Here is a 72,089-nt window from a genome sequence, read left to right on the forward strand (position 1 = left end):
AGAATATGCAGGATCATGAGTTTATGCAGTGCGAAGTGTGGATCCAAGTGGGCTTTCCTTCGAGCTTGACTGCAGTTGGGGTGGTGAGCAACATCTGGTAGGGACATTCAAACCAGGTTTCTCTCTCAAACATTCTCACATAGACCCTGTCACCTGGTTTCAGATTGTGACACTCATCTGTAAGACCTGGGAGAAAAGCAGAGACTGCAGAATGCATTATTAACAATTCCTTTGAGAGGCCTAGGACAAAATTAACAAGAAAATCATTCCCCAAACTCTGATACTGTGGCATGTACTCTCCGGAGAAAAAGAAAAAAACTAATGGAAGACACTCAATTCAAAATTTGCCCGTTTTCTTCATTGCCTTTTGGATCTACTTTCCCACTACTCCGCGGATGGTAGGGTGTGTGAAAAGCCTGGAATATACCCAAAACAGACATGATGTGTTGCATTATTTCACCTGTGAAATTTGTACCTTTGTTTGACTCAATCACTTCCGGTACCCCATATCTGCAGATTACCTCATTCATGAGCTCCTGTGTGGTTACCTGCTTATTTACTTTGGTAACAGAGTAGGTCTCTTCAACCTGAAAAGAAATCAACAACAAGCACATATTCATACTTCCCAACAAGTGGGAGCTGAGTGTAGCCAATTTGCAATCCCTGAAATGGGTAGAGTGGCCCAGGCAAGTGTTATGTGGCAAATTTTACTTCTGCCCTGTTGCTTTACGGCAAAGATCATACAAAATTGGACAAATGATGCAGCAGCTACAGAAAACCCAGGAGCCACCCGTCCTTGTTCAAGCATCGACATCATTGCTGCTTTGAGAGGTGCGTCTTTCCGTGCGTCAACTGGGCCATCATGGGGCATAGGGATCGTGGTAGGCAAGTGCTGTTGACTGTTCACCATACGCCGTCCCTTTTTAGTCCATTTGTCTTTTTCTTCCTTGCTGGCTTGTAACTGTAAAGTCCTTAGCATATCAAAGTTCAATGTTTTTATCAAAGTCCAAAGTTTTTATCAAAGTCCAAATTTTTATCAAAGTCCAAAGTTCATATTAAAGTCCATGTTTTTGTTAAATTCTTCTTTTCTTCTTTTCTTCCACGGCTTGAGGGCCGCTGCCTTTGCTGTGTGGTCTGTGATGGCATTGCCTCTTGCTTCTTTGGTGTAGGAATTGGTGTGAGCTTTCCACCTTGTCAGGTAGAAGTAGGGCCTCCGTGAAACTCTGCACTGCTGCAACATTCTTAATTGGCTGTCCTGCTGAGGTAAAAAAACTGTCTGGCCTTCCATATTGGGCCGTAATCATGAGCTATGCCAAATGCATACCGGGAGTCAGTGTAAATGTTTGCCGTCTTACCTTCTGCCACTCTACACGCCTCCGCGAGTGCTTTTAATTCCGCTTCTTGTGCTGAGACATGCGGAGGCAGAGATTCTGCTTTTACCGTGTCATGTTGTGTTATGACTGCATAACCGGAGTGGAGTTGTCAATCACCCTGGGTACCATCTATAAAAAACAACTCAAAATATACATTGTTAACAAGGGCTTCAGTAACTTTTTAAAACTTAAATTTTCTTGTTGCATCAATGCTAGACAATCAGGCTGATATTCTATTTCAAAAAATTTAAAAATGGCTGATTTGCAATACCTAGATCACCTATGCCTTCTCCTCCCCCCCCCTTTGAACCAGGGTACTCAATTGGAACAATAGTACCCGGTTTCAAGGTATTATTACAACATTGTAAAAAGATTTGATGGATGCAGATAAGGCCTGTAAGATGTTAGCACCAATAACAGAGATATGAGTTACATCAGGGCAGAATAATCTACAAACACCTATTAATATTGGAAATGTGATATTCCTTTAAGCAAATTCATTATTAATCTGATCCTGCCTGCAATGTCTTATCAAATTTGAGAGAGAGAAAAAAAAAACAAAAAAAACTTTTACTAGCTGCTCAAGATCCTCACCCCCTCCCTTGTGGACAAGAGGGATGAAACATTACATCCTTTACATCATCTAGCTCCACCCCTTCGATATTGGCTCCTTGCATCTTTCTTCTCAGCTCATTTAAGCTTGACAGTCTAAGCATCCACATCACAACCAAGCAAAGTCCCATGCATGGGGGCGGGGGACTTTTATCCCCAGTTAATATCTGCATCACACATGCCTGAACACGGGTCATTAACTCTCATCCATCCATGCGCTCAAGTCTGCCCTGTCACCCCCCATTGAAGGTGTACCAGTACATACAGATGCACAGACAAAAAAGTGTGACAAACAAACATACATCAGTTGAAAAACATTGAGGTGAGTGCTATAATGTTACAAAGTACATGATTCTATTGAGATGAGATTGTGAATGAGCGCTATTTTTGACGAAATATGTGGAAAAAAAAATTTGCTGAGTGACTGAGACATTCTATATTTCTTATCTACTGAAGCTATTATATGCTGTAGAGTCTGTGGGTATCTTTCAGCCCCCCTTGTCTTTCTTTCTCTGTATTTGACCCTGAACAAAAAGTGAAGTCTGAAAGCCCCCACCTTTTCAAAACATCTGTTATCTCTTTACGAATATGAAACACAGACTGAATAGAGTTGTTTTAGTTTAACTATTCCCTGCATTTGAACTCCTAATTAACACATATGCTGGGGCCTTGTAACATGTTCTCATTTTCAACCCCTGTATAAGTAAGAATATATCTTAGAAATTGCTATATTTCCTGCCTACTAAGACAGTATAATTAATTAAATTCATTTCAAGCCTCCATTCCATTTAAGCAAGCAGAGACATTCTCCAGGGTCAGCACTTCATTCTCTCTGCTTTGCTATCGCCCGACCTTGAAAAGTAGACAGAGACTGCAGCTTCATATAAACAATCTTTCTCCTCTATAAGCAAGCTCAGTTAACTATTTGCACACATATATATACATATATACACATATATATATCCACCTAGTATGGATTATACATATTATACACCTTTTCCTCTCTCTTTGCCAACAAATCACATGTCTTGTAACCTTCAATAGACATTCTCCCGACACCCTCCAGATCACTTACTGTACTTTCCAACATTTCACTTACGGATACTTTCTTAATACGTGTACGTATTTAACTTTCTCTGACTGTCTCTCTCTCCTCCTCACTCCAGCACTTTCTAGCAAACCTTGGTCTTTCAAGGCACGCTTCTTGGTCCTAAAGACCTCCCTCCCAGACACCATTTTTTGTAATCTACCGTGCGGGTTGATGTCACACATTTTCATAAGTTTTCTTACAGTTTACAAATTCATCCGCACGGCGGCGGCCCTTGAGGGGCTCTATCTTCTTTAATAAGATCTTACGCATATTAGAACAACAACAATAATAATAACACGCTCTATAGAATGTATCCTTCTTAATTCCAAATTGTCAGGCCCTTATAAACTGGCAAAACAACCGAAGGTCTCTTCTCCTTTGGAACCAGCCTCACAGAATGTATCTCTCTGAAATCAAATCGTTAGCCCCATATATAAGGCAAAACAACCGAGAGTCCCTTCTCCTATGAAGCCTGTCTCACAAAATGCATCCCTCTTAAATTCAAATTGTTAGCCTGGGATATATATATATATGGCAAAACAACCGAGGGTCCCTTCTCTTATGAAACCTGTCTCACAAAATGCATCCCTCTCAGCATGCATCCCTCTTAATTTTCAAATTGTTAGCCCCTTATATACTGGAAAAACAACCGAGGGTCCCTTCTCTTGTGAGACTAAATGAAAAGAAAGAGAAAAAAAATTCTGCAGATACAACAAACAACCTTCACTATCGTTAAAAACACCATGGACTTCAAAGTACAAATAGACTACAGACTAGTTTCTGGGTGAGCGATTGGTGCGCATATCACGGTCCGTGGTCCGTGACGGCAAACCCGAAGCCCACGAGTTACCGTGTAGAACTCTTAACCCAACCCGTCCGGTCACAAAACACAGATTGTCCCTCCCGCTGCAAGACTCGCACTGTAAAACACAACATAAATATATGTCGGTCTTACCTGGAGTTCTGTGAGTTGATCAGGCTCGGTTTGCAGCCGGACGGCTTCTCCGTGGCGTGGATCCGGGTGGAATGCGTTGTACGGCTCCGGTTTTGTCGCCCCACGTTGGACGCCATTTTGTCAGGGTAATTCTAAGTACAGCACCAATCAGGCCCACCCCAACTGCCCCGCTGCCGGCGGTAAAGAAGAGACACCACACAGAGGTCTGGTATAGTTCCTCACACGGGGACATGGCTGCGCTTCGCTGCCTTTTATTACAGATTACATGAGATCTTATACCCTTTGGTCTCATCAGTAGAAACTGGGTGATGGGCTCATTGGCTCAATTCACCGCATAACCATATATGGGAAGTCCGGATTTCCGGCCTGAGACACTGAAAATTATATACGTAGTTGAACAGTGTTATCTTGCTACGGCGCCTCTGGGAAAACAGCCAAGTACACGCGGCCTTCGTGTCTGGTTCCGTATCATCTCTGAATTTCTGGACACATCTCTCTCTCACCCTTGCAAAGCCTTGGAATGTCTGATGTAAGGCGACATATAAGTTTTTTCTCATTTTAACTTTGAATAGAACTTGCATACAGGTATAAAAGCATAAAAAACATATGGCAATATATACATATACCCTCACAGGAGAAAGACCTAAATACAACATTCAGCCCTGAAGAAAGGGAGAGAATATTCACATTGACGCACACAACTTCCCTGTCAAGTCAAATACAAGAATCAGGATATAAGATCATGTCACGCTGGTACAGGGTGCCCGCCCAACTACATAGGATGTTCCCTTCGGTCTCCCCACTATGCTGGAGATGCGGATAAAAACAGGGGACGCCATACATATCCTCTGGGACTGCCCGGTGTTGACGAGCTACCGGGCGGAAGTGTGGAGAATCACATCCAAATTCACTACATACACCCTAAACAAAACACTGGCTCTCTTCCTCCTGCATCACTGCGACATCCCTATCTCTACCTACAAGAAGTTAGTGGTCCGCCACTGGATTAACGCAGCAAGAACCTGCGTCCCCAGATTGTGGAGACAGACAGAGCCCCCTACTATAAGGATGTGGCTAAACTCTGTAAACAGGATGATGGAGATGGAGGACCTTACGGTCACACTGAGAGGTACGTAAAGCAAATTTAGGATGACCTGGTACCACTGGATGGAATTCCAGAATACTCAAGAGTTCGCTAAACTTTGAGACCATACACAGACATAGGTGATACCCCACCTGTCCCCTCCCAACCTCTCCGCCCTGCCTCCTTCCCTAATAAATGTAAGTTCTCATTAAGGTTTTACAGTTAGAAGTTGTATACAGTATAGTTTATTTGAAAATTAACAGTTCAGACAGAGCCGGACCAGAAAACAAGATTTTTGTTCCAAACAGAAATGCAATCCGAAGCGGTTAGAGCATATATAAGCCGATACTGCAATATCTGTCAAAGCTATTTAAATATCTGTGTATCCAGAAGGAACCATTTAACAGATTACTGAATGTATGGAAAATATATTGAAAATGTTAAATAAAGTATTAAAAAAAAAAAGCAAAAAAAAAAAGAAAGCAGAGAGTGGTAATAAACGGTTTATACTCTGATTGGGCCACCGCTGCTAGCGGGGTGCCACAGGGTTCAGTATTAAGTCTCATTATGTTCAATATATTGATCAATGACCTGATAGAGGGATTGCACAGTAAAATATCAATATTTGCAGATGATACGAAACTATACAAGATAATTAATATATAGGAGAACAATATATGGCTGCAAATGGACCTAGATAAGCTGGGGACTTGGGTAGAAAAATGGCAAATGAAGTTCAATATTGATAAATGTAAGGTTATGCACATGGGCAGGAGAAACAGATGTCACCAATAAATATTAAATGGGGTACTGCTAGGAAAAAGTGATATGGAAAAAGACCTGGGGGTACTAGTTGACTGTAGACTTAATTGGAGTAGTTAATGCCAGTCAGATGCTGCAAAAGCTAATAAAGTCTTGGGATACATAAAAAGAGGTATAGGGGCGAAGGATGAGAACATTATTCTACCACTATATAAGGCACTTGTCAGGCCCCACATGGAATACTGTGCATAGTTCTGGTCACCAGTGCTCAGGAAAGATGTTGCAGTGCTTGAGGGGGTTCAAAGAAGGTCAACTAATTTAATAAACGTATGAAAGGACTGGAATACCCAGAGAGGTATTTAAAATTAGGGTTATTCACCCTAGAAAAAAAGACGGCTAAGGGGTGACCAAATAGCCATGTATAAATACAATTAGGGACGGGGGCGCAGCCTAGCTATGAAGGAGAGAGGATGTTGAGCCCTTCTGCTCTCGCTACCTAAGGAAAAAATTGGCCGTTACAATCTGGCAGGCACCCATATTTGCTTCAATGGGTAACAAGAGGAGAATGACTTTCCCCCAGACTCTATTCCCACCTGTAATGCCAGCTCCCAGTAGGCGGAAGAAGAACAAGCTGCGAGCATCATGATGCTGGTGACCGCTACTGAACATGCACAGGGTAAAGGACTTCCAACAGGAGATGCTAGGCATTACCCCTACTCAGACACTACACAAAGTCGAGTACTCACCGCTGATGATCCAGTTGGAACTTTGCAAATGACACGTGAGTTAGTTGATGAGCAGGACTGAACACAGGAGGGATAAGAATGTTCACAATGCTTATCAGTTTGGGGGTGGGGTGGAGGTACTGGGGTGCAGTATTTATTATTGTGATGTCCTTTTGAAGTTGCATTATGTTAGTTCACAACTAATGCCTTAATTGCATTCCCTAGTTTTATATATGGCTGTTCTTCCTTGGCGGCGGGAGGCTCCTTTGTTTGCAAGCCCGCTATCCAGCTGGAATTTGCATCTTGGTGTGCAGACACTAAACTGGAATTGATTTCTTTTGTTTTGTCTGTTTGTCTTTTCTTTTTAATTTCCCCTATCCACCCACCTTTATACAAATATCTACTGGTGAGGCCACTTATCTTTGGTCCCCCCACTTATCCCTTATAACCACCCATGGCAGCACTCCAATTTAGTTCCCTTAATGTCAAGGGTTTCAACACCTTTCAGAAACAAGCACAGATGTTATAAAATTTGCACAAGCAACAGGTTCATGGGTTACTGCTGCAGGAAAGGCATTTCAAAGTCGGACACGTCCCAGATATTAGAGACAGCTATTTTGCTCACTGGTTCCACAGTGCCAACCTGGAAAGTCGTTCCTGGGGGGCGTCTATTGCTCTCCATAGGTCACTGACCTACTGCTTAATAGACCAACGACTTAACCCTCAGGGCAGATATGCAACCATTAAGATATCAGTAGGGGCTACCAAATTCACCATAGCTAACTGGTACGCACCAAATTAGCAACAAGCCACAGCATACATCTCCTTTCTGAATATCCTGGCTGAGTAACAGAGGGAGTGCTTGTCTAAGCCCTGACATTGACACATCAGTGGGTAGAGGCAGGGTCTCCACTAACCAACTGAGATTTCTTAAGTGTACATTACATACACTTCATGTTGTGGATGCTGGCGCATTTTACATCCACAAGACTGGGACTATACCTGCTTCTCGCACCCACACAACTCTTACAGTAGGATTGACTTCTTTTTGTTGGGCCACCACGCGCTGTCCTGGCACCCTACAGCTAGCATTGGCTACATGATCTGGTCAGACCATGCCCCAATTTTTCTGAGCCTTTCCTTACCAGACGAGGTCGACCGTTAGTGGACTTGACGTCTGAATGATAATTTATTGAGGGACAGTGTGCGTGCCGCCGAAATACCATTAAAATGGACATACTCCGAGGTTCCTATATCTTTTTCAAGCGATCCCTATTACCCCTCCACTACAATTCTTTAATAGACTAAGATCGGCCATGATCAAGTTTGTATAGGGCAGACAAAGACCTTGACTGGGAAGTCGGTACCTATCATTTCCCCAAATTATGGGAGAGGTGGAGTTACCTGCACTGAGCAGGGGGTTGGACCTGATGACCCTGGAGGTCCCTTCCAACTCTACCATTCTATGACCTAACTTCAGGCAATACCACAGAGCAGCAATCTTAATGCATCTGGTAGGCTGGCAATAGCACGTGAATAGCAAGCAATGGGTGGCCCTAGAGCAGGAAAATTGCTCCATCCCTATAAATCTTATCCCATTGATTAGAGCCGTAACAGGGCTCAGGCCATTTCTCCTAACTTCCTACTGCAGGAGACACTAAGAATGTTGGATCAGACAATCCAAAAACAAAGTCTATCAGGGGAAAATAGCCCTCTCACCCCTGTATTTCACAATCTGGCTTTTCCACCAGGCCAGATTAGAGACAGATTCATTGGTTGGAAGGAACAGGAAGGCACACAGGTACACCATATTCTCAATGGGGCATCATTGCCAACTTTTCAGGATTTTAGAGATAAACTTGGGGGACTGGACATCTCCTGGTTTGAATATTTCCAATTGCGTTTATTCCTTACAGCGTGTGGACTTGGTGACCCCTTCGAGAGGGCACTAACACCACTTGAGAAGTTGTTCACCTTGCAATCTCCTCCGGCATACGTAGTTTTCCTAATATACAGCCTATTTATATCAGAATCCTGTGATACGGACCCTGATTTTAAGCGGGCCTGGAAAAATGACCTGAGGGCTGCAATATCCACCGGGGATTGGCAGAAGGCATGCCTGTTTACACACAAGCTGTCCATTGCATGTGTCACTCAAGAAAAAAGTTATAAGATCTTGTCAAGATGGTATAGATATCTGGTATGTTTGCAGCACATTTTTCCTTCTGTGTCGGACCAGTGTTGGCGCTGTGAGACTGCCAATCTTCCCTTTTATTATTTTCCTTTACTCAAGGAGTATTCTATTTCCTATCCAATCTCGAACTTTGGTTCTTTATAAGTTATCTCTAGAGATGAGCGAGCACCAAAATGCTCGGGTGCTCGTTACTCAAGTCGAACTTTTCGTAATGCTCGAGAGCTCGTTTTAAGTAACGAACACCATTCAAGTCAATGGGGGACTCGAGCATTTTTCAAGGTGACCGATGCTCCGCATAGGGAAGGTTGTGTGAATCACCTGAAAACATCAGAAAGTCATGGAAACACCACAGAAATGGATAGGGAACAGCAGGGGCAGCATGCATGGATGCATCTGAGACTCCCAGGTCGCACTATTAAGCCAAATTGGGGACAAGAGCCTGGCGGTCACCCCCCTAACAATTTACTTAGGACAGACCATAAGCAGCAAGGCACACGTGCTGGCACATCTTAGCTAAGCACCACACAAGGTGCAACGAAGGGCAATCACCGCCTGCAGGTGACACCACTGCCTCTTCTCCTGGGTTACATGCTGGCAGCGCACACAAAATTTTCTCTGCGCAGCGTTCAGCTGCCCTCATGCCACACGCTTGCTTGATAGCCACACCACCCTCATGTCCATTTATTACTGGGTCTTGGATGAGGAAGAACCGGAGACACACACTGCAGAGGGTTGGCAGGGCCTGGCAGCAACCTACTTTGAAATTGTGGGTGACAGCCCACAATGCTGATAAGAATTGCTGATCAATTAACGTACAATCATAATTCCAATCCCGTGCCACCTCCATCACAAAATTTTCAGGAGCCGCAAACGTGTGCATAAAGGGGACTCAGATGCCAGTACATCTCCACATCTCCACAATGCAGCAGCACATACTAACACCAAAGACTGGTTTGAAGCAGGAGGTGTCGCAAAAGTAGCCACCACAGGTATACAGTTACCCTGTGAAAGTCTCATGAAATCAGTTAACCTTCATGTGAATGCTCCAATCCAGTATATCGAATTACTGTGGTAACACGAAACACAAGAAATAATACATGCCGACCAGCGCTGACCCCCAGGGATGCGTGCGTTTATCAGACCTAAACCAATCCGGCTGTTTACCACTCAGGGCATTATACATCAGCAAACACCCAAAAACAGGCAGTGTACAATGAGTTGACCTGTTATACAGCCGGGATGCTTGCAAAAGCCTAGTGCGCACTACTAGGCACAACAAACATGGGCATAAAGTGGACTCGGATGCTAGTACTGCTGTGAACGTCTCATTAATTCAGTTACGCTTCTTTTGATTGGTCCAAACCAGTGTCTCAGATAACTGTGGTAACACAAGAGCAAATACATGTCGACCAGGGCATTATACATCAGCGGACACCCAAAAACAGGCAGTGTACAATGAGTCGACCTGTTATACAGCCGGGATGCTTGCGAAAGCCTAGTGCGCACTACTAGGCACAACAAACATGGGCATAAAGTGGACTCGGATGGTAGTACTGCTGTGAACGTCTCATTAATTCAGTTACGCTTCTTTTGATTGGTCCAAACCAGTGTCTCAGATAACTGTGGTAACACAAGAGCAAATACATGTCGGCCAGCGCTGGTCCCCAGACCCCAAGCAGGAGGAGGAGGTGGCATAATAAGCCCGAGAAACCGTGACCGAGGTAGGACCCGCAATCCTCTGTGTGGGAAGCACGTGAGCGGGCCCAGGGTCAGACTTGGTCCCAGCCTCAACCTTGTGTGACCCAATGTGCTGTCGGTTATGGTTCCTTTCATCGCTCCAAAGACTGGATGAACCATAAAGAAATTCCACAGGCCAAACCTGGCACAGTTGCATCTCCCCCAGGACCTCGGTCTCTGCCCACACGCTCAACAATCGTGGGCATAAAGCGTACTCGGATGCTAGTACTGCTGTGAACATCTCATTATATCGCTCCCAGCCTCCACCTTGTGTGACCCAATGTGCCGTCAGTTACATCGCTATGGGAAACACTTGTGTACCCACACAATTCATTCTGTGTATGTGTCAGATAGCTGAACACCGCAATGGGAAACCCTTGTGTACCCACACAATTCATTCTGTGTATGTGTCAGATAGCTAAAAACCGCTATGGGAAACCCTTGTGTACCCACAGTATAGGTGAACCCCTGAAACCTCTCTGTAGCCAGAGTATAGGTGAACCCCTTAAACCTTTCTGTAGCCAGAGTATAGGTGAACCCTTGAAACCTTTCTGTAGCAAGAGTATAGGCGAACCACTTAAAGGGGTTGTCCGCCGCCCAAACTGATTTTTTTTCCCATTAATGCCCTGTGGAGTAGAAGCATCACACACTACAGCTTTACCCATAAAAAAACGATATTTTGCTCACCTTTTTATTCCTTTCCTTTCCCTTATAAAGCTGGCCTGAAGAATTTTTCAAAGATGGCGCCGCTGGGTAGTTCCCATGATGCACTGCTGCCTCTCTCTCCTCAGTGCGCGCTCCCGATGACACCGGTCACATGACTGGAGGACTGGCGTCATAATGGAGACGCAGGCTTCACTGCTTTGAATGGAGCCGTCAGCCGGCCGGCCCCATTCAAAGCAATGAGAGAGCAGGGAGAGCAGTGCGATCTCCTTCTACTGCTGTGACAGCTGTAGCAGGAGATTCCTTCCTCTCTCCGGCATGTCCCCTCATCATTGGACACTGAGACAGCAGTGTCACAGTGTCCAGTGATGAGGGGACATGCCGGGGAGATGAAGGAATCTCCTGCTACAGCTGTCACAGCAGTAGCAGGAGATCGGACTGCTCTAGCAGTACTTTCAATAGCAGAGGATCGCGATCCTCTGCTATTGAAAGTGAAAGTAGCACCAAACATGCCCTACACACACACGCCCCCCTCACAGTGCCCACACAGTGCCCCCTCCACACTGCCCCCTCACAGCTCCTCCCTCCACAGTGCACCCCCACAGTGCCCACACACAGTGTACCCCCCACAATGACCCCCCACAGTGCCCTACCACAGTGTCCGCCTCCGGTGACCCCCCATAATAACCCCACCCACAATGACCCCTCCCAATGCACCCCCACAGTGCCCCCTCAGTAGTGCTCCCCCACAGTAACCCCCTCAGTGCCCCCACCACACACATGCCCCTTCACAGTGTCACCCCCCACAGTGCGCACGCAGTGTTCCCCACCACAATGACACCCCCACAGTGCCCCTACCACAGTGCCCCCCTCCAGTGACCACCACAGTGACCTCCACAGTGCCCACACACAGTGCCCCTACCACAGTGTTCCCCTTCAGTGAGCTCCCCAGTGTCCCCCCAATAATGACACCCCCCCACAATTACCCCTCTCAGTGCACCCTCCACAGTGCCCCCTCAACAGTGCTCCTCCCACAGTGCACCCGCCAACAGTGCCCCCCACAGTAAGCCCTGCAGTGCCGCCCCTACCACACACATGCCCCTCCACAGTGTGAACCCCCCACCACAGTTACTCCCTCCACAGTGTCACCCAGACAGTAACCCCTGCAGTGCCCCTACCACACACATGCCCCTCCACAGTGTCACCCCCCCACCACAGTTACTCCCTCCACAGTGTCACCCCCCACAATGCCCTCTCACAGTGCCCCCACCACAAACTCCACAGCGGCAAGTCTATGTGACAGCTCCCCCACACCCGCAAAAAGTCTATGTAACAGCACACCCCACAGCGACAAGTCTATGTGACAGCTCCCGAACCCCCGCAAGAAGTCTATGTGACAGCACCCAACAGTGACAAGTCTATGTGACAGCACCCAACAGCGACAAGTCTATGTGACAGCTCCCCCACCCCCGCAAGAAGTCTATGTGACAGCACCCAACAGCAACAAGTCTATGTGACAGCACCCCCACCCACGCAAGAAGTCTATGTGACAGCACCCAACAGCGACAAGTCTATGTGACATCTCCCCCACCCCTGCAAGAAGTCTATGTGACAGCACCAAAAAGCGACAAGTCTATGTGACAGCACCCCCACCTACGCAAGAAGTCTATGTGACAGCACCCAACAGTGACAAGTCTATGTGACAGGACCCCCACCTACGCAAGAAGTCTGTGACAGCACCCAACAGCGACAAGTCTATGTGACAGCATCCCAGCAAGAAGTTTATGTGACAGCACCCAACAGCGACAAGTCTATGTGACAGCACCCCTACCCCCGCAAGAAGTCTATGTGACAGCACCCAACAGCGACAAGTCTATGTGACAGCACCCCCACCTCTGCAAGAAGTCTATGTGACAGAACCCCTCTCTCCGCCACCCGCAGTACCAGCGACAGTCCGCCCTGCCTCCCAACCCAGGACCCCAGTGACAGCACCCACAACCCCCCCCCCCCCCATCAGGACCAGCAACAGCCCGAACCTCTGAAACATTTGTGTACCAAGAGTATAGGCGAACCCCTGAAACATTGGTGTATTGGTGAAGCCCGGAAAAATTAGTTTGCTAAGAGTATAGGCGAAGGCCTGAAAAATTGGCGTACCAAGAGTATAGGCAAACGAACACCTGAAAAAATTAGTTTACCAAGAGTATAGGCAAAGCCCGGAAAAATTAGTTTGCTAAGGGTATAGGCAAACCACAGAAAAATTGGTGTACCCACAGTGCATGTAAAACCCAGAAAAAATTTTTAAACACCGAGCTCTTTGTTGCTTAATTTACTAAAAGAGCCTGGAGGCAGCCCTCCGAAAAAAATTTGTTTTAACAGAGCCTTTTGGCCCTCAGAAAAATTTGCTGTTCAGCATGATGTCCTACTGGTTTAGGAGGAGAAGGAGGAAGATCGAAGAGGGATAGACCAAGCTACTTCTCCCCTTTTTTGGGGTGATAGAGGATGCATGGTTCTCCTGTTCCAGCTTAAAGAATCTTTATGTTCCCCTGCTTTCTACCGGTGGAGAAGAGGTCAGGGGAAATTCAGCCTTTGTTCATCTTAATGAGTATAAGCCTGTCGGCGCTGTCAGTTGACAGGCGGGTACGCTTATCTGTGATGATCCCCCCAGCAGCACTAAACTTCCTCTCTGATAAGATGCTAGCGGCAGGGCAGGCCAGCACCTCCAAGGCGTACAGCGCAAGTTTGTGCCACGTGTCCAGCTTTGACACCCAATAGTTGTATGGAGCATAGGGATCACGAAGAATGTTGGTATGGTTGGCTAGGTACTCTCTGACCATCTTTTTACAGTGTTCCCTCCAACTCAGCCTAGACTGGGGAGTGGTGACACAGTCTAGCTGGGGAGCCATAAAACTGGCAAAGGCATTGAAGAGTGTTCCCCTGCCTGCGCTGGACATGCTGCCTGATCCCTGCGCCTTCCCTGCCAGTTGGCCCACTGAACTACATCCTCTACCGCGAGCGTTGTCAGATGGAAAGTTTAGCATCAGCTTTTCCACAAGGGCCTTGTGGTATTGCATCACTCTCGTACTCCTTTCCTCTTCGGGAATGAGAGTGGAAGGTTCTCCTTATACTATGGTTCGAGAAGGGTGAACACCCAGTAATCCTGGTTGGCCAGAATGCGTCTAACGTGAGAGTCACGGGAAAGGCAGCCTAACATGAAGTCAGCCATGTGTGCCAGTCCCAGTACACAACACATCGCTGTCCTCACTAGGAGGATGACTTTCATGATTCTCCTCCTCTTCAGCCCATACACACTGAACAGATGTGAGGGAAGTAGCATTGGTATCCTCTGTAAAGTTGGCAGCAGTCTCTTCCCCCTCCTCCTCCTTCCCCTATACGCGCTGAGAAACAGGCGTGAGGGTGGTCTGGCTATCAAGTGACATATTTTCATCCCCCATCTCCTGTTCTAAGCGCAAAGCGTCAGCCTTTATGCTTAGCAGCGAACTTCTCAGCAGGCAAAGCAGCGGGATGGTAACACTAATGATTGCCGCATCGCCGCTCACCATCTGGGTAGACACCTCAAAGTTTCCGAGGACCTGGCAGATATCTGCCATCCATGCCCACTTCTCAGTAAAGAATTGCCGAGGTTGACTACCACTCCGCCGGCCATGTTGCAGCTGTTATTCTACTATGGTTCTATGCTACTCGTACAGCCTGGCCAACATGTGCAATGTAGAATTCCAGCACTTGGGCACATCGCACAACAGTCGGTGCACTGGCAGCTGGAAGTAATGCTGCAGTGTCCTGAGGGTGGCAGCATCTGTGGCGGACTTCCTGAAATGGGCGCACACGCGACGCACCTTGCTGAGCAGCTCAGACAAATGGGGGTAGTTTTTCAGAAACTGCTGAGCCACCAGATTGAACATGTGGGCCAGGCATGGCACATGTGTTAGTCTGCCAAGCTGCAGAGCCGCCACCAGGTTACGGCCATTATCACACACGACCATGCCTGGTTGGAGGTTCAGCGGCGAAACCAACTGGTCGGTCTGCTCTGTAAAACCCTGCCAGAGCTCTTGTGTGGTGTGCTTCTTGACTCCCAAGCTGAGTAGTTTCAGCACGGTCTGCTGACGCTTGCCCACCGCAGTGTTGCAGCGCCCGGAGCATCCGACTGCTGGTGCTGTGCTTACACGTGGTAATTGAGAAGTGGAAGGGGTGGAGGAGGGGGGGGGGGTGTTGCAGGAGGTAGCATAATAAGCTGGAGAAACCTCCACCGAGGTGGGACCCGCAATCCTCGGTGTGGGTAGCACGACGTGGACAGACCCAGGGTCAGACTCGGTCTCAGCCTCCACCAAGTTCACCCAATGTGCCGTCAGTGAGATGTAGTGTCCCTGTCTGCCAGCACTTGTCCACGTGTCCATGGTTATGTGGACCTTCCCAGTAACCACGTTGGTGAGGGCACGGTTTATGTTGCGTGAGACGTGCTAGTGTAGGATGGGGACGGCACACCGGGAAAAATAGTGGCGACTGGGTATCGAATACCGGGGGACCGCCGCCGCCATCATGTTGCAGAAAGTCTCCATTTCAACTAGCCTGTAGGGGGCCATCTCCAGGCTGAGTAGTTGTGTGATATGCATGTTTAAAGGTTGTGCATGGGGGTGGATGGCCACGTATTTCCGCTTTCGTTCCGATTGTGTTAGTGACAGCTCAATGCTGCGCTGGAACACATTGGTGGAGGCAGTGGAGGACCATGGAGGTGAGAGTGTGGGTGAAGGCCGAGAGGCGCTCGTGCCTGTGTCCTGAGAGGGGGATGGCATTTCTGTGCCAGGTTGTGACACTGGGGAAGAGGCAGGGGTGTGACCCGCAGTGGGGAATGGCCTTCATACCACCTCATGGGGTGCTTAACCATCATATGCCTGCGCATACTGGTGGTGGTCAGGCTGGTAGTGGTGGCTCACCGGCTGATCTTGGTGCGGCACAGGTTGCACACCACTGTTCGTCAGTCGTCCGCATTCTAAATAAAAAAAAACTCCACACCTTTGAACACCTAGCCCTCTGCACGGAGGCTTGCCACGCGGGTGTGCTGTTTGGAACAATTGGTGGATTTTTCGCTCTGGTCCTGCTTCTCCCCCTGGCCACCCCACTGCCTCTTCCAACATGTTCTACTGCTGGTGTTGCCTCCCACTCTGAAGCGGGTGGGGAGCGGCTGGAGAGAGCGGGGAGGAACAGAAAGCGGATTTCTTTCTCCCTCTCCCCCCCCCCGCTCACTGCCGCAACTCACTGCTCCCCTACGTTGGCAGCCGAACCTTTTCTTCCCAGCGGGGAGATACTCGCTAAGGATCGAGCAATTGTCCTTAGCGAGTATGCTAGCTCATCTCTAATGGTAATGCCTTCCCTGCATGTTTAGTGGCTAAAAAATGGAGCTAAACATGCGGGGAGGGAAAATTAAATTTACTTAAGCATTGCATGGTGTGAGACTCAAGAAGCGAGCATCTCGAGTAGCCTAATACTCGATCGAGCATCAAGCTTGGACGAGTGTGCTCGCTCATCTCTAGTTATCTCTCTTTTATTTCCTTATTTGTATTTCTGGTTGCTGGACTCCTGGCACCAAAGGGTTTGGATTTTTTGATGGGATAACTTATATGTTTCTTCCTCCTTCCTTGGTCTTCCCTCCTCCCTTTTTTCCTTCATATGTTTTGGAGCTTAGACCAATACAATGTATATATGAAGATAATCTTGTGAAAGTGTTTGACGTGTTACAAATGGATCATGTGTGATAAGATAGGCGTAGATTTAATTTTTGCACAGAGGTTCAGCTCTACCAGTTATGTTTTTGTAATTTAATTTCATTTGTATTTCCTGATTTTATGTGGTTCTGCAAGACCTGCAGTTTGCCAAGACCTTACAAGTCTTCCCTGTCCCCCATCTCTCTCCTGTCATGCTCCATCCTTGCTGTCGAACACTACATCACCGCCCTCAGACGCACGCTGGATGAAGCGGCACCGTCGTGACAAGAGTCGTCCCCTCACACCCCAACATACTACGTTCAGTGATGCTCTAGGTGTGCATGCAGACTTCAACCACTTCCAATTTATGCTCAAAAGCTACAACTTCACCCTCCAACGAGTTTATTTCCCGTCTCTCGTCTCCTCACTATCCCACGACCCCAAATGACTCTTCGATACCTTCCACTCCCTCCTTAGCCCCAAAGAACAAGCTCCTATGACGGATCTCAGTGCTGGAGAGCTAGCTGCCTACTTCAAAGAAAAAAAAAATCTAAAACATGGACAAAGAAATCTCCAAACATTATATGGCTAGCCCTGATCCCAGGCTCTTCAGCATTGCATCCATCACTTACCCACTATCTATACTAGAACCAAACAACAGAGGAAAAAGTCTCCAGACTGCTCTTCGCTGCTTGCCACACCAACTGCACTAGCGACCCTCTTCCCTCACATCTCCTCTGGTCCCTTTCCCTGGTTGTCATTACCCACCTCCCCACCATCTTCAACCTCTCCCTGACCTCTGGTATTTTTCCCTCCTTATTCAAACACTCAATCATATCCCCTCTGCTAAAGAAACCGACCCTTGACCTGACAGACGCTGCCAACTACTGACCCATCTCCAAACTACTTGAACGCTTAGGCTATTCCCACCTCACACATTTTTTCTCTGATAGCACTCTGCTCAACCCCCTCCAGTCCAGCTTCTGCCCCCTACATTTGACCAAAACTGCCCTCACAAAAGTATCAAACAACCTGCTGACGGCCAAATCAAGGGCAACTACTCCCTACTAATCCTCTTTGACCTTTCTGCTGTGTTTAACACTGTCGACCATGACCATCGGTCTAAAGGACACTGCTCTCTCCCAGTTCTTCTCCTACCTCTCTTTGAGCTCCCCGTGGCTGTTGGGGTCCCGCCGGGATCAGTCCTAGGTCCCCTTCTCTTTATCAACACTGCTCAAATCGGACAAACCATCCATAGATTTGGCCTCCAATATCACCTCTACACTGACAACACCCAGTTATACAGCTCTTCCCGTGATATCACAGCATTATTCTTCCAAAACATCACTGACTGTCTGCTGTCTAACACCATGTGCTCCCTTTTTCTCAAAAGTAGCCTCTCAAAAACGGACCTCCTTGTATTTCCACCCTCAACCAGCCCATCTCCCCTCAACATCTCCATAGCAGTATCTGGCACTATCATAAGCCCCAGATAGCAAGCCCGCTGTCTTGGGGTCACACTAGATTATGACCTCACCTTTACCCCCATATCCAGTCTTTGGCCCAAACATGCCATCTCCACTTCAGGAATATTCCTAAAATGTGTCCATTCCATGGCAACGCGCCGCCATACATTGCCTTCCTCCTGTCCATACATCACCAGTTCTGTTCTTCTAACACAGACTAACCTGCCTTCAATATGAACCTCACAGGCTAGACATTGTCTTCATTCGGCCTTACAAACTATGCTACTATGTATGTCTCCAGGACTTCTCTAGAGCAGCACCGATCCTCTGGAACACTCTATACCCCAAAACATCTGGACAATGCCCAAGAGCGCAAACCTTCAGATACACCTCTTCGTAGAGGAATACCAAACTATCTAATCTAGTCCCCCATCCCCACAATATGCCCCCTGCCCCTCCCTACGGCTCTCCACTTTCACCTATTATGTACACTTCCTGCTCCACACATTCTGTACTACCCCCACCCTGTTTGTCCCCTCCCAAAAAATGTATATCACATTATCACTGCTTCGCTGTATCCCCCTTGCTCCACTGCCTGTCCCTGTACCTTCTGTATCACGCGCACCCTCTTTGTCTTCAAATAATTGAATACCACATGTAACTTTTATAATTTCGCATTGTTTGTGTTCCCCATGTGCCTCGAAAGCGCTGCGGAATAAGTTGGCGCCATACGAAAAAAGATTATTATTAGGTCAGAGCTTGTAACTGTAGATACCACTCCCTTTTCCCTGGAAAACCCCTTTACGCAAACTGGATTTCCACCATGTTCTTAATGGATTAGTTGTGCCACTGGAGTATCCCTTCTATCCATCACTACACATATATATTTCTAGGATCCTTTGCAAGAAAACTACAAAAAGAAAAAAAAAATAGCTTTTGTGTCACCGTATCCAAGAGCAATAGCAATTTTATTTTCCCAAACACACTTAATGAGCGGTTTTCTTCTGCAAAAGAGTTTGTCTTGATTAATCCCATTTTTTGAAACATATAACGTTTTGATCACTTTTAATGCCAATTTTTCTGGAGGCTTGATTAACAAAATCTGCAATTCTGAGGTTTTTTTTAAATCACTTTTTATGGCATTCACCGTGATATTAATGTTCAACAAGGATGAATTGAATGCCATAACATTCCCACATTCTGAACATGTAAATGGCTTTGTCCCATGTGGATTCTCTAACCAGATATGATTTCAAGGTAAAATATTTCCCACATTCAGGATCGGAACCTGACTCTGCCCCTGCGTCAGCCCTGTAATGTCTAACAAAATAGGATTGCTGGGTAAAATATTTCCCACATTCTGGACATAAATATATGACTGCTCTTGTGTGTGAATTCTCTCATGTAGAATAAGTCTGGATTTCAAAGTAAAATATTTCCCACATTGGCGACATGAAAAATTACATCTCTGATAATGTCTTACAAGATCTGATTTCCAGATAAAACATTTCCCACATTCTGAACATGTAAATGTCTTCGGGTGAGTGCACTGATGTGCAAGACGATCCGATTTCCTGGTAAAACATTTTCCACATTCTGAGCATGAAAATGTCATCGTGTGAGTTTTCTGATGACCAACAAGTTCTGATTTCCATGTAAAACATTTCCCACACTCCGAACATGAAAATGGTTTTTCCCCTGTGTGAATTCTCTGATGTGCAACAAGTTGTGATTGAAATAGAAAACATTTCTCACACTCAGAACATGGAAATGGCTTCAAGTGAGTTCTCTGATGACTAACAAGATCTGAATCCTGTGTGAAACATTTCCCACACTCAGAACATGAAAATTGTTTCTCCCCTGTGTGAGTTCTCTGATGAGTAAAAAGATGTGATTTCCACATAAAACATTTCCCACACTCAGAACATGAAAATGGTTTCTCTCCTGTGTGACTTCTCTGATGACTAAGAAGATGTGATTTCCATATAAAACATTTCCCACACTCAGAACATGAAAATGGCTTCTCTTTAGTGCAATTTCTCTGATGTCTAGTAAGATGTGATTTCCATGCAAAATATCTCCCACACCTAGAACATTCAAATAGCTTCGCCCCTGTGTGGCTTCTCTCATGTGGAACAAGATCTGATTTATCTATAGAACATCTTCCACTTTCTGAATGTAAAAATGCCTTCTCCTCTGTGGGAGCTTTTTGATATTCAACATCACTGCGGTGACTTTTTTCAGGCTCAGTAGTCTGTGATGCATCAGAAAGCAGGACCTGTGTAGCAGGATCAGATGATAGATGTTTGCTGTGAAGGGCTGAGGGTTTATCTGGGATAATAGTGGGCTCCTCGAATGTTTTTTGTGCAATATTGTAGTCTTCTGCGTTGAGATCTGAAGACGTCCGATATTCCCCTGAGCTCCAAGTACCGGCATCTGCCAACAATAAATGTATTTTTGTTATTTTTGAAAAGAAGAAAATATACATTTGATATTTTATAATATATTTGTATATAAAATTTCTATACAAAATTTAAAGGCTTGAAGCAAATTTCGATAATTAACTAATTCCACCTCTGTGACTTACCCCAGTGGGTGCTGGTTGTTTGAAGCAAATGACACCTGCCAGCTACAATCACAGGCACTAAACAGCTAAAGTACCTTCACATGGGGCAATAATTGCCCAAAGTTATCACTGGTGTAAGAGTAATCTAGCAGTTGTTTCTGCACATTATCCCCCGGGGTTAATAAAATTCACATGACTTCTGGACATTATCCTTATAAAGATTCATGACAATGGTCAGGAGTAGAACAGACTGGCTAGAAGCAGTTTGTGGAGGGGATGTGAAATGAACTAATATATGGGAACGTCACAGAAGACCTTGTATGTGATTTGCAACAAAATGCTGGACTTGTGTGACTTTCAATAGTTGGACGATTATTATAACTGCTTATAATATTAAATTGCCCTCGGAATACTCCGGGTTAGATAAACACAATTCTAATTGACAAAGGCAAAAAATCCCCATAGGTGATATCCCCTAAAATATAATCTAAAAGCTTTATTATTCAAAAAGACAAAGACAACATTGAATGATATTTAAAATAAAGGGGCAAATGGTGGCAGTAATGGGATGGGACCAGCAGTCATCAGTTAGTATCATGTGTGTAACTGTGCATATACACACCAAAACATAGGCCTGGATGGCCAACTGCCAAAAGCCTATGTGGAAATTAATAAATCAGCACCACCAAACCCCTATTATAATCTAATCTATAGCCACAACATGTTTCACCCAGCAAAAAAACAGGGCTTGATAAAACTGACAACTACTGCTGATAATGGGGAGCCTTTGATGATTCTGAGGGCTCCCCCAACTATGTAAGTCTGCTTTATCCATTCTTATTTTATCTACAAAGTTAGCACAGACCTGGTAATTTTTTACTATCTTTCCCATAGTTTTTGTTTGAGATCTTTCCAAACAGGTAGTGGTTATCAAGGTCTAGACTCATACCAAGGAAACGACTATGGAGGCTCTAGGGGATCGAAGGGTGGCTACAGCAGCCAAGGAGGCAGCCCTTCTTGCAGTGGATACATCATACGCCACCTGATTGCAACTAAATCAAATTTAAATATTTGTTGTTCCTTTTGCAGGAACCAGCCCTTTGGGGTGAAAAGGAAAACTAGAACTGGGTGAGAAAGGACTCTGGAGGAAAGTTAAACCCCTGTGCCTGCCCCAAACGCTCTACTCTAGGATGTCACATTTGCGCCATGGACCCACACATCAGTCAAACCAGATAATGTGTGGTGTAGTGTCTTCTGCTTGGATTGCCCCAGGGTTCAACAATGCTGTGACCTGGTTAGTGCAGAGATGCATGGCTTTCACCCGATAAACCCAGCCAAAGTACTTTCTTGCTGTTACTCCAAAGACAGACTACCTGTTTCAGTGACTGCAGATTGACTACATACAGCTACTTTAGGTAAGTTTCTATGAGTTTTTGTTGGTTTACATAGACTATTTCTCAGGTTGGCTGGAGGTGTGGCTTGTAAAAAAAAGACGAATTCCAACGTCAAGACTACAGCTAAGAAAATATTGAACATAGAAATTTGTACAGATGGTATACCAGAGGTCATACAAATAGAGGTAGACATTTTATTAGCCCTCTACTCAGTAAGAACCATGCATAATAGAAGGGAGGAGAAAGAAATTAGATATTAAAAAAACTTTCTGACAGTGAGGGTGATCAATGAGTGGAACAGGTTACCATGGGAGGTGGTGAGTTCTCCTTCAATAAAGTCTTGAAACAAACGCTGAAAAATATCTGTCTGGGATGATTTAGTGAATCCTGCACAGAGCAGGGGGTTGGACCAGATGACCCTGAAGGTTCCTTCCAACTCTACTATTCTATGATTCTATAAAACACCAAGCTGCCCCCATCTGAAATTATATTTTGTAGGGCCCTTGTAACAGGCTTCTGTTTTCCCCCAACACCCCCAGGCCCAGCATGGGGACCTTACTCCCCTGTGAGTGCCTTGCATCAGAAGTTAACTGTCACTCATAAACGTGAATTTTCATTGATACCAGATTCAGACTCAAAAGAGGGGTCACATATTTTGTTTCCTGGAGACTGGGTTGTGCTCAAAAGACATGTCAGAAAAAAGTTTTGAACCAAAATTTGACAGTCCATTTTTAAAGTAATTCACAGGGACAGAAAACGTCTAAATATTCTTAAAGCCCTTCACAGAGTAGACATATAATTAAAACTTAAATAAAATAGTGGGCTGCAATAACATACTACGGACTATCGCATTTGTAGATGTCCGTAGCTAGAGAGCAATTATTTGTCTAGTTGGTAATCTCAGGTTCGCATGCGTGAATCCCTGGTTACCACTCAGATACGCATCTACGAGCGAACTGGGTTATTTTCCTCAAAGAGTTAATATTATTTTAACTCCAAATGGAGATATTCCAATTTAGGATAATCAAGGTTTATTTTAACTGATTTAGTTCTCTTCAATAATTTTTGGTTCAAATAGATGTATATTTATTCACAGGAGTGAGATGGTATGAGAACACTTGGCTGATCCTTAACCAATCGTTGTCAACCGAGAAAGGCAGAAATGCACATTCACTTCAGCCCTCAGAAAATGACCACAGCAACATGTCTACCCAACGGGATTAATTGCCCCAGACCCCAAGCAGCGGTGCAGCAGCCCCACTCTCTGCACACCTGCCACATGTGTGTGGGCAACTTATCACCCAACACCCAGTGTATAAGAGGAGGACCAGAAGTAAAAGCAATTCCCCCTGTAATTACTGCAGGTCAGTCATCGGTCTTGCAGTTATTACAACAATGAGACATCTAAATACAAGACAGTAGATATTGTTTCGGCCCGGTGGTTAGCTGTTGTCCCCAACCATACTGTCCTAGCACGTCCTCCAAGTATCTACATTGTGTGCAGACATGAGGCCTATGAACGGCTTCCGTTTTACAAGACAGGGTTATGTACCCTTGCTTGGCTTACAGCTGATACCTTTGTACTTCCACACAATGATCTGTCATATATGGGAATCCCTAAACACATCCTTTAAAGAGATCAGCATATTTAAATGCTCGTCATGGGTTATCTCCTATAGCAGTGATGGCGAAACTCTTAGAGATTGAGTGCCCAAATTGTAACCCAAAGCCCACTTATTTAAAACAAAGTGACAAAACATCAGGGGGCGGGGTTATTACGACACATAGGTTTACCTCCTTGGTTATAAAAAGGACTAGTAATTATTAGGCAATTATAGTACCAGTGAAGGGGATTGAATTTGTAAGCACACAGCTGCTGGTTTAGGACCTGTAATGACGTCACCGTTGTGGGAGATGGCTGAGAGGTTCGCCATTTTGTCTGTATTTTCTGTTGTCAGCTGTGAAGATTCTAACATGGGGATGCTATATTGTGTCTCTAATCTAAACCTCTGGGGGAAGGGAACATCGCCCCCCCCCCCCACCTCCGCAACAATTGAAGGAGTAGTGCTTTGTGTCCAAAAACTGGTCAAACCAGTTTTTAAACTCGTTTTATTGAACAGTGTGTATTTCGTACATTGCATGAATAAACAACTTTGGTTACATCATAGGCTCTTGCGATTGTATAATTACATTTAAATACGTTACATTACCATATGCTAGAGTTGAATACAGTGTGTCAGTGTATTTGCTCATGGAGTCAGTGGAGGGCCATTACTTTCTCGTATTTTACCGGTTCGTTCTAGGTACGGTTGCTCTTAACAGGCTTTGGAATTGGTCTAGCGTGAATATTGCACTCGTTGATCCGCACCATCTTTCCCATACCCTATCGAATTTCTCGGGGCATTTTCTATTTTTGTACACTATTTTTTCATATGGTAGGATAGCATTAACTATGTTCTGCCATTTTGAAAGTGTCGGGGGGCGTCTATCCATCCATCTCAAAGCTATTGCCTTGCGGGCATAGAATAGTGTCTTAGTAAGAAATATCCTGTCGTGGTATTGCCACTGTCCTTCGTCTAGAATGCCCAATAAGCAAACTGCTGGGTCTTGTGGTACTGGTATACCCATCAGTTGGGTTAGGAATTCCGTGATTTCTCCCCAGTATGTGTAGATGTTAGGGCAGCTCCATATTAGATGGTTGAAGTTTGCATTGGGGGCTCTACATCTATGGCACTGGTTTGTGGGTATCCTATTCATTTTATGCAGTCTGATCGGCGTCAGATAACACTGGTGTAATATATATAATTGAGTTAGTTTGTTGTTTGCAGCCGGTGATACCGCTGTGTACGTGGACATTGCAGTTTCCCAGTCCTCACTAGTGAGGGTGGGGATGAGCTCTTTCCATCTTTCCACCACTGTCATTGGCGTTTCAGGGATCTTGGATTGTAGTAGGTGGGTGTACAGCGCCGATATCAATCCTTTGGGTCCCTGGGTGCACAGTATACCTATTAATGGGTACTGTGAGAAGGGTTGTCTGGGTTCTGGGAATTGTGCTGTTAAGGCGTGCCTAAGTTGTAGGTACCCATAGAAGCCCGTTCTTGGGATTTGGTGTAGTTGTTGTAGTTGCTCGAAGGAAATTAGTACTTGATCAGTATACAGGTGTTCTAAAGTAGTGACTCCTAGAATTGTCACTTTATCCAGAATTGTTTGTCTGGTAGATTCGCCAGGTGCGGTAATGCTCTATTGTCCCATAAGGGGGTCTCCAGAGGGGTGCCCTCCCGCTTGTTTCTTGTTTGTATTGTTGATAGACCTCTATCGGTAAGTCAAACCAGTTTTAACCAGTGGAAAACTTATACAGGAATGTCTTTGTGTAAAAGGACAGAAAAAGGCTGGCTGAAAAGAAACAGGAAGTATTTCCTTCGGACAACAAGTCAAGAATGAATAGAGCATGCTCAAGGGAAGCTCCTCCCAGGTGAATGATCTCACAGCTACCTCACAAATACCTCCCTATGAGAATAGCCTATCAGCACACAACCTGAATTACCTAACTTTGTGTTTGAAAAACTTATATAAACTTTTACCTGCCTACATAAAGTTAGAACCTTTTTGGTGCACAGACCTTTAAAGGGTCTCCGGGCCTGTTCAATATTCCTATCTAATATGGAACCCACAGTATATCGAATAGCGAAAATTGTGCGAATACAGTCATTGCTTACATCTGTATGTCACAGACACACAGCACGCACAGCTCCGCTACATATGCGCGTCACGCACAGCTCCGCTACATATGCGCGTCACGCACAGCTCCGCTACATATGCGCGTCACGCACAGCTCCGCTACATATGCGCGTCACGCACAGCTCCGCTACATATGCGCGTCACACACAACACACAGAGCTCTGCTACATATGCACGTCACTCACAGCACACACAGCTCTACTATATGCGAGTCACACACACCACACATACAGCTCTACTACATACAGTCTTCATTACCCTCTGCTGCTTTAGCATCTGTAATGACATCACAGTAATGTGTCAGGGGCGGAGCTAAAAGTCAGTGACTAATCACATGACAGTGACATCATTACAGGTCCTGTGACCACACAGCTGCTGTCAGGCTCTGCATATTTTATGCTTTAGGACCTACGATAACGTCACCATAATGTCATTAGGAGCAGAACATGAGAAGCACTCACACACACACTAACAGACAAGTGGTCATTAGCACTTTGACAGGGCTGTTTCAAAATAGACAGAGGAATGCCTTTCTGTTTTTTCCCAAGCTGGAAGACCAGAGTATCAACTAGTGTGGATTTTGACTGGAAATTAGCTGTACACCTGCAGCTGATATCATACTATGCGTTGCTCCCCTTCATCCCTTCTTACGCCAACTCTGGAGCCACTTGGATATTAGGAAGGTAAACAAGTGGCTCCGGAGTTGGTGTACGAAGGAGGAGTTTGGGTTCCTGGAGAACTGGGCTGACTTCGCTGTCGGCTACAGGCTCTACCATAGGGATGGGCTGCATCTCAATGGCGAGTGTGCAGCTGTGCTGGGGGAGAAGATGGCTAGAAGGCTGGAGGAGTGTTTAAACTAGGGTCTGAGGGGAGGGCAAAAAGAGAAACAAGGGGGTAGACAGTGTAGATAGCAACCTGGGTCCGAGTAATTGGAATGGAGGTCGAGCAGGGGGTGGGGTTAGTACAGCTAGAACTGACAACAGTCAATAGTACCATTGATAGCAAAATGAATTTAAAGATCAAAAACAACCGCATAAATTGTATGGCAACGAATGCAAGAAGTCTGATCAGCAAAGTGGGTGAGCTTGAAGCGAGAATGACCGACGCAAACTACGATATAGTTGAAATAACGGAAGCATGGCTTGATGATAAGTGCGATTGGGCGACAAATTTACAGGGTTACAATCTCTTCAGAAGAGACCGTGGTGAACAGACATGGAGAGGGGTGTGTCTGTACGTTAAATCCAACTTAATGCCGAGGCTACGGGAGGATATAGGGGCAGGAGATGAACATGTGGAATCTCTGTGGGTAGATATACAGGGAGAAAAAAAAAATAAAAAAATGATAGGGGTTTTCTACAGACCACCAAAAGCAACAGAAGAAACTGAAATCTTATTATTAAGGCAAATAGAAGAGGTGTCAATCAGCAACGAAGTAATTATCATAGGGGACTTTAATTATTCGAACATAATGTGGAAAACGAAAACTGCAAATCTCACAATGGTGATAAGTTCTTGAGAACAATTAAAGATAACTACCTTACCCAACTTGTGCAGGAACCAACTAGAGGGAGGGCCACTTTGAACTTAGTACTAACTAACAAACCGGAGCGAATAATGGGGGTGCAGGTTGAGGGGCACTTGGGGAACAGTGACCACAATATAATTAACTTCCAGCTGTCATTCAATAAGAAACCTTATCAGGGAGCGACAAATAAACTAAACTTTAGTAAAGCAAAATTTGATCAGCTCAGAACTACTATCGGTAACATTAATTGGGACAACATCCTCAAAAATAACAGATCAGACGGCAAATGGGAAAAGTTTTAAAAGATCTTAATCGCCTCATGTGAGCAGTTCATTCCCTTTAAAAATAAAAGAACTACAAGTAGAAGGAAACCAATGTGGCTCGACAAGACTGTAAGGGGGCAATAAACGAAAAAAAGAAAGCGCTTAAACTATTAAAACAAGAAGGTAGGCGAAAAAGCACTAAAATCATACAGGGAAAAAAACAAAATACGTAAAGAAAAGATTAAATTGCTAAGGAGGAGGCAGAAAGACTGATAGCCAAAGAGAGCAAAAACAACCCTTAACTATTGTTCAACTATATTAAGCACTGGCCCTTTAATGAATAATGCAGGAAAAATCATAGATGACGATGGGGGGGGGGGGGGGGCAAAGCTATTAAATAGTTTCTTTTCAAGTGTATTCATGAACGAAAAGGAAATGTCACATGAGTTGCAGGGGAATAAAACGAACCCCCCGCAACATATTGCATACCTAACACAGGAGGAAGTGCCAAGCCGGTTAAAGAGGATTAACCCCTTAACGACTGCCCCATCGGGAAACTACGTCCTCAGAAAGTGGGCCTTAATCCTAGAGGACGTAGTTTTATGCATCCTCTTTGGATTAATGCCCACTTGCCTGAGGACGTGACAGCTCCATGCTGTCGGTGCCCGCAGGTAGCCGACAGCATGGAGCTGTCATCCCAGGATGCGGGCAGTCCCCCCCGGCATTGCGATCGGCGCTAGCCAATGGCTAGCGCCGATCGCAAAAAAGTAAAGAAAACTGTCAAAAAAGTTAGTTCTTCAGCTGCCCTGCTGGATCGGCTCCACCAGGGCAGCTGAAATTACTTACCCGGCTTGTCGGCGGTGTCCCACGGAGATCTCGTCCTCCCGGACCCGCCGGCGGCCTTCTGCGCATGCGCGCCAGACGATGACGTCACGCGCATGCGCAGAAGCCCGGGAGCCCCCGGCAAATTTAAAATCTCCTGGCTCCCGGCTCCTGAAGGTAGCCGGGAGCCAGGAGGTGTTACCGGGGACCGCTGTGAGCGGTCCCCGGGCCCGCGATCGCCGCTATCGATCAGATAGCGGCGATCGCGAAAAAGTTGAAAAAGTAAAAAAAAAGTAAGGTTTCACCTCCCCTCATGGATCGGATCCATGAGGGGAGGTGAAAATACTCACCCCCGGTCCTCTGCGATGTCCCGATGTCCCGGGACTCGAAATCCCGGTCTGCGCATGCGCGCCCGATGATTGACATCGGGCGCGTGCACAGAGGGGCTCGAGCCCCGGGAAATTCAAAATCCCTCTGCTCTTGGCTGCCATGTGTAGCCAAGAGCAGAGGGATGTCACTGGGGACATGATCACTGTCATCCAATGGATGACAGTGATCATTTAAAGATAAAAAAAAAGTGCAAAAAGTTAAAAAATAAAAATAAAAAAAGGGGTAAAAAGTAAAAAAAAAAAGTGCAAAAAGTTAAATAAAAAAAGTTTTAAAAAGTTTAAAAAACTTGCGTTTCATCTCCCCCCACGGATCATATCCGTGAGGGAGGATGAAATGACGTACCTAAGGCCCGCGGATTTATCCGCGGACCTTACCCCAGCTTCTGCGCACACGCCCGTCGCCAATATGGCAGGTGCATGCGCAAAAGCCATGGTAATTTAAAATCTCCCTGCTCCTGGCTACAAAACTTAGCCGAGAGCCTGGAGATTTCACGGGGGGCCGCGGTGAGCGGTTCCTGATCACGTGTTCGCCGTTATCCAATGGATAATGGCGATCACGTAAAAGTAAAAAAAAGGTGAAGGTTCATCTCCCCTCACCGATGCGATCGGTGAGAGGAGATGAAACTTTTTACCGGAGGCCTCCGTATTTGCGCCCCGACACAATCTTCTTCCGTGAACGTTCCCGGATTCTGCGCATGCGACCGCCGGCAAAACACCGGACACATGCGCAGGAGTCGGGGAGCACAGGAAATTTAAAATCTCCTCGCTCCCAGCGACCAACGGTCGCCGAGAGCCTGGAGCAGTGACGGGTGGCCTCGTTGGGCGGTCCCGGTCACGTGAAAAAAAGGTAGCGATCTACCTTAGGTCGGTCTCACATGACCGGATAGGAATTACGGATTCCGCATGCGTCTGATCCGCGGTAATAAGCAGATCAATCGCATTGGATTACACAATTCCGCTCACATTAGCGGGTCGGAATTGCGTAATCCACTCGCAGAAAAGAGAACGCAGCAGGTTCTATTTTACCGCAGATATCCGCAACATAGAGCCCATTGTGCTCCGTGGTCGCGGATATACCCGCAGCCCATACGCAACTACCTTGTATACGGGCTGCGGGTACCCGCGTCATCGCTAAGCGACGGTGCGGAAAATACAAACAAAAAAATATATATATACTGCGTATGACCGCCTGTGTGAGTAGGCAGTTATGCGCAGTACATTACGCAGCCGTACGCAGGGTCACAGCCGGGCTCACAGCTGGGATCCGCTGTGGGCCTCCGCAAGCTGATTCTGTATACGGCCGTGTGAGCCCGGCGTTATTCAGACCGCTACCTGTAATACGCAATTTACAAGAAGCCCCGGGAACGCTCGCCTTCCTGCAGTTCCAGGAGCAGCTTGTTGAGCATCTTCTGTGCGAGACCGCCGCACCTCATCAAGCTTACGGAGACTCACAGAGCGCCACTTTTTACACCCCATACCTGCTACTGAGGTCAGGAAATACCCCCCAAAAAGCATGAGAGGAGGGGGGATACATGGTTTTATAGCCCCATGTACCCATCCAGCCTCCGTAATTACCCTTGTCTTTGGAAATATTACACAGTTCACATTATTACTTTTATCTAAGATTTGGGTAACGCCGAAAAGGGCGGAGCGGTAGGGGTGGGTGTGTGTGTGTGGGGATATTTTTTTAAGGTGTCAATTTTTATTCCGTACAAGTGGGCAATGGGGCCTGGAATGTATTCAGTTGTGCCCTGCAATCCAACGGGTGTTCCCTCCATGATAGGCCTTGCCATGTTTCCTGTAAGTAGATTAGGGCCACAATGGGTATGTTTCTGAACACGGGACAAACGGGGGTATCCATTTTGGGGTGAACGTCTTCATTCCTATGTACACTGTACAAAAAAAAATGTTTTTAAATTGACAAAATTGCCAAAAAAATGAAAATCGTAATTTTTTCCTTCTGCTTTGCTTAGATTTATTCAAATACTGTGGGGTCAAAATACGCAATACACCCCTAGATGAATTCATTAAGGGGTCTAGTTTTTAAAATGGGGTCATTTGTGGGGGGGTTTTATCGTTTTGGACGCTCAATGGCTCTATAAGTGGGCAATGGAGCCTGGAATTTATACCGTTGTACCCTGAAATCCAACGGGTGCTCCATCCATTATAGGCCTAGCCATGTGTCCTTTAAGTAGATTAGGGCCACAAAGGGTATGGTTCTGAACACGGGACAAACGGGGGTATCCATTTTGGGGTGAAAGTCTTCATTCCTATGTGTGCTGTACAAAAAAAACTGTTTTTAAATTGATACAACTGCCGAAATAATGAAAATTGTAATTTTTCTCCTACTGCTTTGCTTAGATTTATTCAAAAATTGTAGTGTAAAAATACACAGTATACCCCTAGATAAATTCGTTAGGGGGTCTAGTTTTCAAAATGGGGTCATTTGTGGGGGCTCTCTGTCGTTTTGGCCGCTCAAGGGCTCTACAAGTAGGCAATGGGGCCTAAATCACCTTCATGCTAAATTTCTGTTCTGAAAGCCACCGATTACTCCTTTCATTTTGGGCCCCGTTGTGCATGCAGACAAAAGATTAGGGCCACAATAGGTATGTTTCTGAACACGGGACAAACTGGGGTATCTATTTTGGGGTGCAAGTCTTCATTCATGTGTGTGCTGTACAAAAAAAGCTGTTTTTAAAATGACAGAATTGACAAAAAAATGAAAATCACAATTTTTTCCTTTTGCTTTGCTTCAATTCTTTCAAAAACTGTGGGGTCAAAATGGGCAGTACACCCCTAGATAAATTTGTTAAGGGGTCTAGTTTTCAAAATGGGGTCACTGGTGGGGGCTTTCTTTGGTTTTGGCCGCTCAAGAGCTCTACAAAAGTGCTATGGGGCCTAAAACGCCTTCAAGCAAAATTTATGTTCTGAAAGACACCGACTACTCCTTTCATTTTGGGTCCCGTTGTGCATCCACACATAAGATTAGGGCCACAATGGGTATGTTTCTGAACACGGGAGAAACGGGGGTATCCATTTTGGTGTGTAAATCCTCATTTTCATGGGCTCTATAGGAAAAAAATATGTCTTTAAAAAGACATATTTGCAAAAATATGAAATTTTATTTTTTCTCCTCTAAATTGAATTAATTCCTGAAAAAAACTGGTGGGGTCAAAATACTCATGACACCCCTCAGTGAATACATTAAGGGGTGTAGTTTTTAAAATGGGGTCATTTGAGGGGGTATCTATTATTCTGACACTTATGAGCCTTTGCAAACTTGGTTTGGTGCAGGAAAGCAAAGTGTTCCTCAAAATGCTGAAAAGTAATGTTAAATTTGTATGTCCTCTAAATGGTTAAAAAAAACACAAAAGTTTTTCAAGTGTGCATTCAGAATAAAGTAAACAGATGGAAATATATATCTTATCAAAAATTTGTACAGTATGTTTGGACATATTTGAGCTATTACGGTTGAAAATGTGAAAAAATGACAATTTTTTCAAAATTTTTCCAATATTGGTACTTTTAATAAATATACACAAATTATATCGGTCTCTTTTTACAACCTAAATGAAGTACAACATGTGGCGAAAAAACAATGTCAGAATCACTTGGGTATGTAAAGCCTTTATGGAGTTACGCTACGTTGAACGACGCATGTCAGATTTCCAAAGTTTGGCTCCGTCACTAAGGCGCAAACAGGCTTCGTCACTAAGGGGTTAAAATTGATAAATCGACGGGCCCAGATGGAATACACCCAAGGGCTCTAAGAGAACTAAGTGATGTCATAGCTAGGCCGCTATTTCTTATATTTATGGACACTATCAAGACTGGGGCTGTACCATTGGATTGGCGCATTGCCAATGTAGTTCCAATTTACAAAAAGGGGTCCAAAAGGGAGTTTGGTAACTACCATCATGTCTTTAGGAGTGGAATATGGGAAGCTCAAACACACACACGCGGACAAACGGTCATTAGCACTTTTTTACAGGGCTGTTTCAAAATAGACAGGGAGGAACGCCTTGTGTTTTTACCTAGCTGGAGCACTGGAGTACCACCACTGGTGCAGATTTTGACTAGAAATTAGCTGTGTACCCGCAGCTGATGTCATAGTATGCGGTGCTCCCCTTCACCTCCTCCATAGGATTCCCACTGTTCGTGCTCCCTCGCTTCTGCTTCTCAGAGGTTTGTAGTAGCCTCACCTGACAAGCATCATCTGACCAGCAGCGCCACACCTAAGCAGGAGACTGGGAACCTGAAGCTGGCGAACACTGACAGGGCAAGCCTTCGGAGGAGGTGAGCGGAGCACTGCATAGTACCAAATAAGCTGCAGGTACGCGACTGATTTTTCAGTCAAATTTCCCCCCCAACGGTGCGAATTTTGAATGATCTTCCAAACGCGGAATGCTGCGGAATTTGCGAATGATCGAGCACCGGCTGTGATTTGCTGGTGCTCGATCCAATCACAGCGTTTACCTACACAGCGTTGACGGCGGGGGAATTCAAAGCTGAGCAGAGAGAGGACAGCGGGGAAAATTCTCAAGCAGCTTGCCGTACTGCCGGGAGGACCATCGCGTCGGGGACACAGACGCAGGCTGGGAGGGGAGTATTGCGTTTTTTTGTCCTCACTCAAGTATAAGCTGAGGGGGGCTTTTTCAGCATATAAAAATGTGCCGAAAAACTAGGCTTATACTCGAGTATATACGGTATATTTATTCTACTATTTATCTGATACTGAAGTTATTTGCTTCTTCTTGAATATAGGTGCTAATTCAACTTTAAATTACTAATGAGATGTGTTGTACAGTGTTCCCTCGCTATATCGTGGTTCAATGATTGCGGCTTCAGTGCATCGCGGATTTTGGATAGACCATATATAATTCTGTTTTCGCTTTGTTTTTTGCTATATCGTGGAATTTTGAGGTACATACAGGAAATACCGTACGCCACTAGTGCTTGCAAATGCGAGATTGTACACGGCACACTATTGGCTGATGGAATGTGTTCTGTATCCTGGGCGCTGATTGGCTCACTGATCGTAGCATCGGTCTGTTTGTTCACTTTTGCGATTGTTTGGCAGTTCACCCATCAGATTCATTAGTGTAAATATAACGCCGCTACTTTGCAGAGTTTCACGTATCGTGCGGGGTATCTGGAACGTAACCCCCGCGATCACTGTATATGATGAGTATGCGGCTGCCCATGTGCGATATAAGGGGTTTTCTTACACCAGTACTGTTGGAGTTAAATGTCAGCTGTTTTTAATTGTATAGGGTTTATAAGGAAGTGAGGTTTTCTGTGAAATTTAAGGTGACCAGGGTCAACTATGGACCGAAACGCGTCCTTTTAACTTAACTCTGATATACTGACACTAAAGGAATAAGAGCTAATCTTCACACACAAGCAGCATTTTTTCATTTTTGGAAGTATCTCATATGGATTACCGTCAGATTTAGCTTGAGCTGAAGCAGGCGCAGTACGGAGTGTGCTGGTGAGCATACTTATTTTTTTGGCCTTAGCACAATAGTGTCCCCCATATCAGCCTCAGTTGTAATAGTGACACCCATAATAACCCCAGTAGTTATAGGGACCCCAATAGTAACCCCAGTAGTAATAGTGGCCACCAACATAGCCCCAGTAGTAATAGTGACCTCTTACAGTAGTTCCGATAGTAATAGTGACCACCCCCACAGTAGTCCCAGTAGTAGTAGTGACCCCCACAGTAGACCCAGTAGTAATAGGGACCACCACAGTAGCCAAAATAGTAATTCCCCCCACAGTAGCCCCAGTAGTAATAGTGACCCCCACAAAGTATCCCTAGTAGTAATAGCATCCCTCATAGTAGCCTTAGTTTTAATAGTGACCCCCCCCCCCGCAGTAGCCCCAGTAGCAATAGTGTCCCCTCAAAATAGCCCCAGCAATAGTGACCAACACAGTAGCCCCAGTAGTAATGGTGACCCACACAGTAGCCTCTATAGTAATAGTGACACCCACAGTGGCTCCAGTAGAAATAGTGCCACCCCCACAGTTGCCATATAGTAATAGTGACCTCTCACAGTAGCCCAGTGGTAATAGTGTCCCTCCCAATAGTAGCCTGAGTAGTAATAGTGACCCACACAGTAGCAACAGTAGTAATAATGACACCCACAATAGCCCCAGTACTAATAGTGACCCCCCACAGTAGCCCCAGTAGTCATAGTGACCCCCCACAGTAGCCCCAGTAGTCATAGTGACCCCCCACAGTAGCCCCAGTAGTCATAGTGACCCCCCACAGTAGCCCCAGTAGTTATAGTGACCCCCCACAGTAGCCCCAGTAGTTATAGTGACCCCCCACAATAGCCCCAGTAGTTCTAGTGACCCCCAACAATAGCCCCAGTAGTTATAGTGACCCCCAACAACAGCCCCAGTAGTCATAGTGACCCCCACAGTAGCCCCAGTAGTCAGTGATCCCCACGGTAGCACCAGTAGTAATAGTGGCCCCCTGAGAATCATATACTTACCTCCTCCTTGTCGTCAGAGCACCTCTGCTTCTTTCCTCAATGCTGCTGCGGGACGCACACACCGACTGCAGTGTGTCCACCTCAACTCCTCCCCTGACCTCTCCTGCGAGGGGAGGAGTTAAGAGGGGAGGAAGATCCCAGGTGCACCTATAGCAACACCGCTGAACGATTACTGACCAGGGAGCTGCAGCACCCCTCCAGTAATCACTATCATGGTGAGCAGCCGTCAGCACGCATACCTGCAGAGAGGGCTCTGCTTGTGCCCTCTGGCACTCGTGCCATAGGTTCTGCACCACGGCCCTCTAGTTATACCACATTTTCATTCACATTTAATTTGTGTTTCGGCTAAATAGGCGAATATGCAGCTAAAAAAAAATCTGACAGCACACAGAGCTTAAAAATGTAGCATGAAAATGTTGCAGGTGGAAGATGTGACTGTTCTCTGCATTACTCCGTGGTTACTACTCACCTGGACAGGTGTCTGTAGGAATCTCCTCCTTCCACCGCTCATCACCCCTCACATTTACCTCTTCTTTTACCACTATGGCTGCAGCATCAATATTCTTCAGATCATTACCCTGAGGGAAAAGCTGTGGATGGAGAGGACTGGGGTGGCTCTCTGGTGATGTCCTCTTACCGGATCTATCTGTAAGACACACATACAGTGACTGGACCCCATCTTCAAGTACTTAAGGTCATGTGTACTTCTATATGTCTATTACCTTGTGATGCGAGAAGCTGCTGATCCTCCATCATGACCTCCTTGTACAGATCCTTGTGTCCTTCTAAATACTCCCACTCCTCCATGGAGAAATAGACGGAGACGTCCTGACACCTTATAGGAACCTGACAACACAATATACAGTCATCCTCCACAGCCCTCCTGTTACTGTATAATGTCCCCCATTCCCCGCAGTGTCACCTCTCCTGTCAGCAGCTCAGTCATCTTGAGGACATGTTCCAGGATCTTCTGCCCATTGAAGTCCTCATGTATCGGGTAGTGAGTTGGAGGCCCCGTTATTGGGCTCAGGGTTCTTCCATGACCTTCAGACACAACGTTCTGCCAGCGCTCACTAGAGGTCTTCTTCACTGCTGTGTAATCCTGATGAGAAACGGACTAATAAATAGTATTATATACATCTACAGAGTCCCTCAGATTCTCAGTCATGTCCATCTGTTATCATAGAGAAGAACCAGCTTTTGCCAACGACTTTGTCCTTGTGAAATTGGTATTACACTTTCTAGAGGCTACAAATCATCTCTTTTCATAAATATGATGTTATTAATCCGTAGCTACTGTGTTTCTCCAAAAAGAAGACCCTGTCTTATATGAATATTTGCCCCCCCCCAAATAGCACTAAGTCTTATTTTCAGGGGGATGTCTAACCTAGCAGGCACGGTCCAGGTCCCTCCCGCTGCTATCCAGAGCTCCGGCGGTTACTTCAGTCCTTGGCTGTCCGCAGAAGATCACTTCTTAGTTAAGGGATTCATAAATCCCCACTTCAGGAAGCGATGGCTCTGATTGGTTTATCGAGCGCTGCACTCATTGGCTGAGCAGCCTTTGAAGGACCAATCACAGCCATCTCATTGGTTCATCAATCGCTGTATTCATTGCCTGAGTTATAATATAATATAATATAATCATATTAGTGAAGAAACATTAAGTAACATTTCTGAAAAATGCCCATCGGAAGCGTCAGCTCTTAGAGAACTCTCACATCTGTTAGTGGGGAGAGCTTCTGTCCCATTAACATTTGCATTAAAAAATGCAGCGATATCATGATTGCAAGTGTGAAGGCACCCTAAGGTCTCTTTCACGTGGGCTACAAAATTGTGATATTTTGTAGCAACATGACGTCGCTACAAAATGCATGTATGTGAAGTCGAGGGTTTCCAATGGGTTCTTTTACATCAGAGATGCTTTGTAACCTGAAATAATCATTGGAAGCCACGAGCTTTACCTGCATGCGCTTTGTGGCGATGTCGCATTGCTACAGAATCTTGCAATTTTGTAGCTCGTGTAAAAGAGGCCTAAAGCAGAATGAACCATCTTACCTCGATCTACTAATGTGTCAGCAATGCCAGAAGAGGTGACAGCCAAGGCTATCCCACAATATTTCCATATTCTGTCTAGTATCAGCTTTAGGACAAATGTTTTGCCAGTTCCCTTAGGAGCATCCAGGAAACATATTTGCCCCGTGCCCTTCTCAACACTTTCTGAAATTGGATTGTAAACTTGAAACTGTTCTTCAGTTAATAAGTGTTATTAGGCACTACTTGTGCCCAGAAAACTAGTCTCTCTAAGATGATCTCTTTTTGTCTGCGGACATGTTGGATGCTTTACAATAAAAGCATGAAGTTCTTCTGATCTCTGCTGACTTGACTCTTGATTCCCTAGTGCTGCCTATCCTTTATTTTTTGGATCTCTTTTTGTAAGTCTGCATCACATCTTGTAGGTTGAGGTTAGCCATAGTGTTCTATACATTGTCCTCCCAAAGACAACACTGCGTCTTCACTAGAAATCAGCCATTTATTACACATTTTATCCATAATGTGGTGAACATTTTCTTGCAGTTCTGACACTTTATGACGCTTTATGTCCTCCGACATACTATCCTTGGATTTTCCCCAAAGACATAAAGCGTCTGATAGTTACAAGATATCAACAATACTGAGAAACTTCCCGTAGTCTGAATGGAGAATCAGAAGGAGAAGGTTCTTCCATAGAAGCATTCCAGTGCTTGTCATCCTGCAGCAAGCCTAGAGCCTCACAGACTGATTGATATGTCGGGAGAACAATACCAGTAACGGTCTTCAAATCCAAGAGGGACGTTGGACCTCTAATTTTATGAAGTAGAAGATGAAAATAATATTACCCAGCATTAATTTGGTGGACGGTGTACTTTGTGCTGGAAGCTTAATCCCTTTTTACTTCTGGCCAGTCAGTCAGTGACATCATTTCCATGTTTTCTCTGCTCAAATATGTTACTTTTCCATACAAAGTAGGAAGGAACTTCCACAGAAAGAAGAGTTTGTGCAAAGTCATATTTTTTTGCATAGATCAAAAATGCTAAAGGTGTAGTATCCTGGGGCTGTTAACCTTCTGTAGCAAATTATTGTTGTCATTTGGATTAAAGTAGACACGCTGGCCATTATCCATATGAACAGCGAGATGAACGATTGTTGGAAACCTTTCATGTATGGGAAACCCCAGAATTCTCCAGACGGCCTCAGAACTGCTGATGTATCGACCACTTTCATATAATGTGATCTCATCGCTATCATTTACAAGACCAAATGAAGCCCGGCCGCTGCCTTTATTACCATATTTACATGTATTGTATAGATCTTACAGAACTGCAATACTCTGTGTTATATATGGGAACAAATGTAGGTGAAGGAACAGGATTATTAGGCCCCCCAGCGGTTATCCAGGGTTACACATGGATCTCACCGGTGAAACCACCGCCCTTCGGGGGTCTTCGCCGGCACTGGGATATCTGTCGTCTCCTGTGTGTCTTTCAGGAGGGTCGAGGATACTTCTTGCTGCAGCGACCTTCTTTCATACAGGGTGCATTGGGGGTTAAATTACCGCGAGGCCCATGGATCATATCGGCCTTGATGATTTCATGAAGGGAAGGGTCTTCCTCAGGTTTTGGGATCTCCGCACAGATAACATTATCTATTCTGTCGGCAGAAATGCGTTGCTCTAGCCCCAACAACATGTATGAGGAAGACCTCTCTCCTGCCATTCAGAATACATAAAACAGCGCACCCTCCAAACTAATGCCCCTTTGTTACCAACGCCATTAATGCTTTACTTTTAAGTGAAATCCTCCAGCTATGATGTCATGATGATCGTGGAGCAGGCAGCAATATCTCCGCCATTTCCTTCCATCCAGGATTACACATAAATGTGATGAAAAAGTCCAGACGACCGTAATAACGGACATACATCATGGCAGCTTGAGTTTTGCATGCATATATCAAAGAGAACCAGTGAATGAGGACGGGAGCGCCACCATTTGCCCAAGGTGAGCACATCAGTATCCCGCCTCCCCATAACATATGTAAGATGTATATAGCCGTCTGCTCGGAGTTGTACTTGGTTGTTTTTAATATAACTTAATCACTCGGTCTCTATTTTTGCGTACTGATCAACTAAATAGAGATGGATAATACAGCGAACAGGTAGTATCAGTTTCTCTGGTTCATGATGTGGTAGGAATAAAAATTTAATGCAGATACTGTTTTTTTTTTGGAGCAGCCTAGTTTTAGGGTCAGACTGGGGAATATCAATAGAATAACCATCCTCACCATAACAGAGAAGCAGTGGATACTGTAAGGGAGCGCAGAACGGAGCGACTTACTGATACATTGTAACCGGTTATCATGGCTCTAACACAATATCTCGCTGTTTGAACAGCTGCCCATCTATAACCAAAGACACTTCACTTGCTGTAGGTGCATTACAGCGTCCTGTATGAGCATTGGCTGGTTTTCATCAGCATGGACAACAACATCAAACTTTTCACCATTTTGCGGTATTTTCTCCAGAGTAGTATTTAAGTTCTTTATGAACGGGTTCTTATGGTTCAGCATCGCTTGCAACTGTTTGACCAAATTGTGCTTCACGCCAGGAAAACTGCTGCATCACAAGTTTGCTTCTTGTTCATCTTCACCAACTAAATAGATCTGTAGAAATGGAGCTTCTTGTTGGGGCAAAGGCAGCAGACTACCAACTGGTGGTACACCTGTCCTTGCACCTTGAAAGTGGGCAGAAAACCATTTTCTACAATTTGCTTGGCTCCAAAGGACGTCATTTAAAAGCAACTATTGTGCTTTCTAATACAGTCCATATAATGCCCGTGCTCCGGATGAAGACACATAATTAAGCTATAGAGCAGCTGAGGCAAAGGTTCAAAAGTCGAATTTGCACCTTACCACCTCTACAACACATACCAGGGGTCTCTTCCTTCCACTTAAGGACGTTACAATATATACATTTATGAGTCATAGTTCCCAGAACAACAGTTTTATCAGATTCATAATCCACGTCAGAATCGTACAACATTCCGGACAAACCTCTAACCTTCCATGGAAGCGATCGCCTTTCTGATCGTCTTGGATTACTTCTGTCTATTAACAGCTGCTCTGTGGACCTCGGGGTCATTCAGCTAACGATGTTCCGCGGACCTCGGGGGTCACCCAGCTGAGGATGTTCCGCGGACCTCGGGGGTCACTCAGCTGAGGATGTTCCGCGGACCTCGGGGGTCACTCAGCTGAGGATGTTCCGCGGACCTCGGGGGTCACTCAGCTGAGGATGTTCCGCGGACCTCGGGGGTCACTCAGCTGAGGATGTTCCGCGGACCTCGGGGGTCACTCAGCTGAGGATGTTCCGCGGACCTCGGGGGTCACTCAGCTGAGGATGTTCCGCGGACCTCGGGGGTCACTCAGCTGAGGATGTTCCGCGGACCTCGGGGGTCACTCAGCTGAGGATGTTCCGCGGACCTCGGGGGTCACTCAGCTGAGGATGTTCCGCGGACCTCGGGGGTCACTCAGCTGAGGATGTTCCGCGGACCTCGGGGGTCACTCAGCTGAGGATGTTCCGCGGACCTCGGGGGTCACTCAGCTGAGGATGTTCCGCGGACCTCGGGGGTCACTCAGCTGAGGATGTTCCGCGGACCTCGGGGTCACTCAGCTGAGGATGTTCCGCGGACCTCGGGGTCATTCAGCTGATGATGTTCCGCGGACATCGGGGTCATTCAGCTGATGATGTTCCGTGGACATCGGGGTCATTCAGCTGATGATGTTCCGTGGACATCGGGGTCATTCAGCTGATGATGTTCCGTGGACATCGGGGTCATTCAGCTGATGATGTTCCGTGGACATCGGGGTCATTCAGCTGATGATGTTCCGTGGACATCGGGGTTATTCAGCTGATGATGTTCCGTGGACCTCGGGGTTATTCAGCTGATGATGTTCTGTGGACCTCGGGGTCATTAAGCTGATGATGTTCTATGAACCTCGGGGTTATTCAGCTGATGATGTTCCATGGAGCTCGGAGTCACTCAGCTGATGATGTTCTATGGACCTCGGGGTCATTCAGCTGATGATGTTCTGTGGACCTCGGGGTTATTCAGCTGATGATGTTCTATGAACCTCGGGGTTATTCAGCTGATGATGTTCTATGAACCTCGGGGTTATTCAGCTGATGATGTTCCATGGAGCTCGGAGTCACTCAGCTGATGATGTTCTATGGACCTCGGGGTCATTCAGCTGATGATGTTCTGTGGACCTCGGGGTTATTCAGCTGATGATGTTCTATGGACCTCGGGGTTATTCAGCTGATGATGTTCTATGAACCTCGGGGTTATTCAGCTGATGATGTTCCATGGAGCTCGGAGTCACTCAGCTGATGATGTTCTATGGACCTCGGGGTCATTCAGCTGATGATGTTCTGTGGACCTCGGGGTTATTCAGCTGATGATGTTCTGTGGACCTCGGGGTTATTCAGCTGATGATGTTCTGTGGACCTCGGGGTTATTCAGCTGATGATGTTCTATGGACCTCGGGGTTATTCAGCTGATGATGTTCTATGGACCTCGGGGTTATTCAGCTGATGATGTTCTATGGACCTCGGGGTTATTCAGCTGATGATGTTCTTTGGACCTCGGGGTCACTCAGCTGATGATGTTCTATGGACCTCGGGGTTATTATCTTGGTATTTAGCTGCTGCAGCTCTATAAAACTGTGGATTTGTTTGCTGGTAATCTTTCACTGCGGCACGGTGAACTTCCTTATAGTAGCGGCTTCGTTGAGCCGTCGTCTTTTTCTTCTTCTTCTGTACCCATCAGTAAATCTAGCTCGGCGTTTTTAGTTGTTTTCCCAGAATTACAAGTACTTTCAAGCTGAGGAATGGGGAGTGCGTTCAACACAGCTCCATAAGGCACGAAACACGGAAATGTCCGTTAGAGAGATCTTATGAAGAAGTGAAGTGCAGTCTATTTACGGGATTCCCTTCAAAGCCGAACTTTCCCTACAACTCTCCACTGTGATAGGCTTCACACACTGACCTAAATATTTGCCTGGCTGCTACTAACACAAACCCCCATAAGTGTGCGGCCGCGACATATCAGCTAAACTGTTAGAATTATTCCCATTACTATCAGGAGATAAAATGGTGAAGTCATCGCAGTGATTCCCCACATGCTCCAATATCTCCTCACGTACCTCTCTGGCCATGACCGGAGTACGGTACAACGTATAGGATATTGCTCACATATATGTATGGTAATATGGTTTTGCTTGTTACCCTCATTACAGTCATCTACTCCTCATTCTGGAATGGCTGATAACACTTATGGGGACATTTCATTATATGTAGAGATGATGTTATGTGACGTCATCAGAATCTCTCACCTCTCCTGTCAGCAGCTCAGTCATCATGAGGACATGTTCCAGGATCTTCTGCCCATTGAAGTCCTCATGTATCGGGTAGTGAGTTGAAGGCCCCGTTATTGGGCTCAGGGGTCTTCCATGACCTTCAGACACAAAGTTCTGCCAGCGCTCACTAGAGGTCTTCTTCACTGCTGTATAATCCTGATGAGAGACGGACTAATAAATGGTGTTACATACATCTACAGAGTCCCTCACCTTCTCAGTCATGTCCATCTGTTATCATAGAGAAGAATGATGTCATGTGACGTCATCAGAATCTCTCACCTCTCCAGTAAGCTGATAGAGGATCTCTAGGGTGAGATGTAATAGACTCTCTGCCATCTCCTTCCTCTTCCCATCCATCCTTGGCAGGTTCATCAGAAAACCTCTCTCATATGGAAGATCCCAACAGACGATACTAGGATGCCGGAGCTTGAATGGAAAGAAGATGAACGAATGTAAAAACCACAAAAAAATACCTTTCATGGGGATAATAATGAGAAGCCTTCTAGTAGATACTAGGGGCGGGCGCACACAAGCGGAATTTCCTCGCAGATTATGCTCACATAATAGGCGGTGAATGAAGTCAGTGAAACTACATTCATTTTCATTGACCCTCTCAGACTAGCAGTTTGTGATTGCGTATAAAATGCGTGTAAAAACCCCACAACATGTTCTATTCTACAGCATATTATATGACCTAGAGCCCTGTTGTTCTCTATGTGTGCGTAATAAATGGTGTACATCACAATTACATTACATATGTGCAATGCCGCTAAGAATAGGACATTTAAATGACTAAACTAGTCAGACGGCCCCAGGCAGCGATATGACTGCTCACCGCCCCAAAGTGTAGATGTTGTATTCTCTCCTTGTGCAGATTTATGGGGTGATCACACCCTACAGCGCTGTTACTTGGGGGGAACACACAGAGGAGCCATTACTTTGTGGAGACGAAGAGGAACTATTAGTACTTGGTGGAGCCACACGGAGGGGTGGACATTACTTCGGGAGGGGGAGGGGTGGAGGACACACAGGGACTTTTAGTGCTTGGGGTGAAACACCATTACTTGGAGGCAACAGAGACAAAGTATCAGTAGTACTTGGGGGAGATCTACAAAAGAACCATTATTATTTGTGGGGGGAGCATCATTACTGGGGGGAACTTCCAAACGGACCGCTAATACGTAGCGTAAGAACACCATTACTTGGGGCGCTTTCACGTTCACATCTTGGACCTTTAACCCTTTCCAATCCACTGTCTGGCGTCTTAAGACATTCTGATTGAAGGCTGTACAGCTCCAATGTTGGAAGATGTCCGGCAGGGTATTCTTACTGTATATCACTGGCCGCTCCAGCATGTCACATACCACAGTACTGGCTCTAGCCAGCAGATGGCGCCATTGTATAATGGCAGAAAGAGAGAGCCCCCTAGGAAACCCTGAATCCAAAATTGAAATTGCAAAGGGTTAATCTTCTAGTAGTTTAGCATGCTGCACCTTCACACCAGTAGTTTTCCGCACTCTTTCCGCTATCCTCACGCCCACCTTGGTGGAGCGCCATCTGGCTGGCAGCACCTCCATTATTTGAAACCCTTTTTCCTCCACAACTATTTCGCCGCTCTCACTGGGTTGCGCTCCAGCCTCCTTTTTCATCTTTCTTCCTCACATCACCTTGTCAGGGGCACAAACCATTGTTATAAGGCTGCCTGCACACCGGTGGGTGGGACCCGGCATGCAGGATCTGCCACGGTGCCTGGCAGGCGACCCCAACGTACTTCTCCGGGGTCTTCTCCTCTCTACTGCGGATGATGATTGCAGAGTGACCCCGGCATGGACGCCGTCCATGTTTGGCCTATACAACATCGTGCATGCTGCGATTTCTTCTCCACAAATGGAACAACGCAATCGATTTCCACTCACGGGCAGGAAATCGCATATCGTCATCGAATGCTGCGGGCGGGATGTGCTGCAGAATCTGGAGGCGTCCACAACTCTGCAATGCAAATCCGCCCGTGTGCAGGCGGCCTTACTTTGGGGTACAGAGGAGCCATTACTGTGTAGGGGGGATTATTACTGTGTGGGGGACTAAGTTGGGGGTTAGACGTGTCTTGGGGCCCCTCATGTTATAGGGCCCTGGTACAGACCCCCGCTCACTGCAGACACGCAGCATTAGCTACACGGCGCACATTACAGGAGCCGGACATCGTACTTACCTGGAGCACTCGTGTACTTACAGGACCTGTGGTGATGTCATAGTCATGTGAGCGGTCACATGGGTGGGAGGAGGTAGGGTCACATGATCAGCTCAGTGCATACAGGACCTACGGTGATGTCATAGTCATGTGAGCGGTCACATGGGTGGGGGGTCACATGATCAGCTCAGTGTATACAGGACGCATATTAGTAGTTTACGCTTCAGTTATTCCTGCTGCCGATTCCAGCCAATGAGGTGGCTGGAATCGGCACCATGTGACTTCCCATTGTGCACGAGCAGTACAGTTCAGCTGCCGTGCACGATGAGAGCTGTGCCCGCGCCTCACGTGACCGGTGACGTCACCGATACTTGAATTTGCCCGCGAATTCCGAGCGCTGGCATCTACAGAGGGAGCTGATGGTTGGAGCCTTTTATACTACTTACAACGTGGGAGAGGAAGATTTCTGCGCTGTGTGGTGAGTACCTACCTGAGATTAATGCGCTGTGCTGCTATGTGTGCTGAGTACCTACCTGAGATTGATGCGCTGTGTGGTGAGTACCTACCTGAGATTAATGCGCTGTGCTGCTATGTGTGCTGAGTACCTACCTGAGATTGATGCGCTGTGTGGTGAGTACCTACCTGAGATTGATGCGCTGTGTGGTGAGTACCTACCTGAGATTAATGCGCTGTGTGGTGAGTACCTACCTGAGATTGATGCGCTGTGTGCTGAGTACCTACCTGAGATTGATGCGCTGTGTGGTGAGTACCTACCTGAGATTGATGCGCTGTGTGGTGAGTACCTACCTGAGATTGATGCGCTGTGTGGTGAGTACCTACCTGAGATTAATGCGCTGTGTGTGGTGAGTACCTACCTGAGATTAATGCGCTGTGTGCTGTGTGGTGAGTACCTACCTGAGATTAATGCGCTGTGCTGCTATGTGTGCTGAGTACCTACCTGAGATTTCTGCGCTGTGCTGCTATGTGTGCTGAGTACCTACCTGAGATTGATGCGCTGTGTGGTGAGTACCTACCTGAGATTGATGCGCTGTGTGGTGAGTACCTACCTGAGATTAATGCGCTGTGTGGTGAGTACCTACCTGAGATTGATGCGCTGTGTGCTGAGTACCTACCTGAGATTGATGCGCTGTGTGGTGAGTACCTACCTGAGATTAATGCGCTGTGTGTGGTGAGTACCTACCTGAGATTAATGCGCTGTGTGTGGTGAGTACCTACCTGAGATTAATGCGCTGTGTGCTGTGTGGTGAGTACCTACCTGAGATTAATGCGCTGTGCTGCTATGTGTGCTGAGTACCTACCTGAGATTTCTGCGCTGTGCTGCTATGTGTGCTGAGTACCTACCTGAGATTGATGCGCTGTGTGGTGAGTACCTACCTGAGATTGATGCGCTGTGTGGTGAGTACCTACCTGAGATTGATGCGCTGTGTGGTGAGTACCTACCTGAGATTAATGCGCTGTGTGGTGAGTACCTACCTGAGATTGATGCGCTGTGTGCTGAGTACCTACCTGAGATTGATGCGCTGTGTGCTGAGTACCTACCTGAGATTGATGCGCTGTGTGGTGAGTACCTACCTGAGATTAATGCGCTGTGTGTGGTGAGTACCTACCTGAGATTAATGCGCTGTGTGCTGTGTGGTGAGTACCTACCTGAGATTAATGCGCTGTGCTGCTATGTGTGCTGAGTACCTACCTGAGATTTCTGCGCTGTGCTGCTATGTGTGCTGAGTACCTACCTGAGATTGATGCGCTGTGTGGTGAGTACCTACCTGAGATTGATGCGCTGTGTGGTGAGTACCTACCTGAGATTAATGCGCTGTGTGGTGAGTACCTACCTGAGATTGATGCGCTGTGTGCTGAGTACCTACCTGAGATTGATGCGCTGTGTGCTGAGTACCTACCTGAGATTGATGCGCTGTGTGCTGAGTACCTACCTGAGATTGATGCGCTGTGTGGTGAGTACCTACCTGAGATTGATGCGCTGTGTGGTGAGTACCTACCTGAGATTAATGCGCTGTGTGTGGTGAGTACCTACCTGAGATTAATGCGCTGTGTGCTGTGTGGTGAGTACCTACCTGAGATTAATGCGCTGTGCTGCTATGTGTGCTGAGTACCTACCTGAGATTTCTGCGCTGTGCTGCGCTGTGTGGTGAGTACCTACCTGAGATTTCTGCGCTGTGTGGTGAGTACCTACCTGAGATTGATGCGCTGTGTGGTGAGTACCTACCTGAGATTAATGCGCTGTGTGTGGTGAGTACCTACCTGAGATTTATGCGCTGTGCGCTACGTGTGGTGAGTACCTACCTGAGATTAATGCGCTGTGTGCTGAGTACCTACCTGAGATTGATGCGCTGTGTGGTACGTGTGGTGAGTACCTACCTGAGATTTGCGCGACGCCACCTGACGAAACCTGTCTTTTTTGGCAGATTTGTGCGCTACGTGTGGAGACGCGGCCACCCGAGATTTGTGAGCTTTTTTGCAAACTTACGTGTGGAGATGATCCTGACGTTTGGACGCGTTTTGAGAAGAATTTCGCTTCGCTTGCACACAAGCTGACATAACTCGTCGAGGTAAGATGCTGCATCTGCTAAAATTTTCATTGCGTGCATCTGCTCATACGTGCTTATTTTGCGCAAATTTGCAGGTTTTCGCTTGCATATGTATGTACGCGCGCGTGCGTGCGTGTGTGTATATATATAATATATAAAAATAAGATTCTTGATTCTTCTGACCAGGTTGGGGGAGTAGTGGTCAATGTAAGTGGGTGGAGCGGATCTAGGGATCAGTAATACTGGTGTGATGTGACTGTTAACCTGCTGATTTTTCGTTATTTCCTGCAGATCTGACGTCCTTGAGAATGGGAAGGCTGGCAGACAGTGAAGAGACCCTCGCCGTTCAGCAATCTTGAACCCCTTCGTTTTATGGACTGCTTTTTGCCGGTGACTCACCTTTTTTTTGGGGGGGGGGTATTTTTGGATAGACTAAGCTTTTATTTATTTTCTTGCAAACTTTTTTCTTTCTTCTTTACAGGTTATCTAAGGTATTTCAAGATTACCACACTGCGTTTGCTCACAATCATTGTTGAAGCAGCAGAGAGACTGGCGGTCCTAGATGTTGGCTCAGTAGGACGCTCCAAGATGTTGGCTCAGTAGGACGCTTTCAAGATGGGCATGTTTGCAAATCGAAGTGATTCTTACATTGTTTTTTCTGTGCCTTGTTGTACTTCGTTTAAGTGGTAAAAATGGGCAGTCAGAAGTTGGGTATATTTATTAAAATTAATATTGACAGTTTTGAAGACATTGTAATTTTTTAACATTTGCAAATGTTACATCTCATATGTGCAGCATACTCTACAAATCCTTGCCAACATATATTTCCATCTGTTCACTTTATTCTGGACGCACATTTGCAAAAACATCCTTTGTTTGGAACCATTTTGGAGACATTCAAGTTGAACCTCATTTTTCCTCATTTTGCTAAATCCTTTTTCCTCCACCGAGCCAAGATTGCAAAGGCTCGTGGGTGTCAGAATACATACCCCCTAAAATGACCCTATTTTACAAAGTACACCCCTTTGTGTTCACTGAGGGGTGTCAGGAGTATTTAGATCCCACATTTTCAGGAATTAATGGAATTATGATAAAAAAAAAATTATAATATGGCTTTATTTCGGCTAATGTGCTATTCTAAGTTGTTTTTTCCACCAAAAATCATCATTTTCATGTGCACTGACACCCCAAAATGGATACCCCTGTTTGTATTGTTTTCAGAAATGTACCCATTGTGGCCTTAATGATATGTTAGTATGTACAAATGGGACCCAAAATGTAATCCATGCAACTAACCCTGTGCTAAAGGGGGGGGGGGGGGGTCGACAGTGGCCCAACCTAAGCGTAGACATCGCCCAAATAAGAGGGCGGCCCAGCGGTCTTCGGAACTGGGCCATAGCTGATCCTAGGAGCCACAGAACAGGACACACGCATGGCATATAACAGAGACAGAACAGAATACACAGAGATAGAAAACACTGCATACAGAAGCCAAAAATGCAACCACTACTAACAGATAGGCTGATTATAAAGAACAGGTATTACTTGACATTGTAGACAAAACGTGAAGCTAGCGGGCGAACTTCTAAGCTCCTGGTTATACCGCTAGGCCCCACACTAACCATGAGTCCAGGAGACCCGGACAATACTGCCCACTTGGCCTGTAGCAGCAGCCACAATGCATACTCGAGTATAGCCGATCCCAGTGTTAGCCGAGGTACCTAATATTACCCCTTGGCTTATACTCAAGTCAATAATTGACCCCAGGTTTTTGGGGTAAAAGTTGGTACCTTGGCTTATACTCAGGTCGGCTTAGACTGAAGTATATCTGATTACATACAAAAACCTAATGAAATAAGAGCAATCGTTGCATGCAAAGCATTAACCCTTTCCAATCCATTTATTTTTTCTCACCCATTCTCCCCAGCTCCAAATAAATTGGTTCTGGGGAGAATGGGTGAGAAAAAATACATTTTCCCTGCACCCTCCTGATCTGACAGAGTTCAGGAGGGTGCAGGGAGGGACCTGCTTACCTGTCCGGCGTCTTCCGTACTCTCCTTCTGCCTCCCGGCTCGGCGATCATGTGACTGCTGGGGGTCAGGTAACACCGGCGGTCACATGATCGCCGGCCAGAATCTATGCATTACATAGCGCTAAGTAATGTGTAAAGGAGAAGGCAGAAAGGATTAAAATCCCTTTCTGCCTTCTCCTCGGGGGTCCTCGATGAGGACCAGTGCAGGAGTGCATCTGCACCCGATGTGCCTGACGATCGGGTGCAGATCCACTCCTGCACTGCAGTGTCGGGCCTGCCCCGACATTGGAGCTGTGGAGGGAAATTATGATGTCGGGGCAGGGCCGACATTGGACTGGAAAGGGTTAACAGCGGGAATCTGTTGTCTCACCCATCCCCTCTGGCTGTGGGAGGCCAACTGTCATTAGCAACAGTCTTCAGCAGTAGATGGTGTGGGCTCAGATCTGTAGGATGCAAATGCAAGTCCATTCCAGAAAGCTGCTTCCTAACATATACATACATTCACGTGCTGCGGTGGGCAAGGGGTTAAAAGGGTTCCCTGGGACTCCAGTACTGATGATCTATGCGCAGTGAAGTGGTGACCTGCCTCCCAGAATCCCTGCCAATCAGCTGATGACGAATGCGCATTGCTGCCACTTCAGTCTATGCCAGACGCAGCACCGTACATTTCCGGCTGTACACGCCTGCATAGGATTGCATTTCAATATGCAATCCTATGCAGAAGGCCGTGGTTTGTCTACGCGAAATCACGCGCAGGAAACAAACCGCGCCATGCTCTAATTCTGTGCGGGGTTCGCAGAGCCCCGGACATAAACGTCACTCGCTGGCTGCCGGCTCTGCGCATGTGCCGTCTGCTGGCACATGAGTCAGAGCTGCGGGAGCGGGCGAGTTCCGCACTGCTCTCTGCAGGCGCTCAGGTCGGGTCCCGTTGCGAGCAGCTGGATGCGACACGGCCGTCTGCAGGCAGCCTTAGGCCTCATGTCCACTAGAAAAATACAATCCGCATAGAATCAGCTTTCTATTGTATAATTTTTGCATGCAGATATCCGCACACATCCATGTGATAGCAATGTGGCCGATCCGCAGTAAAATGGAGCATGCCGCGTTTTTTTCTCCCACGCATGAAAAACGCAATTCTATTAAAATTCCATCCGCGGGTGCAAAAATCAGTTTAATGGACGGGATGGCCAATGATTCCCTAGGGGCAAATCCGCTGCAGAAACCGCTATTCCATTTTGCTATTGGCCATGAGGCCCTAGGGCTCCTTCCCACAGACGGATCTATTCAACCTAATAGCTCAATGCTTACGGTGCGGAATTCCGCACCGTGAAATCACCTGTCCTCACCCGCACGGCATGCTCTATTTGCCGCGGGTATACGCGCGGACGGCTTCCATTGCAGTCTGTGGAAGCCGTCCATTCACGCTATTTTCCGCTGTAGCACAGCGGAAAATAGCGTGAAACCGCCTCTACGCCTACCGCGTCACATGCCGCTGCGGTGCGTCACGCGCTTGATTGCCCATGCGCACTGAGGCATCATGCGGGACTCCGGAACCGGAGGTAAGTATTGGGGTCTCTTGGGGCCGCCGTGATGGGCTCCGCCCCGGAGCCCGTCACAGCCATGTGCAGCCGGCTTTACAGTGTGGGTAATCAGGAGTCTGAAAACATAAATAAGGTAAAACAGAAAAAGAAATTCAAATCACGTTTTATTATTTATTAAAAATGTGGATTTTACACCAAGTGTCATTCCCTGATAAACCAAAGGCCGCTGTGTTTGGGGATCTTTTCTGTTTACTCAATCGGTGTAAAATATTGCGCAGTTTTTCAGGATACTCCAAAACGCTTATAAAAAAAAAAAAGGGAATCACCGGCAAAAAGCAGTCCATAAAACGAAGGGTTTCAAGATTGCTGAACGTCGAGGGTCTCTTCACTGTCGGACAGCCTTCCCATTCTCAAGGACGTCAGATCTGCAGGAAATGACGAAAAATCAGCAGGTTAACAGTCACATCACACCAGTATTACTGATCCCTAGATCCGCTCCACCCACTTACATTGACCACTACTCCCCCAACCTGGTCAGAAGAAATATATATATATATATACACACACGTACGTGCGTACATACAGATGCAAGTGAAAACCTGCAAATATGCGCAAAATAAGCACGTATGAGCAGATGCACGCAATGAAAATTTTAGCAGATGCAGCAGCTTACCTCGACGAGTTATGTCAGCTTGTGTGCAAGCGAAGCGAAATTCTTCTCAAAACGCGTCCAAACGTCAGGATCATCTCCACACGCAAGTTTGCAAAAAAGCTCACAAATCTCGGGTGGCCGCGTCTCCACACGTAGCGCACAAATCTGCCAAAAAAGACAGGTTTCGTCAGGTGGCGTCGCGCAAATCTCAGGTGACGTACTCACCACACGTAGCGCACAGCGCATTAATCCCAGGTAGGTACTCAGCACACGTAGCGCACAGCGCATTAATCCCAGGTAGGTACTCACCACACAGCGCATTAATCCCAGGTAGGTACTCACCACACAGCGCATCAATCTCAGGTAGGTACTCACCACACAGCGCATCAATCTCAGGTAGGTACTCACCACACAGCGCATTAATCTCAGGTAGGTACTCACCACACAGCGCATCAATCTCAGGTAGGTACTCACCACACAGCGCATCAATCTCAGGTAGGTACTCAGCACACATAGCAGCACAGCGCAGAAATCTCAGGTAGGTACTCAGCACACATAGCAGCACAGCGCATTAATCTCAGGTAGGTACTCACCACACAGCACACAGCGCATTAATCTCAGGTAGGTACTCACCACACACAGCGCAGAAATCTCAGGTAGGTACTCACCACACAGCGCATCAATCTCAGGTAGGTACTCACCACACAGCGCATCAATCTCAGGTAGGTACTCACCACACAGCGCATCAATCTCAGGTAGGTACTCACCACACAGCGCATTAATCTCAGGTAGGTACTCACCACACGTAGCGCACAGCGCATAAATCTCAGGTAGGTACTCACAACACACAGCGCATTAATCTCAGGTAGGTACTCACCACACAGCGCATCAATCTCAGGTAGGTACTCACCACACAGCGCATCAATCTCAGGTAGGTACTCACCACACAGCGCATCAATCTCAGGTAGGTACTCACCACACAGCGCATTAATCTCAGGTAGGTACTCACCACACGTAGCGCACAGCGCATAAATCTCAGGTAGGTACTCACAACACACAGCGCATTAATCTCAGGTAGGTACTCACCACACAGCGCATCAATCTCAGGTAGGTACTCACCACACAGCGCATCAATCTCAGGTAGGTACTCAGCACACATAGCAGCACAGCGCAGAAATCTCAGGTAGGTACTCACCACACATAGCAGCACAGCGCATTAATCTCAGGTAGGTACTCACCACACAGCGCATTAATCTCAGGTAGGTACTCACCACACACAGCGCATTAATCTCAGGTAGGTACTCACCACACAGCGCATCAATCTCAGGTAGGTACTCACCACACAGCGCATCAATCTCAGGTAGGTACTCACCACACAGCGCATTAATCTCAGGTAGGTACTCACCACACAGCGCATCAATCTCAGGTAGGTACTCACCACACAGCGCATCAATCTCAGGTAGGTACTCACCACACAGCGCATCAATCTCAGGTAGGTACTCAGCACACATAGCAGCACAGCGCAGAAATCTCAGGTAGGTACTCACCACACAGCACACAGCGCATTAATCTCAGGTAGGTACTCACCACACAGCACACAGCGCATTAATCTCAGGTAGGTACTCACCACACAGCGCATCAATCTCAGGTAGGTACTCAGCACACATAGCAGCACAGCGCATTAATCTCAGGTAGGTACTCACCACACAGCGCAGAAATCTTCCTCTCCCACGTTGAAAGTAGTATAAAAGGCTCCAACCATCAGCTTCCTCTGTAGATGCCAGCGCTCGGAATTCGCGGGCAAATTCAAGTATCTGTGACGTCACCGGTCACGTGAGGCGCGGGCACAGCTCTCATCGTGCACGGCAGCTGAACTGTACTGCTCGTGCACAATGGGAAGTCACATGGTGCCGATTCCAGCCACCTCATTGGCTGGAATCGGCAGCAGGAATAACTGAAGCGTAAACTACTAATATGCATACAGGACGCATATTTCGTATTTTAGCCGCACTTCAGTAACGGTGAGCGATTCCAGCGACCTGATTGGTTGTTGGGTACACCCCCCCCCCCCCTTAGGAGATGTGCACAAGTGGCCGGCCTGTTAAATAAGCAGCAGCAGGGCCGTAGGTGGGTCAGCAACTAAGCACAACCCTAACCCAATCCCCAAACCCTAACCCCTAACCCTCCGCTGGTCTCGTGAAGTAGCACTCATGCAGATCTCCAAAGGGGGGGTGTACCCAACAACCAATCAGGTCGCTGGAATCGCTCACCGCTAGTGAAGTGCGGCTGAAATACCAAATATGTATCCAGGACTGTTGGGTGGAGGAGGGGCAGCTTCTGTCTGCGGATCAGGACGGAGTTGTGTTTAGTATTACTTAAGGTTATCGCTTATTTTTTAACGCCATCAATTCCAGAGCGCCGAACTAATATAATATAATATAATATAGGGGGCAACTATATATATAATCACATGACACACACACCTCCGTTTAGCCCCCGTTCCCCTGAGACTGTAGCTATGCCCATCTACTCTGCATGGCTACCGGCCGTGGTCAGCCCCCCAAATACATACCCTGCAGCATGTATAGCACATATAACAGGTCCTGGAGGAGAACACATTACACACTGAGCCCTGCAGCATGTATAGCACATATAGCAGGTCCTGGAGAAGGACACATTACACACTGAGCCCTGCAGCATGTATAGCACATACAGCAGGTCCTGGAGAAGGACACATTACACACTGAGCCCTGCAGCATGTATAGCACATACAGCAGGTCCTGGAGAAGGACACATTACACACTGAGCCCTGCAGGATGCATAGCACATATAGCAGGTCCTGGAGAAGGACACATTACACACTGAGCCCTGCAGCATGTATAGCACATATAGCAGGTCCTGGAGAAGGACACATTACACACTGAGCCCTGCAGCATGTATAGCACATATAACAGGTCCTGGAGGAGAACACATTACACACTGAGCCCTGCAGCATGTATAGCACATATAGCAGGTCCTGGAGAAGGACACATTACACACTGAGCCCTGCAGCATGTATAGCACATACAGCAGGTCCTGGAGAAGGACACATTACACACTGAGCCCTGCAGGATGCATAGCACATATAGCAGGTCCTGGAGAAGGACACATTACACACTGAGCCCTGCAGCATGTATAGCACATATAGCAGGTCCTGGAGAAGAACACATAACACACTGAGCCCTGCAGCATGTATAACACATATAGCAGGTGCTGGTGAAGGACACATTACCCACTGTACCCTGCAGCATGTATAACACATATAGCAGGTCCCGGAGAAGGACACGTTACACACTGAGCCCTGCAGCATGTATAGCACATATAGCAGGTCCTGGAGAAGGACACATTATACACTGAGCCCTGCAGCATGTATAGCACATATAGCAGGTCCTGGAGAAGGACACATTACACACTGAGCCCTGCAGCATGTATAACACATATAGCAGGTCCTGGAGAAGGACACATTACACACTGAGCCCTGCAGCATGTATAGCACATATAGCAGGTCCTGGAGAAGGACACATTTTACACTGAGCCCTGCAGCATGTATAACACATATAGCAGGTCCTGGACAAGGACACATTACACACTGAGCCCTGCAGCATGTATAACACATATAGCACGTCCTGGAGAAGGACACATTATACACTGAGCCCTGCAGCATGTATAACACACATAGCAGGTCCTGGAGAAGGACACATTACCCACTGAGCCCTGCAGGATGTATAGCACATACAGCAGGTCCTGGAGGACACATTACACACTGAGCCCTGCAGAATGTATAACACATATAGCAGGTCCTGGAGAAGGACACATTACACACTGAGCCCTGCAGCATGTATAGCACATATAGCAGGTGCTGGTGAAGGACACATTACCCACTGTACCCTGCAGCATGTATAACACATATAGCAGGTCCTGGAAAAGGACACATTACACACTGAGCCCTGCAGCATGTATAGCACATATAGCAGGTCCTGGAGAATGACACATTACACACTGAGCCCTGCAGCATGTATAGCAGGTCCTGGAGAAGGACACATTTTACACTGAGCCCTGCAGCATGTATAACACATATAGCAGGTCCTGGACAAGGACACATTACACACTGAGCCCTGCAGCATGTATAACACATATAGCACGTCCTGGAGAAGGACACATTATACACTGAGCCCTGCAGCATGTATAACACACATAGCAGGTCCTGGAGAAGGACACATTACCCACTGAGCCCTGCAGGATGTATAGCACATACAGCAGGTCCTGGAGGACACATTACACACTGAGCCCTGCAGAATGTATAACACATATAGCAGGTCCTGGAGAAGGACACATTACACACTGAGCCCTGCAGCATGTATAGCACATATAGCAGGTGCTGGTGAAGGACACATTACCCACTGTACCCTGCAGCATGTATAACACATATAGCAGGTCCTGGAAAAGGACACATTACACACTGAGCCCTGCAGCATGTATAGCACATATAGCAGGTCCTGGAGAATGACACATTACACACTGAGCCCTGCAGCATGTATAGCAGATATAGTAGGTCCTGGAGAAGGACACATTACACACTGAGCCCTGCAGCATGTATAACACATATAGCAGGTCCTGGAGAAGGACACATTACACACTGAGCCCTGCAGCATGTATAACACATATAGCAGGTCCTGGAGAAGGACACATTACACACTGAGCCCTGCAGCATGTATAGCACATATAGCAGGTCCTGGGGAAGGACACATTACACACTGAGCCCTGCAGCATGTATAGCAGATATAGTAGGTCCTGGAGAAGGACACATTACACACTGAGCCCTGCAGCATGTATAACACATATAGCAGGTCCTGGAGAAGGACACATTACACACTGAGCCCTGCTGCATGTATAACACATATAGCAGGTCCTGGAGAAGGACACATTATACACTGAGCCCTGCAGCATGTATAGCACATATAGCAGGTCCTGGAGAAGGACACATTACACACTGAGCCCTGCAGCATGTATAGCACATGTGGGGGGTCTGGAACGCAGACCGTAATGCGAATGTTGCCTGTATCCAAATTAAAAGGAAATATTATATAGAGTACTCATAGAGAACCATAATAAGCCACTACACAGACCGTCTAGTGATATCAGTATGAATTCTGTTTATTGTTGTACATTGCTAGTTTATATGTAAGTTGGAAAGAAGGCGTTTCCAATACCTAGTTTCATTCTACTTTTGCTGACCAAACCCTCATTCCAACAGATTACAATAGGGCTGTAAATCAAAAGCCTTTTAAACAAAAGGTATCAACAAAGCTGTTTGAACTATACATAAAACAATTACATGTGATAATAAAGGTTGTCTCCTGGCTGTCTGAGTACCTACTTAAACAGAATGTAATCTTAAAGATCCATCAACAATTTGCACATCAAAAGAGGGGACATTGTTTCTACTTTTCACATAGACAAAACTGGTTCGGCCACCTACTCGGGAGTCAGCACAGAGTTGGTATTCAGTAAGATAACTGAATAAAATCTAATTAATCATACATTTAGTATTTTAAAATCAATATTCAAATAAACGCTTGAATATACCTTTTTACATATGATTCTATATCCAAATTCTACTAGCAACTTCCAGAATGTTTTACATATAATACATAACATTATATAACCAAATAACTAATGTCACATTCATTACACTGTTTCCTTATCTTTCTTATGTTAGGTTATTGATTAATAATGATTGACCCCTATCATTCCCCCATTTGGACATCAGAGCCACCATTATCTCCTGGTTCTGTCACCCATAGGTGTCGGGTTCCCAGGTAGGAATGGTGCACTCTATGTCCATCAAGATATGAAGACATAATATCAAATATTGCAAGTCAATCAAGTTTACAATACAGTAATCTTAGATTTATCAACATCAATATCGTCATTGTCATATTAGACACTTAAAGGGGTGTATTTTTGGGTATGTCTCGAAGAGTCTCTACAGGAGTGGGGACAGATAATAGACAAGTCCGCAAAATGTCCTCTCCACTCCTGAGGTTGGGCATACACGTGTGGGAAATATTTGCACATCCAGTCCATCGCTTCTCCATGTGGATCGTTCGTAGTGGTGTTTCCCAATAAGAAGACAGTCCAATAAGACAAATGCAGAAGTCGAAATCAAAATGTCCATTACCTCCCCCACCCAAACAACGCCGGGATCCCACCCATCACTTTTCCTCTGGCTCGGGAACTTTCTTGCAGTGGGAGGCATGTATCCACTTTTACAGAAGTAGGTTTTTTTTGCGACCACCCAGTCTCCAGGCTGCAAGAAATGAGTCCCCTCTAGATTGTCAGGGTCTGGAATTGGGGAAAACACTAGATCGGGTGTTATTTTCAGTTTACGACATAGTTCTTGTACATATTCAATAACCTTATCACACCCCTGCTGTAGGGGCTGTGGATGGTACAGGCCTAATCTTGGCATAGAGCCAAACACTTCTTTTAACTTAAGCATATCATTTTAGTTCTTTCAACTCTGTTAAACTCTGCGGGTGGTATGGAGTGTAAAACGCTTGTTCCACCCCAAGGCTGACATCACCTCTCACATCACTTAACCTGTAAATTGTGTACCTCTGTCACTCTCAATTGTCTCTAGTACCCCAAATCTACATACAAGTTCTGACACAAGTTTAGCCACTGTACATTGTGCGGTGGCTTTGAACAGGTCCACGCACACAAGGACGTACTCATACCTGCCTGATTTGGGAAGCTGGATGTAATCGATTTGTAATCTCTGAATAGGATACAGTGGTCACTTCACATGCCTTCACATATGCCTTCGCCAACCTGTCCAACCCTGGAGCATACCATACCTTGTCCATAACAGAAACCATGGCATTCCGAGAGGCATGCACTTTCCCGTGAGCTAGGGCGGCGAGGTGGGGGTAGGCAGCCGCTGGTACATCATCTACGTCCCGTAGGATGCCAAATCCCAAATCAACAAGAGTGGTGGGACCAAGATCCAACTTACAGCACAAGGGGTCTTGCGTCCTGTCCAGGAGAGCTGCAGCCTTGGCTGCCCTATCCCCTTGTTCTCTGGTGACTGCCCCTGCGTGTGTGCTTTAACCTTTATTATGGCCACCTGTCCTGGCAACATGATAGCTTAATGGGCTTGCCTTGTGCCGTGAGAAAGCTCCTGGACCGCCAAATGGGTCCATAATCGTGTGCAGTACCAAAGGCGTACCTGGAATCAGTGTAGATGTTAGCAGTGGTACCTTTCGCAATCGTACAGGCCTCAGTTCCTGCACTGACATGTGTGGCGGCAGTGGCTTTTGTACAAGCATCTCATTCAGTGTGACTACTTCAAAACCTGTTACAAACCTTCCTTTGTCATTCAGGTATCTAGATCCATCCACAAACATTTCAAGGTGGGGGTTTAGGAGGGGTTTGTCAGTGACATGTGCGAACCCAGCTGTCACAATCATGCTGGTGTTCTGCGTCAAAAGGCCTCCTCTTCATCAGTCAGAGAATTTGCAAAAAGCTGGTCCTCTGTACTTACTCCCCCATTTGAATCAGTGTCACCTAATGGCAATAAGGTGGCCGGATTCAAAGTGGTGCAACGTTGAAATGAGACATTGGATGAAGAGTGTACTGCAAGTTCCATTTTTGATCTGTCTAGCACGGGACAGATGTCTATGGCTTACCTGTGTCAGGATACCATGTATGTCATGTGGGGTGTAGATCACCATGGTGTGATCTAAGAAGTTTCTCTTTGCTGGCTTTGCAGCCATTCTACTCTGATGGAGGAAACACAAAAGGCTTAGTGATGCATTGAGGTAACTATTTGTGTCAGCAGTACATAAAAGAAAATAAAAACAAATCATCAACATATTACAAGAGGGCGGTGCCCTCGCGAATTGGCCAGGCGTCTAATACCAGTTTCATGAATCTGGTGAACTGGTATTGGGCTATACTGTGCCCCTTGTGGCAGCACTATCCAACAGTACTGCTTTCCTCTGAAATTAAATACAAACAAATACAGACAGTCTGTCGAGGTCCGTCTGACTGGTAGCCCAAAGGCTCAAAGGAACGACACTAAGAACTTGTTTCTCTGCGTGCGTAAAAGTGAAGACAGGGAGAGGTGTCGCTAGGTCTGCTGCCATCCGACCGAAGGTCGGGTGACTTTCAGACCTGGGGTGTATACGAGCCTCACCGGACGAGTGAAGTTCGATACAAGATCCCAAGGATCCCATCATTTCGGTTCCCAATATGCTTTCAGGACTTTCCAGCACAAGGAAGCGCATGAGGCATCGTGACCCTTTAAACATTACCTCTAGTGGTTCAGTTTCTGCCAGCTGAATTGGCACTCCTGAAACCCCTTGCACCAATTACTGCTAGATAATCAAGCTGGTATTCTATTAAAATAGATCAGAACCTTGTTGCAAAAAAAATATAAAAATTAAATTTAAAAATTCTGAAATTGCTGACCTGCAATACCTGGATCACCTATGTCAGATATCCAGTTCCTTGTGCTAAGCAATGACTCAGGAATTGGAGTTTGTCTTGGAGGTGGCTTACTATTTGTCAGGACCTGCGGAAAGCTGAGTTTCTGCAGTAGCTATCAAGACAAATGCATGAGCCGGATCTACCAAGAGAGCAGTTAGTTTACAAACCTCCTCTGAACTGTCACTTGAGGTCTCAACCTGTACCGATCCATCCGGTGAAAATTTGATGGATGCAGATAAGGCTTGTAAGATATTAGTACAAATAACAGACATGAATTACAACAAGGCAGAATAATCCACAAACATGTATTCATATTGAAATATGATATTATTTAAGCAAATTCCTTATTAATCTGATCCTGCCTGCAATGTCTCATCAAATTTAAGAAGAAAAAAATGTCCTAACTGCCCAAGCTCCTCACCCCCTCCTTTGTAGACAAAAGAAGGATGAAACATTACCTACTTTTACATTATCTAGCTCCACTCCTTCGATGCTGGTCGTTTGCATGTCTCTCCTACAGAACATTCTTTCAGAGACAGTGCAGTACTAACAGCATTTAGCAGTGATATAGACGTCCAACCAATTACAGAACTGACATTTACACAAAAAGCAAAAAAAACTAAAATATATCTTAAAAATCCCTATATGTTCTCTATTTTTAAGACCGTGTAATTCACATAATTCATTACAAGTTTCTTTTTTCATCAGCGTCTGTCTTCCTTTCTATGACACTGAATTTTATCTCTATGAAACAGAACAATAGCTAAGATATTAATAAGCAACTAAAACATTCAGACTTTAAACAGCATTAATTATTAGTAATTACAAGACGTATACTTCTCTCCTAGGCTGGTCTGTGTTGAGGGTGGAAGACCTCTTCCTATTGTTCTTCCCTCCCATCTCCTTACATCACCTAGCTCCACCCCCTGTGGTCTGGCTCAGCATTTGGTCATTTTTGCTTCATTTAGTTTCTAGCCACCGGACAGTATACACCATATAACACAGTCTAACTCTCATACGGGCCCTTCATTAATACACACACATAAAGACAAAAACATTTGCATGTCAGTTACTACTTTTTAAGTGTCAGTACTTCCTCACTTGTCTAAAAGTGTCGGTACTTCCCAACCCTGCTTATTTCCCTCGTCTCTACTACTTCTCTTATGTTTATTTTTATCCCAATCTGTGCCACAATAGTCTTTCACATAATTTTAGATTATAGTTCCCACTGCCTTCCCTGTTTTACATCTGCTCCTATTCCACCCTCCGCTCCCTGCATCTCTTTCTTGTCCTCATGCTTCCACTCACTAGCCTAGGATCTAGTGAGCATAGGCATAACCGGTTTGTGCCGAGGAGCTCCGCAAGCAGGGCAGCTCTCTCTCCAATCCGGGTTCTGTTGTCCACAATGCCAGCAGGTCCATCCCTCCAGTCCAATGTTTGACCTTGGAGTGGATGACTTGGCATAGGGTGGGGAGGAGACGGTTGGAATTGAGATGAAGGAGGGGGTGAAGGTTGAAGAGGGAACTGACCCCACAATGAGAGAACATTATATACCTGTGCTTTGAATTCTTTTCTCATTTCATTTTTAGCTATTGAACAGTATATATATAATACAACATACTTCCTGTGTAGCCAAATATAACCAATTCTTAATTCAGATTTCTTTGCAAAGACAAGTAGGTCTTCTAAAGCCCAGTACTCCCCACCCTTTGAAATTTATCTTATCTTCTATAGAACACAGAAACTTGTCCAGACAGATAGCTGTATAACTGGTTCCACTGCCTGTGACTATCTTCCTGGGCTGTCTATTTAAGATTAACCCAGAATGTAATACACTTGCCCCCCCACCTTACAAAACTGCAAATTCACACTCACTAAGGGGGGTTTTATTCATTCCTATACGGACTGATAATATGTGAAGTAGAAATTGGGATTGTATTTACTGTACACCAGACTTCCAATAATGAGCGAATTATGTATAGATAAGAAAAACTCTTAGTACCGCGGTTTTTACACAATTTGCTCAGAATAGGCTATCCAATGACAAACATAATACAACTTATGCCCATTTCCACCTACATACTTATATTCACCACTCCAGATAGCAACTATTATTACCGTGCATTGTTAAACCTTCTACCTTTCTCTTAACTCATTGACTTGCTTTTTCCTTACTATAACCTTCAGCTAAAATTGCTTACATCAACTTTACACTCAGGAAAAAAAAAAAAAACCACACAGTATATATATACTTCATTGTTCTTTTGAACCCTCCACAGATGTGAGTGGGGTATAACTTTCTTACACTTAGAAATTAGACATTACAAGAACACTAATACGTACAACAAAGATTAGTTTACATAACAACAAGACTTACAAGACAAACAATAGTGGTTATTTGTCACATAATTGTCCACAGATTTTGCATGAACTTGCTTTATGTCCCAGAGGAACACAAACTATAAGAGGATTCCCTTTCTCTGATAACCCCTTACTGCCGTATCTATACTTGCCTTAATCCATCTGTCTAACATATTTTTATACAACCTTTTGACTATCTCTGAATCTTTTCCCCAAACTTGCTGGTCTAAGACTCCCAAAATTCTAAACACCTTACTACATTCTTCTTCCCACAGCTAACGTGCCTTCTTTGTCTTTTACTATTTCTCCAGCTGATTTCCATATAGGCTTACTACTTGCCCTGTACGTTTCTCATATTGTCTGTTCCTTTATCTAAACCGGCGTCTCTGATATCTTTCATATGCTTTTTCCCGTACTGTTACCAGAACTCATAGTTAAAGGTTCCTGCTTTTCTAAGTCCTATTTTATACACTTGTCTGCAATCGTCTCCCCCTTCCCTTTCTCACACAGCTTATGGCACACAGAACCTTATTTGTCACACAGGTTTCTATTTGTCACACAGGTTTCTATTTGTCACACAGGTTTCTATTTGTCACACAGGTTTCTATTTGTCACACAGGTTTCTATTTGTCACACAGGTTTCTATTTGTCACACAGGCTTCTATTTCACACAGTCTTTTATTTCACACAGTACACTAAGGACCCCTGGTCCTGGAATAGTTTTACGGACTCCTTAAGGGGGGGGTTTAGGGGAGACCAGACCTCTCTTCTAAGGGAACTTCTGGTGATATTATAACAGACTCAGTAAAAGCAAATTATGGCTAACACGACACAGACTATCAACGTACAGATTTCAACAATTACTACAGGCAACATGGCAATATACACACAAGGGTTCTTCCGTCTAGCACGGTCACTAAGAACACCGTAAATAACAGGCAGAAGCGTCCTATATAACATACAGCAACTCACCCCCTGTCGACACGAGACTTGAAGTCAGGAGAGCCCAGAGCTTGAGTGGTAAGTCAAGAGCTTACCGTATACCGGTGTTTTGTAGATCTGGGGTCCCGTGGCCTCTCGTCCGGCTGGTCGGCAGGTAGTGTCGTCAGGTATCGGCTGCAGGTAAGGAGTTAGCTTCTGCCCCACGTTGGGCGCCAAATAAACTGTGGGGGGTCTGGAACGCAGACCGTAATGCGAATGTTGCCTGTATCCAAATTAAAAGGAAATATTATATAGAGTACTCATAGAGAACCATAATAAGCCACTACACAGACCGTCTAGTGATATCAGTATGAATTCTGTTTATTGTTGTACATTGCTAGTTTATATGTAAGTTGGAAAGAAGGCGTTTCCAATACCTAGTTTCATTCTACTTTTGCTGACCAAACCCTCATTCCAACAGATTACAATAGGGCTGTAAATCAAAAGCCTTTTAAACAAAAGGTATCAACAAAGCTGTTTGAACTATACATAAAACAATTACATGTGATAATAAAGGTTGTCTCCTGGCTGTCTGAGTACCTACTTAAACAGAATGTAATCTTAAAGATCCATCAACAATTTGCACATCAAAAGAGGGGACATTGTTTCTACTTTTCACATAGACAAAACTGGTTCGGCCACCTACTCGGGAGTCAGCACAGAGTTGGTATTCAGTAAGATAACTGAATAAAATCTAATTAATCATACATTTAGTATTTTAAAATCAATATTCAAATAAACGCTTGAATATACCTTTTTACATATGATTCTATATCCAAATTCTACTAGCAACTTCCAGAATGTTTTACATATAATACATAACATTATATAACCAAATAACTAATGTCACATTCATTACACTGTTTCCTTATCTTTCTTATGTTAGGTTATTGATTAATAATGATTGACCCCTATCACACATATAGCAGGTGCTGGAGAAGGACACATTACCCACTGAGCCCTGCAGCATGTATAGCACATATAGCAGGTCCTGGAGGAGGACAGATTACACACTGAGCCCTGCAGCATGTATAACACATATAGCAGGTCCTGGAGAAGGACACATTACACACTGAGCCCTGCAGCATGTATAGCACATATAGCAGGTCCTGGAGAAGGACACATATTACACTGAGCCCTGCAGCATGTATAACACATATAGCAGGTCCTGGAGAAGGACACATTACACACTGAGCCCTGCAGCATGTATAACACATATAGCACGTCCTGGAGAAGGACACATTATACACTGAGCCCTGCAGCATGTATAGCACATATAGCAGGTCCCGGAGAAGGACACATTACACACCGAGCCCTGCAGCATGTATAGCACATATAGCAGGTGCTGGAGAAGGACACATTACCCACTGAGCCCTGCAGCATGTATAGCACATATAGCATGTCCTGGAGGAGGACACATTACACACTGAGCCCTGCAGCATGTATAACACATATAGCAGGTCCTGGAGAAGGACACATTACACACCGAGCCCTGCAGCATGTATAGCACATATAGCAGGTGCTGGAGAAGGACACATTACCCACTGAGCCCTGCAGCATGTATAGCACATATAGCATGTCCTGGAGGAGGACACATTACACACTGAGCCCTGCAGCATGTATAGCACATATAGCAGGTCCTGGAGAAGGACACATTACACACTGAGCCCTGCAGCATGTATAGCACATATAGCAGGTCCTGGAGAAGGACACGTTACACACTGAGCCCTGCAGCACGTATAACACATATAGCAGGTCCTGGAGAAGGACACATTACACACTGAGCCCTGCAGCATGTATAGCACATATAGCAGGTCCTGGAGAAGGACACATTACACACTGAGCCCTGCAGCATGTATAGCACATACAGCAGGTCCTGGAGAAGGACACATTACACACTGAGCCCTGCAGGATGCATAGCACATATAGCAGGTCCTGGAGAAGAACACATAACACACTGAGCCCTGCAGCATGTATAACACATATAGCAGGTGCTGGTGAAGGACACATTACCCACTGTACCCTGCAGCATGTATAACACATATAGCAGGTCCCGGAGAAGGACACGTTACACACTGAGCCCTGCAGCATGTATAACACATATAGCAGGTGCTGGTGAAGGACACATTACCCACTGTACCCTGCAGCATGTATAACACATATAGCAGGTCCCGGAGAAGGACACGTTACACACTGAGCCCTGCAGCATGTATAACACATATAGCAGGTCCTGGAGAAGGACACATTACACACTGAGCCCTGCAGCATGTATAGCACATATAGCAGGTCCTGGAGAAGGACACATTATACACTGAGCCCTGCAGCATGTATAGCACATATAGCAGGTCCTGGAGAAGGACACATTACACACTGAGCCCTGCAGCATGTATAACACATATAGCAGGTCCTGGAGAAGGACACATTACACACTGAGCCCTGCAGCATGTATAGCACATATAGCAGGTCCTGGAGAAGGACACATTTTACACTGAGCCCTGCAGCATGTATAACACATATAGCAGGTCCTGGACAAGGACACATTACACACTGAGCCCTGCAGCATGTATAACACATATAGCACGTCCTGGAGAAGGACACATTATACACTGAGCCCTGCAGCATGTATAACACACATAGCAGGTCCTGGAGAAGGACACATTACCCACTGAGCCCTGCAGGATGTATAGCACATACAGCAGGTCCTGGAGGACACATTACACACTGAGCCCTGCAGAATGTATAACACATATAGCAGGTCCTGGAGAAGGACACATTACACACTGAGCCCTGCAGCATGTATAGCACATATAGCAGGTGCTGGTGAAGGACACATTACCCACTGTACCCTGCAGCATGTATAACACATATAGCAGGTCCTGGAGAAGGACACATTACACACTGAGCCCTGCAGCATGTATAGCACATATAGCAGGTCCTGGAGAATGACACATTACACACTGAGCCCTGCAGCATGTATAGCAGGTCCTGGAGAAGGACACATTACACACTGAGCCCTGCAGCATGTATAGCAGATATAGTAGGTCCTGGAGAAAGACACATTACACACTGAGCCCTGCAGCATGTATAACACATATAGCAGGTCCTGGAGAAGGACACATTACACACTGAGCCCTGCAGCATGTATAACACATATAGCAGGTCCTGGAGAAGGACACATTACACACTGAGCCCTGCAGCATGTATAGCACATATAGCAGGTCCTGGGGAAGGACACATTACACACTGAGCCCTGCAGCATGTATAGCAGATATAGTAGGTCCTGGAGAAGGACACATTACACACTGAGCCCTGCAGCATGTATAACACATATAGCAGGTCCTGGAGAAGGACACATTACACACTGAGCCCTGCTGCATGTATAACACATATAGCAGGTCCTGGAGAAGGACACATTATACACTGAGCCCTGCAGCATGTATAGCACATATAGCAGGTCCTGGAGAAGGACACATTACACACTGAGCCCTGCAGCATGTATAGCACATATAGCAGGTGCTGGAGAAGGACACATTACCCACTGAGCCCTGCAGCATGTATAGCACATATAGCAGGTCCTGGAGGAGGACAGATTACACACTGAGCGCTGCAGCATGTATAACACATATAGCAGGTCCTGGAGAAGGACACATTACACACCGAGCCCTGCAGCATGTATAGCACATATAGCAGGTCCTGGAGAAGGACACATTATACACTGAGCGCTGCAGCATGTATAACACATATAGCAGGTCCTGGAGAAGGACACATTACACACCGAGCCCTGCAGCATGTATAGCACATATAGCAGGTGCTGGAGAAGGACACATTACCCACTGAGCCCTGCAGCATGTATAGCACATATAGCATGTCCTGGAGGAGGACACATTACACACTGAGCCCTGCAGCATGTATAGCACATATAGCAGGTCCTGGAGAAGGACACATTACACACTGAGCCCTGCAGCATGTATAGCACATATAGCAGGTCCTGGAGAAGGACACGTTACACACTGAGCCCTGCAGCACGTATAACACATATAGCAGGTCCTGGAGAAGGACACATTACACACTGAGCCCTGCAGCATGTATAGCACATATAGCAGGTCCTGGAGAAGGACACATTACACACTGAGCCCTGCAGAATGTATAACACATATAGCAGGTCCTGGAGAAGGACACATTATACACTGAGCCCTGCAGCATGTATAGCAGGTCCTGGAGAAGGACACATTACACACTGAGCCCTGCAGCATGTATAACACATATAGCAGGTCCTGGAGAAGGACACATTACACACTGAGCCCTGCAGCATGTATAACACATATAGCAGGTCCTGGAGAAGGACACATTATACACTGAGCCCTGCAGCATGTATAGCACATATAGCAGGTCCTGGAGAAGGACACATTGCACACTGAGCCCTGCAGCATGTATAGCACATATAGCAGTTCCTGGAGAAGGACACATTATACACTGAGCCCTGCAGCATGTATAACGCATATAGCAGGTCCTGGAGAAGGACACATTACACACTGAGCCCTGCAGCATGTATAGCACATATAGCAGGTGCTGGAGAAGGACACATTACCCACTGTACCCTGCAGCATGTATAGCACATATAGCAGGTCCTGGAGAAGGACACATTTTACACTGAGCCCTGCAGCATGTATAGCACATATAGCAGGTCCTGGAGAAGGACACATTATACACTGAGCCTTGCAGCATGTATAACACATATAGCAGGTCCTGGAGAAGGACACATTACACACTGAGCCCTGCAGCATGTATAGCACATATAGCAAGTCCTGGAGAAGGACACATTACACACTGAGCCCTGCAGCATGTATAGCACATATAGCAGGTCTTGGAGAAGGAAACATTACACACTGAGCCCTGCAGCATGTATAGCACATATAGCAGGTCCTGGGGAAGGACACATTACACACTGAGCCCTGCAGCATGTATAGCACATATAGTAGGTCCTGGAGAAGGACACATTACACACTGAGCCCTGCAGCATGTATAACACATATAGCAGGTCCTGGAGAAGGACACATTATACACTGAGCCCTGCAGCATGTATAGCACATATAGCAGGTCCTGGAGAAGGACACATTGCACACTGAGCCCTGCAGCATGTATAGCACATATAGCAGTTCCTGGAGAAGGACACATTATACACTGAGCCCTGCAGCATGTATAACGCATATAGCAGGTCCTGGAGAAGGACACATTACACACTGAGCCCTGCAGCATGTATAGCACATATAGCAGGTGCTGGAGAAGGACACATTACCCACTGTACCCTGCAGCATGTATAGCACATATAGCAGGTCCTGGAGAAGGACACATTTTACACTGAGCCCTGCAGCATGTATAGCACATATAGCAGGTCCTGGAGAAGGACACATTATACACTGAGCCTTGCAGCATGTATAACACATATAGCAGGTCCTGGAGAAGGACACATTACACACTGAGCCCTGCAGCATGTATAGCACATATAGCAAGTCCTGGAGAAGGACACATTACACACTGAGCCCTGCAGCATGTATAGCACATATAGCAGGTCTTGGAGAAGGACACATTACACACTGAGCCCTGCAGCATGTATAGCACATATAGCAGGTCCTGGGGAAGGACACATTACACACTGAGCCCTGCAGCATGTATAGCACATATAGTAGGTCCTGGAGAAGGACAGATTACACACTGAGCCCTGCAGCATGTATAACACATATAGCAGGTCCTGGAGAAGGACACATTACACACTGAGCCCTGCAGCATGTATAGCACATATAGCAGGTCCTGGGGAAGGACACATTACACACTGAGCCCTGCAGCATGTATAGCAGATATAGTAGGTCCTGGAGAAGGACACATTACACACTGAGCCCTGCAGCATGTATAACACATATAGCAGGTCCTGGAGAAGGACACATTACACACTGAGCCCTGCCGCATGTATAGCACATATAGCAGGTCCTGGAGGAGGACACATTACACACTGAGCCCTGCAGCATGTATAGCACATATAGCAGGTCCTGGAGAAGGACACATTACACACTGAGCCCTGCAGCATGTATAGCACATATAGCAGGTCCTGGAGAAGGACACGTTACACACTGAGCCCTGCAGCATGTATAGCACATATAGCAGGTCCTGGAGAAGGACACATTACACACTGAGCCTTGCAGCATGTATAACACATATAGCAGGTCCTGGAGAAGGACACATTACACACTGAGCCCTGCAGCATGTATAGCACATACACTTGCTACGGAAAGGTTTGAGAGGTCCGCCTATACTCTTGCTACAGAAATGTTCAAGGGGTCTCCCTACACTCTTGCTAAATAAATGTTACTGGGGTACGCCTATACACTTGATACTAAAAGGTTTGAGGGATCCGCCTATACTCTTGCTACATAAATGTTACTGGGGTCCGCATATACTCTTACTACATAAATGTTACTGGGGTCCGCATGTACTCTTGCTACAAAAATGTTATTGGGGTCCGCCTATACACTTGCTACTGAAAGGTCTGTGTGGTTCACCTACACTCTTGCTACATAAATGTTACTGGGGTCCGCATATACTGTTTTTACAGAGATGTTACTGGGGCCTGCCTATACTCTTGCTACATAAATGTTACTGGGGTCCGCCCATATACTTCCTACTGAAAGAATTGAGGGGTTCGCCTATACCAGTGGTGGCGAATCTATGGCACGCATGCCAGAGGTGGCACGCAGAGCCCTCCCTTCTGGCACGCGCCGCCATTGGCCGTTCACCACTTGTGAGTACCAGCAGGGGCCGCGGCTCCCCGGTAATCTTGTATTATGTCGCCAACAGAAGTTAGGGGTGGCGACATAATACAGGGGTTTGACATGTTGTAACACCCCCAGCTTCTGATAGGCTGGGGGCATGTGTGGCCTTACCAGGGGAAGCGTCGGCGGCGGACGGAGCTGAGGGAGCAGCGGCGGACCGAGCAGGGAGAGCAGCGGCGGACCGAGCAGGAAGAGCAGCGGCGGCGGCAGCAGCAGGGACGCTGGAGGGAGCGGCGTCGGCAGCAGGAGACAGAGTGCCGGCGGCATGAGCACAGCCACTGCCAGTGGAGGGAGCGGCGGTGGCAGCTGGAGAGAAGGACACAGAGCGGCTGCAACACAGACTGGGGGTACGCTGTGGGGTGTCGCTATTACTCTGGGGGCCGCTGCGGGGGGCCACTGTAGTGTGTCGCTATTATGCGGGGGGGGGGGCGCTGTGGGGTGTCGCTATTACTACTGGGGCCACTGTGGGGTGTGACTATTACGCGGGGGTGCGCTGTGGGGTGTCACTAATACGCGGGGGTGCGCTGTGGGGTGTCAGTATTACGCAGGGGTGCGCTGTGGGGTGTCAGTATTGCACGGGGGTGCGCTGTGGGGTGTCAGTATTGCGCGGGGGTGCGCTGTGGGGTGTCAGTGTTGCGCTGGGGTGCACTGTGAGGTGTCAGTGTTGCACTGGGGTGCCCTGTGGGGTGTCAGTATTACGCGGGGGTGCGCTGTGGGGTGTCAGTATTATGCGGGGGTGCGCTGTGGGGTGTCAGTATTACGCAGGGGTGCGCTGTGGGGTGTCAGTATTATGCAGGGGTGCACTGTGGGGTGTCACTATTACAAAGGGGTGCGCTGTGGGGTGTCATTATTACGTGGGGGCGGCTGTGGGGTGTCATAGTATCCTGGTGCAGCTGGGAGGTGGGGTCACTATTACCGCTGGGGTATGTTTACATGTGACGGAAATGGGCAGGGCTGTTTTAAAATAGACAGTATGCAGATTTTGACTGCTTTTTGGATGCAGAAATGGTGCAGAAGTTTCCACAGAAAGTTCCTCTGAGGACATTCTGCAATATTTCTGCATCTAAAAAGCAGTCAAAATCTGCACACTGCCTATTGTGAAGCTGCCCTGTCCTTTTTTAGAACAACAGGGGTAAACTCATACGTTGTGATAAGCCCCGCCCCCTGACGTGTTGGCACTTTTCGATAAATAAAAGGGTTTTGGGTTGCAGTTTGGGCACTCGGTCTCTAAAAGGTTCGCCATCACTGGCCTATACTCTTGCAAAAGAAAAGTTTCAGGAGTCCGCCTATATTGTGGGTGCACAAAGGTTTCCCATAGCGGTGTTCAGCTGCCTGACACCTACACAGAATGAAGTGTGTGGGGACACATGGATTTCCCATAGCTATG

The 72,089-nt window shown here is 46.3% G+C and overlaps 1 protein-coding gene and 2 long non-coding RNA genes across 4 annotated transcripts; 1 reads left to right on the top strand and 2 right to left on the bottom strand.

Moving 5' to 3' along the window:
* Positions 1-19,327: 19,327 nt before the first annotated feature.
* Positions 19,328-45,248, bottom strand: LOC136620479 (zinc finger protein 547-like). The gene is made up of 7 exons (XM_066595272.1): positions 45,234-45,248; positions 43,304-43,450; positions 43,001-43,180; positions 36,501-36,680; positions 36,301-36,424; positions 36,048-36,224; positions 19,328-20,814 (listed from the first exon to the last, which is right to left on the bottom strand). The coding sequence occupies exons 2-7, from the start codon at positions 43,394-43,396 to the stop codon at positions 19,631-19,633; spliced, it is 1,938 nt and encodes a 645-aa protein (XP_066451369.1). The 5' UTR covers positions 43,397-43,450; positions 45,234-45,248; the 3' UTR covers positions 19,328-19,630.
* Positions 45,249-45,421: 173 nt separating this feature from the next.
* LOC136619706 (uncharacterized) lies at positions 45,422-48,510 on the top strand. Of its 2 annotated transcripts, none has more exons than XR_010790999.1 (4): positions 45,422-45,690; positions 47,657-47,800; positions 48,071-48,169; positions 48,261-48,510. It is a non-coding gene; the product is annotated as an uncharacterized lncRNA (long non-coding RNA). The 2 variants fall into 2 exon arrangements; XR_010791000.1 differs by lacking the exon at positions 45,422-45,690 and adding an exon at positions 47,395-47,412.
* A 2,989-nt stretch (positions 48,511-51,499) lies between these two features.
* LOC136619707 (uncharacterized) lies at positions 51,500-53,983 on the bottom strand. The gene is made up of 3 exons (XR_010791001.1): positions 53,708-53,983; positions 52,026-52,169; positions 51,500-51,777 (listed from the first exon to the last, which is right to left on the bottom strand). It is a non-coding gene; the product is annotated as an uncharacterized lncRNA (long non-coding RNA).
* Positions 53,984-72,089: the final 18,106 nt, after the last annotated feature.

The sequence above is a fragment of the Eleutherodactylus coqui genome, chromosome 3 (assembly GCF_035609145.1).
Source record: "Eleutherodactylus coqui strain aEleCoq1 chromosome 3, aEleCoq1.hap1, whole genome shotgun sequence".
Lineage (NCBI taxonomy): Eukaryota > Metazoa > Chordata > Amphibia > Anura > Eleutherodactylidae > Eleutherodactylus > Eleutherodactylus coqui.

Bases quoted from the DNA above. Each gene is read 5' to 3' on its own strand.
- LOC136620479 (XM_066595272.1), bottom strand. From the start codon at position 43,396: ATGAACCTGCCAAGGATGGATGGGAAGAGGAAGGAGATGGCAGAGAGT. The intron at 43,181-43,303 runs GTGAGAGATTCT...GTCTCTCATCAG, and splicing joins TCTATCAGCTTACTGGAGAG to GATTATACAGCAGTGAAGAA. The intron at 36,681-43,000 runs GTGAGAGATTCT...GTTTCTCATCAG, and splicing joins CTGAGCTGCTGACAGGAGAG to GATTACACAGCAGTGAAGAA.